This window comes from Rhinatrema bivittatum, chromosome 13 (genome assembly GCF_901001135.1).
Source record: "Rhinatrema bivittatum chromosome 13, aRhiBiv1.1, whole genome shotgun sequence".
NCBI lineage: Eukaryota > Metazoa > Chordata > Amphibia > Gymnophiona > Rhinatrematidae > Rhinatrema > Rhinatrema bivittatum.
The window spans coordinates 5,763,387-5,835,475 of NC_042627.1; the positions used below are offsets into that span (position 1 = coordinate 5,763,387).

General features: G+C 46.3%; 2 protein-coding genes and 1 pseudogene across 2 annotated transcripts in view; 1 reads left to right on the forward strand and 2 right to left on the reverse strand.

Annotated features, from left to right (window-relative positions):
* Positions 1-9,127: 9,127 nt before the first annotated feature.
* LOC115075323 (proto-oncogene Mas-like) lies at positions 9,128-10,147 on the reverse strand. Its single transcript, XM_029575617.1, has one exon. The coding sequence runs from the start codon at positions 10,145-10,147 to the stop codon at positions 9,128-9,130; it is 1,020 nt and encodes a 339-aa protein (XP_029431477.1).
* A 15,371-nt stretch (positions 10,148-25,518) lies between these two features.
* LOC115075479 lies at positions 25,519-33,961 on the reverse strand (annotated as a pseudogene).
* A 22,020-nt stretch (positions 33,962-55,981) lies between these two features.
* The window catches only part of RHOD (ras homolog family member D), a 22,536-nt gene continuing 6,428 nt past the window's right edge, over positions 55,982-72,089 (forward strand). Inside the window, exons 1-4 of the mRNA XM_029575116.1 lie at positions 55,982-56,455; positions 61,375-61,462; positions 71,084-71,193; positions 71,786-71,920. Coding sequence (XP_029430976.1) covers positions 56,315-56,455; positions 61,375-61,462; positions 71,084-71,193; positions 71,786-71,920 — 474 coding nt within the window. The 5' untranslated portion in view covers positions 55,982-56,314. The remainder of the gene's footprint in view (positions 56,456-61,374; positions 61,463-71,083; positions 71,194-71,785; positions 71,921-72,089) is intronic.

A 72,089-nucleotide genomic window follows, 5' to 3' on the forward strand; every position in this document is an offset into this window, starting at 1 on the left:
ACCTGCCCCTCCCTGGGGCACTTACCTTTGCCGGGTGGCAGTAACAGCAGCTGCTCTCTGCACTTTCCCCCATAGATGTCCAGCGGAGAGATAACCCTGCTCTGAAGCCTGTGTGCTCGGCTGGGGGCCCTGGGACCCTGCCATGATCCCGCAGCAGCAGCTGCGCTCACTGCCCCTGTCCTGCTCCCCTGCTCCGGCTTCACCTTACCCTGTGGGCTGCTCAGCAGCCTCGCTCTGTGCGGTGCTTGGCGACAGAATTAGATTTTGTTCTCTCCCGTCTCTTCTCCACCCTGATGCACAGCTGCAGGTTTCACAAGGCAAGTGCCTGTCACTGGGTGGCACCTGGCATTCAGGCTCATTGGGGATGGATATTACAGAAACCAGAACCTCACTGGTAGAGCAGGTTTCTATCTCCCTGCAAGAGTAACAAGGTCCTCCTGCATGGATTCAGGAGCCTGAGCAGCTGGGGGTGCAAACCACAAGCTCCTGTTTGTTTGTGTTACTGCTCCTCTCAGTGCATTCTGGGGCATGCAGTCCTGCCCCCCTCACTGGACAAGAGGACTGTAAGCCCCAAAATGTATTAAGGGAGCAGAACTGCATTGAGTGGAACAGGTAGAAAAGGGAGGATCTGGGAACTGAGGCAATTAAATCATTATAGTATGAGGACTGCTGGGATATGAGTTGCACTCTCACCTCTGACACTGGTACTCTAGGGAAGTCACTTTCTCCAGGCACTAAGGGCAATGTCCTTCCTGCTGCCTGGGTCCCGGAGGTGGCTGCGGCGAATCTCTTTCTGAAGTGCTAAGACAGCAGCGGGCCTCCGGATTCTGCTATAGAAATCCAGATTATTAGGATTGCTAATAACCGTCTTGAAGCCTAGCATTGTACCCCTAGGGACGGATATATCAAGGAAGGGTTTGTGGGAAGAAGGAACAGGACTCCTATCCCTTGCATTGCTAAATGTGTCTCAGTGCTCCATGGACCCATTGCCGCAGGCCTTATTTATTCATTTATTCAAATGTAGCTCGCGCCTGTTCATTGCTAACTCAAAGGAAGTAATATTAACGTGCAATAGGTAGGTCCCTGCCCCCCAGGGCTTACAATCCAAGGGGGAGATTTACTAAGCTGCGTAAATGCCTTAACAGAGAGAACATGTGGTATTTCAAATATTGCACATTGTCTCCCTCTCTAAAAATCTGGCACATCGCAGGTATTATAACGAGCTGATTTGTATGCAAATGCATGAAGACACGTGCAAATCAGCTCATTAAGAGTTGTTCTTATGCAAGTCAAATAACACGCCTGGCCTCACCAGGTGCAGCTGAGTTTCCCTGGGAGCATCAGGTCTTTAACATGGTGACACCGCACCCGGAGCTCTTGGGTTCTACGAGACCACTGGGGACTGGGGGGGAGGGGGTCTGATGGATCGGGGGATGGGGAAGCAGGTGGGATTTTGAAAAGGGGGCTGGGGCGGAGCCAAGGACTTTTAACTTTTCAGGGGGGGGGGGTGTATTTCTTTTCATTTTGGCCACCTTATGGAGCGGCGGGGGGATTGGGCCAGGGGTCTCAATAGCTCCTCAGTGAGGGGTGGGGGAGGGAGCCATATGCAGGCTGCTCAGGTTCTTTAAAAGCTGGTAGGGGGTGAGGCCACCATTGCACATCCTTTCAGGGGGTCCGCTAGAACCTGCCATGTTTCCTGGCAGCACTTTACCACCGGAGAAAATACAGGAATCACCAACTGGTGGTACTTGGTATCGCAGCTTAGTGAATCCTGCTGTACTTTCCATGGAGGAGAAAAATACTGTGGGCTTAGCTGACTCCTCAGAGGGGACAATATTGTGAAGTAAATAGCCCCTAAGTTTGTACTTGAGGCAGAAGGTCACGAGGAGCAGCAGTGGGATTTGAACGCGGGTTTCTCTGCCGCTGAGTCTTATCATTCAGAAACTCCAAGGCAAATTTAAAAAGCAGCACAACCAATTACAAAATACGAATCATGAACAATTCATACAGAGTCAATAACAACATAGTACACACTTCATAATTACTATACCAAGAATCATTTAGTACCCATCATAAGGTTACATTATAAGGATATTACGGAAGCTGCCAAGCAAAAAGAGATGGGGGAAATTCTCTTTATTTCCCGTGAGGAAAACTTTCTGTCAGTTAGCTAACAAGGAGTTATGACAATGGGCTGAATGGGATGCTTAGCCTAGCATTAGGCAGTCTTTCTTCACAGGTAAGTTGGTGAATGCAGAGGTCACTTTCCCAGGGCCACAACCCTAAAAGAATTGAAGAAAATCTGGGATGACCCTAGTGATGGGGAAGCTGGAGATCAAGTAGATCAGTAATTTTGCAAGAGGAAGGGCAAAAGGAGGGATGAGATTGGTCTTGAGTTCTTTTTTCTATCCTCATAGTCTTTGCTTCTGTGCTTCTGTGTCAGATGCATCCCTCCCCATGCCCACACATGCACGATCCTGCTACCTCCTCTGAGAAGGGAACGCACGGCTGTGCAATTAGGCAGGTCCTTTTGTCATGTGCATCCCCCTCCCCATGCCCACACATGCACGATCCTGCTACCTCCTCTGAGAAGGGGACGCACGGCTGTGCAATTAGGCAGGTCCTTTTGTCATGTGCATCCCCCTCCCCGTGCCCACACATGCACAATCCTGCTACCTCCTCTGAGAAGGGGACGCACGGCTGTGCAATTAGGCAGGTCCTTTTGTCATGTGCATCCCCCTCCCCGTGCCCACACATGCACAATCCTGCTACCTCCTCTGAGAAGGGGACGCACGGCTGTGCAATTAGGCAGGTCCTTTTGTCATGTGCATCCCCCTCCCCGTGCCCACACATGCACGATCCTGCTACCTCCTCTGAGAAGGGGACGCACGGCTGTGCAATTAGGCAGGTCCTTTTGTCATGTGCATCCCCCTCCCCGTGCCCACACATGCACGATCCTGCTACCTCCTCTGAGAAGGGGACGCACGGCTGTGCAATTAGGCAGGTCCTTTTGTAGGCCGCGTAGGGTCATCGACATAGGAATAAAAATAACATAACCGTACCGAAGGAAGACACTGAGAGGATGTCACTTCCGCGCCGTCCTCCAGCTGCATGGCACCATGTTTAAAGAATCGGGAACCAGGTAGGGGTGAGTGGGCATCGCTCCTGCCCCTTTTATCAAGAAAGATCCAGAATGGGAGCTGCCCGGCCCCAGCCCCAGCCAGGCTGGCTCCAGGAAGGCTCCCAACTGGGCTGGATTCGTTTTTTGGCCCAGGAGAGGAAGTCACGGAGGCCCAGCCTGGGCTGCCAGAAGCCTGGGGGGTTTTTTTTGGGGGGGGGGGGGTTTGCCCAAATGCCACAAACATGAAAACACCTGAAAATTTGGGGGTATTTCTCTGGGAGGCTGTTTTCAGTTTGCTCCCTTCAGAAGAAATGGAAAGTGGCCGCATTCGGTGCATTTTGGCCTTCCTTTGATACAAGTGCAGACCCCTAGTAAATGGTTTTATTTTCTGGAACGAGATTTGCCGGTGGGAGCAGCGATTTCCTCCTTTACAGAGAGGTGTATGTGGTATGTCCTAACCTCCTGGGCCCGCAAACCTTTGCTTCACCCCCCACTAAAGAACTCAGGTGCTGCAGCAAGCTTGGGCAGCGGGACCCTCAGATCGCCAAGGGGGCCACTCAGCTCTCAGGGCGGCCGTATTTATTAATTTATTTCAAACTGCTTACATACAATATACATTCATCAAAAAGGCTTACGTACAGGACATACATAACAGTCAAATAAATTCTGAAACAATATGGTGTAAAAAAAAACTAATTTAACAAGCAAAGCACTGCCTTTCCCAGACTCCTCTCTGAGCCCCTGGGGTGGGAAGTTTACACCTCCGGGGTCACTGGTGCAAGGGGTGGACAGCACAACTCAGTCCAGCTTCACACCCCCTTTGGGTCAGCGAGTCTTCACAGGGGCAGCGGGTAGCAGAGGTCAAAAGCCCCCTTAAATGGAGCACGGAGTCCAATGGTAGAGTTCAACTGAAGAAACGTTAGTGCAACTTAAAGAGGAGGAGGAGGATCCAAGAAAGAATAACAAGAACCATAACCAGCACTAGAAATCTAATAACCAGGAACGCAGCGGTTTCTTTGTCCATAGTGCGGCTATTGGTCACTCTTCTGCCTCTAACTCCGGAGTGGGCAAACGTTTTTTAAACAGGACCACGTTACTAGTGCTTATCGGAGCCGGGGGGGGGGGGGGCCATAGGTGGGGAGGGTCAGAACTCTGTGAGCATGGGGTTACAGGGGCAAGTATAGTGAGAGGACCACAGCAGCAACCATACCAGTAAAAAGAGTAACTCAACACAATTAACAGACAGAATAACATCAAATAGTTAAAAGCTCATATAAAAATGTTCCAAACACCCATAAAAAATTTCAAAACAGACACATCAAATAATACCCAATAATTAAAATTAGAAAGGATTTTTAAAAATTCCCTGCTTTCCATACCTGGGAACTTTTGATTTCTTGATGACCTGAGATTGTCAAGGATTAGCAGGCAGAGAGGAAGGGGGAAGAGTTGTTGCACATACATGTTCTCTCTTCCTCTCATCAACACACATACATACAATTGCTCTCTCATTCACAAAAACATGCTTTCTCTCATCCACCCATTTTCACATGCTCTCTCTCACCCATACACACACACATGTGCTCTCTCTCACCCATACACACACACATGTGCTCTCTCTCACCCATACACACATGTTCTCTCACCGACCCACATATACAGACACATGCACTCTCTCTCACTGGTTCTCTAACACACACACACACACTCACTCTCACTGGCTTCCTCACACTCACCCACCCCAGGCAGGCTCCCATTCATTCTCTCACACACACACACACAGACCCCCATTCTCTTTCTCTCACATACACACACATAGACCCCAGGCAGGCTCCCAATTCATTCTCTCTCTCACACACAGACCCCCAGGCAGGCACCCACACATTCTCACACACATATAGAAATTCTCTGGCAGGCTCCCATTCATTCACACACACACATACACACACACACACACACTCTCAAGGCAGGCTTCCCCCGCTTTCTTGTGCCAACCACCTCGGAGCCTCTCTTATTCCTCTGCTGCCACTGTCACCATCACCGCGTGCCTGTTGGGGAGGAGCTGATCCACCCTTACAGAAACCCGCTCTGCTGCTCCTCCTCCTCTGCTCCCTGCAGTATTAAAAATTAGCGGGTGTACCTCTTCCTCCATGCTGGTCTCGTGCATCATGAGATCAGCATAGAGAAAGCACTAGCCTCACAAGTTTTTAATTCTGCGATGCCTGCATAGACGATGAGACAGGCTGAATTCTCCCGGTGGTGCTGATGTGTGGTTTCATTGTTTCAGCCACCAGTGGGATGGGATCTACCAGCGGCCACACGGGCCTCTCTGTTTTTCGACCTCCAATGGAGTGGGATCCACTGGTGGCCACACAGGCCTCTCTGTTTTTTTTGGCTGCCGGTTTACCCTGACTTATTTATTTTAAATTCTTCTATACCGACATTCCTGTATGGCATACAGACCACACCGGTTTACAGTGCAACAGGACAGTCGCATGGGAGCGATACAAGGAACATTTGAACATTTGAGAACGTTAGCAACTTATTAAAACAAGTACAAGTAACATTCACTACTAAGATAATAAGTAACTTCGATACAGAGCAAATTAAAAAACGACAGAGTATAGGACCACAACAACATATGGAAGTATGTAAGGTAGGGATGAATTCAAGTACTGGGAACTGATCAGGGGCTGGGGCGTATTAGGGCAAAGGCCACGTGCCGGAGGGCGCTGGTAGGGAAAATGATGTCTCCTGTTCAGAAAGTAAAGAGAAATTACCGGTTGCAATATATGAGAAGATGGGGAGTAGCGAGTGCAATGGCGAGTGACTTGGTTCAGAAACTCTCAAAGAATGGTTTCAAAGTAGGAATCTCCTTTCTAGGGTCCCAACACAGAAACACAAAGGTTACAACAAGCCAGGGATCCAGTTTTCACATCAATTGGGCTCTGAGGCTTCGGCCTTATTGGCTGTTTTTTCTCTTTCCTTTATTTACTTTCCTAACAAAAAGGTAAATTCTCCTTATAATGTCTCTTTTTAGTTTTGCCCACTGTTCTTTTACTTCTCCTAGATTTTCCCATCCAGCTAATAACTCATTGAGATACTCATCCATTTTAACAAAGTTAATTGCCCCGATGTCTAGAATCCTCGCCTTTGAATGAACTTCACCTCTGGTGCCCTAATACTGATCCTCACCATCCGGTGATCAATGAATCCTGTTATGACCCCCGGCCGCGGACGCCCGCGGGCAGGCTGAACTCACCGCATGTCTTGCCTGGCCCTCCTCCTCCTCGGGTGCTCTCGCAGTGGTGCCAGTCACCTCCGCCGCGTTTCTCCCGACTCTCTGCACTCCACGTGGTGGCTGGGATGCCGCCAACCAGCGCTCCAATCCTGGGCCTCCCTAGGCAAGCGAGCGCGCACTACCTGCCCTGCTTCTAAAGGGCCCATGGCGGGATCTCCGGGTTCGTCCCCGCCTGATGATATCATTGACCCGGGATATTTAAGCACCACCTGTGGCCTTCACTAGCCGACTTGGCAACGAGTTCCATGCTTCCTTCTGGTGCCTTACTCTTTCCACAGACCGACTGCTCCTGTCATCGGACCTCTGCGCTTCTCCTTCCGGGTTACTCTCTCAGCTCTTCCAACTCCGCGGGCTCTGGCTCAGCGTAACTGGACTTTCTCTCGAGCGCTTCCCGCTCCTCTGGGCCAGGCTCAGCGCAACCTATTGGACCCTCTCACTGCGTCTCCAGCTCCATGGGCCCTGGCTCAGCGTTGTTACCCAGACTCTCTCTGCATCTTCCTCTTCGTGGGCCCTGGCTCAGCGCAACTGGACTCTCTCTCAGCGCTTCCCTGCTCCTCAGGGCAGCCCTCCGCACGACTACTACAGTTTGTGCCTCTGCACCTCCTCTCCGCGAGGCCACACTCATGTGTTCCTGCTCTCCTCTCCTCAGACCTGCAGTGGCCTTGCTCTCCCAGAGACTCTTTCTCCTCCTCCCTTGAGATTGCTTCTGCCTCGAACTGTGCCTAATCTCTCTGACGCTCTCTGCATGCCCTCGCCTGCCCTCTCCGGGACCAACCACACAGGGGCGCTCCTACGTCCTGCCAGCCCCGGCACCCAAGGGCTCAAACTGCAGGGAACGCGGGTCAGCTCAGGTGAAGTTCCTGGCCAGCCTCGCCTCCCGACGGTGGGGACCTGTGGGGCCCAACTCCTCAGGTAGCTACAAGCCCACCTCGGGCCAAGGGTCCACAATTCCTAACAAATCCCACATCAGAGATGCTGTCCCCATGGGTAAGCGCCAGGTCCAGTACTGCCCCTCCCATGTGCATTCCATTACCAGTTGACAGAACAATTCTCCTTGCAGAGAGTCCAGGATCTCTCTGCTTCTAGAAGACTCTGCAGCTGGGATGCCCCAATCAACATCTGGCAGATTGAAATCACCTAGCAATAGCACCTCCCCTTTCATAGCAATTTTGTGAATATCCTCCATTAAGTCTCTGTCCGTTTGTTCTGTCTGTACTAGAGGTCTCTATGTTACATCAACATAAATAGATATTCCCTTCCCTCATTCCAGATTAACCCACAGTGCCTCCCCCTTACCTCATAAGCCCAGTAATGCTGTTGCTTTAATTTTGGTTTTTTTATATATAATGCCACGCCCCCTCCTTTCCTTCCTACCCGGTCCTTCCTAAATAGATTGTAGCCCAGTATAACTGTATTCCAGCCATAGTTTTCCATGTACCAGGTCTCCATGACAGTCACTACATCTAAATCAGCTTCTTCCATGACTGCCTCAAGATCCAGGACCTTATCTCCCATACTATGAGCATTAATGTACCCAGCTTTCCAAATATTGCCCTTTTTTTACCATTTCTCCCATTTCTATACAAGTATTTCATGTTTTACTTACCTTACCTTAGGGTTTTGTTCACCCGTCCTCGCCAGTTCACGTTTAACGCCCTCAGTTGGTTTGCCATCGTGTGTTGAAAGACCCTGTGTTCCTTCGTTGACAAGTGAACCCCATCTCTGCTCAGCAATCCTTGAAACATCGTCCCATGAGCCAGGAAGCCATGGGGGTGAGTTTCTTACTGGTCGGACTGCACGGACGGCTGTGAGGGACAGCGGTCTTGGGGAGTCCTATCTCCCCAGGTTATAAAATTTGCAGCAGCTGGAGCCAGCAGGAAGAGGAAAGGAGTGGGAATCTAATAAAGAATTATGTAGCAAGAGAAGCCAGCAGCCTGCTAGCACGGGGAAAGGAAAGAAAGCAAGATTGGTGGCCTCAAGGCAGGTTGAATACATAATGGGACCAGCAGGAGCCTCACAGGGGAGAGCATGAGAGAAAACACATTGGTGCTGGGGCAGGATGCCACAAGGAGCAAAGGGGGTAAGAGCGTTGGGGATGGCAGGAGAGTATGAGAGAGAGGTGGGGATGGGTAATGGGTTAATACCCCCTCCCCCCAAAGTACCCACATTAAGTGTTTACATAGAAATCTAAAATGGCTAAAAATGAAAAACACCATAATTTAAAGTTTTTATAAACACTGAAAAATAGAAATCTCTCACATACAGAGCCCCAGCACAGAAAAAGTACAGAAAAAGCAAGCTTCCCTCACACACACTCACACAGCCCAGCATAATGCATATAGAAAACTATATATTATGTGAACATACGTGTTCACGTACAGCATGTGCACACAACTGATTTTCTGCATAAAAATGTATGAATGTAAAGTCAGAAAATGAAACAAAAATGCACAACCCTAGTCACTACCAGCCTGAAGCCAGATCTGAACCAGTAACCCAGGGATGACCATTTTCTTAGCCTTTTGCCAATTTCCTAAATCACGAGTCTCCCAAGATACTGAACCTGGCTCCAATGAGAGAAGTACTGTTCGCATAATTGTCCTCCTGAGCTTTCTCAGAACTCATTGGTATTCCTGACAATCAGGACGATTCAATTCACGGAGGCAGGATGAAGAACCACAGCCGAAGCCCCTTCCCTGGGTCTCTCATCTCAGGTACGTTTGATTCAAGGTGGTCTCCCGTTCTTGTCCTGATGTCCCTGATTCGTCCTTGAAGACCCTCTGAAGCACCGCAAGGAAAGATCCCCCGAACCTCCACTTCTTCAGGCTCCCCACCAAGAGATAGATGAAGGGATTGGCAGCACAGTTGACGGAAGAGCAGAAATTTATTACCAAAAAGAAATAGAACATGAGGAAGTACGACGACAGGACCTTAAAGTACAGCAGAAGACCCAGGAGCCGGGCGGGTACAACCGAAACCAGGAAGACCACGACTGAAGCCACGATGGCAATGTAGAGCTTTGACGAGTAATATTGCTCTGAGACCTGCTGGATTGTGATGATGAGGGTGAGGCTGGACAGGATCATGAGCACAATGACGGCCAGGAACAAGGTGGAGGTGAACAGGTAGACCGCCGTACACGGCTCAGACCCAGGCTCTTTATATTCCCCGCCATTACAGATGAATTGTTCCAATCCGGTCACCAGGCACGAGAGCGCCCACAGCAGGGCACACACCATGCCAGACTGGTGCGTCGGACGCCGGCATCGGTACCAGATTGGGTAAAGGGCACACAGGCATCTCTCGAAGCTGACGGCCATCAGGAGATAGATGCCCGCGTTGAATCCGAAATCACTTAGGAGACCCATGGCCGTGGTGATATTCCTTTTGTCTGCGGCCGAGATCGGGTGGCCAAAGTGCTTGAACAGAAGGTACACAAGCAAAACCCACACGCTGATGAGGAAGAGGAAGTCGGCCACGGCCAGATTCAGGATGTAGACGGTGAATTTGTTCTTTGGAATCCTGAAGCCAAGGAACCAAATGACGATGCCGTTTCCAAGGAGCCCGCAGAACACGATGAGCAAAGTAAGGAAGGACAGGCCGAAGATGATTTCCGTTCTGGGCACTGCAATGCTTCCTGCATCTGTCACGTTAAACCCATCTGCGTTTGTAACATTGGAGGGGGCAGTGCTCAAGCCTGCCAGGGCGGGAGTGACTCCAGGCATGCTGCTCTCTCCTCCTCAGTCTGTCCTGTCAAGAGTGGGAGTGGGGACACAATTAGTCTTATTTGAATGAGCTGTGCTCACACACAAGCCAACGTAATAAGGCACGTTGACCTTAGCGTGGGTTTTAAACTGTGCTTAGCATGGGTTTTTCAGCTCTAACTTAAACCTGGTATTTAATAGGATTTTTTGCATGGAGAGAATCCACTCCAAACTCGTGCTAGGATTAGCCTGGCTGCATGCAAATTGCATGTTAATCAATATATTAGCAATTACTCGGTGATGCAGGGTGCTAAGGTCAAACTGCGTAGCGCACCCTTTCTTAATTTAAAATGTAAAGCCTGGGTCTGAGATGGAGTGAAAGGTAACATATTTCTGGAGCCCACGTTATTCTTCGGTTTGCTCATTTGGATTCTGTTTGGAAGGAAGCTATAAATGCAAGTTATGTTATCAGAGTTTCCATACTGGGGTGCAGAGTTCTAAAATCCGCATTGATCCTGGAGAAATCTGTGTAGGTTGCATAACCTTTTATTGGCCAAAACAAAAATGAAGTTGGATATTAACTTTCTAGACTGCATAAGCTGTAAAGGTGCTGGAGGTCTGGAGAGGGAGGAGCGATTGCCATGCAGCCAGGGATTTCTCCTATGTATTGCTGTCTGTTCAGTGTCGGGGGGGGGGGGGGGGGGGAGCAGTCTGTACCTTGACTTCTGCACAGTCTTACATGCAAGGCCATTTTGGGAAGGCATGACAAATAAAAAAAAGGGTAAGCTCTTTGGGGAGGGCACGTATGAAGCCTTTGGTGCAGAGTAACACAGACAGACACAGAAAAAGACGGGAAAGAATAGCTGAAGCAGCTGATGAAGGAAGGAACCAAGGTGTCTTCAAAGCTGCCTCCCTCCCCCCCTCCACCTTTCAAGACACACAGGCGCACGTCGTACCCCCACACCTGCCCCCCACAGACACTCACCCCCCACTTATGCATACACCGCATACACACAAGCCCCTGTGTATAACCTTACACCAATACACCTTCAAACATCCCTACCACAGCCCCTCCCTGCATATCCTGCGCCTACCCACACCCCCATCCACCTGCCCTCAAAATATCCCCACCCTTCCACCTCCCTCACCCCACACCCACAGACCCCCTAAGAGAAGTCGTCGCTCCCTCTTACAGATCAATGCTCAAGACACCTAAATACGGAGATCAATAAAGTGATTTCTGAAACAGTCCCGTCTCCTCTTTTCCAGCAGGATTTTTCTTCTTTTTAATCAGAATACGGAGGATTAAACATGTTGTAACAGCATGAGGCTTGGCATGTATTTATTATTAGAGATGTGATTCGGCCGAACCTTTTGGTTCAGCCTTCGTTATCGACCCGCCGTGGGAAATTTCGTTTTCCTGTGGTTCAGGACAATTTTATTTCGTCTGCCCCCCAAAACAAAGCCTGAAACCCACTCCAACATAGACCCTTGACCAGATACAATCGGCCATAAGGGTGGATCAGACATAGATTTGTGGACCTTTGGTATATCTGGTTGAGGTTCTTTGTGGAGCCTTTGGCCAAATTTGTAGATCTATTTGTAATGGAAGAATCAAGATTGTTACCATCTTATATACAGGATACATCTGATTTTATGCGAAAAGTGAATGATCTACAATCAGGCTCAAAAAATAGTTGGTTAGTGACGCTGGATATTGTTTCTTTATATACCAAGGTGCCCCAACAAGCAGCATTGGACGTTTTATCAGAAGTGTTGGCATTGGTTTAACATTTCATGACTTGGCTTCAGTTCATTGGCTATCTATTGTTCTGATTGACATTTCAGCACAATTTTACAATGTGATTGGCTGTTTCATAGCTTAAATTCATTGACTGCATTTTTGACCTGCAGAAACAAGGATCTGGTTGGGTGAAATGGCGAGGTCCCCTGAAGCAGAGAGGAGCTGAGCACACTCTTGAAACGCTGCCAGCGTTGGGTTTTTGACTGCTGAGTCTTTGTTTGTAAATCTCGCCCAGATGACAAATAAGCTAAGTACTGTTGGATATATAAAGTTTGGATGTACAAAGTTTTGAAGAATTTGTTTATTTGCAACAAAAAATATATAAGATATCAATAACCTAAGTAACACCATTTCCATATCAATGAGCTAAGTAACACCATTTCCCTGCAGCGTGACCCGGCTGTTGGGGTGTAAGGTTTGAGGAGTTGTGTTTACAATCTTTATAGACAAGGCATGTGTGTGTGTTTTTTGAGTAGAACTGCCAGGGAAGTTGCATTTTTGTTTGGAGCTTTTGAGGTGTTGAGTTGAAGGAGAGTTCGGTGGCTGCTTCACAGCCTGATCCAAGGGAAGAGGCTCTGCCCTGACCCCACAGTCTGGAAGGGATTGCCGGGGAGGAGTGGAAGAAGAGCTGGAAAGAGATGGCAGAGCTGCTGTTTTCAGAGATTTTTGCTTTTGGTGGTCTGTGCCTGACCAAGGAGGATTTTTCCCCTAACCTTGGGAGCTCAGGAAGCTGCTGTGACTCCCTCTGGATACTGCCAGAGAAAAAGAAAGCAGGACTTTTTTCAGAGTTTGTTTTGGGATAAATTTTTGCCGCCAGTTCTTAACTACAGAAAGGGAGGACAGAGTTTGGGATTTTGAATATTTTCGGGGAGATTCTACCACCGGAAATGCAAGCTTTCTCCATCAGAGAAAGAGCCAGGAGATCCAGCCCCACTAGCAGCCCACTCACTATCACTCAAATGTTGAGGCTTTTCCTAGTCTTGCCATCCAAAGGGACACTGTCTCAGCTATTGAAACGGGAAAAGAGGCACTTTTGGGCTGTTTATTTTTGTGCAAAGATTGTCTAGTTGTGAAGTGGACTTTAATATTTTTGGTTGCAGGAAATCTTTGTTTAACACCTCACCAGAGTGTCCAGCGTCTTTCATTCAAAGGGGACCTTCAAGCAAGGACTTCTCAAGGGCGAGTGGACCTAGAGAGTAAAATAAATAAAAGTGCGGGGCTGCGTGCTGTTGCCACCCCCACGAGCCTCCGGCCCCTGGGGGGTTTATCCTCCTCGCCGCCGAAACAAACCCAGCACTCCGTGGCGAATGGACCGTGATGGTGGTGAGGAAGGTGGGCTCGAGGGACGACTGTGTGCCTCTGCATCCTGGGAGGGTCCCCACAGAGGAGGGGGTTACAGGTATCTGACAGACAAGCAGGGCAATGACTGTAGGGTGAGGCTGAGCCTTTCTTGCAAGCTCCAGTCCCAGATAACTCTGCATTAGTGTGGCACGCACTATGTAAATACTTTTCAGCAAGGCCCATGAGGAGAACATTACAGTAATCTACTCTCGTCAAAACTAAAGCACGTTGGTCCCTCTTCTGATAGGGCCTGGGGGGGGGGGGGGGGCGAAGAAAGATTGCTATCAATTCTGCCTCTTGTTGTGCCCACTACAAAAAAATATATATATATAGCGCAGTGCTGGCGGCCCAGTGTTTTCTAAATGCTGCTTCCTGCTACGGGGGCCTCTCGTTCCTGTGCGTTACACTGTTTGAACCATGTGGGAGATACAGGTAGGAAGCAGCGTTTTGAAGTGCTCGGCCCCCAGGGCTGCTCCCCTGTCAGTGGGGTCAGGCTGGGGAAGGAATGGAAGGTAAGAGAGGAGGAGAGGATGTGGAGGGGCAGGGATGGAAATTAAGAGTTAGAAAAGGAGGAGAGAAGAAAAGAGTGAAGCTACAGGCAGTGGTGGCGTGAGTGAAGCTGGTAGTTTTTCCTGGCTGGGGGTGCCAGTTTCAGGAAGCTGATGAATGTACCCCTTCCTCCAATCCACACCAAATTTCAGAGAGACTACAACTCAAAGGTTCTCAGATGTGGCATTTGCAGAGAGGTGACCAGGCTGGGAATGGGGATGGAGGGAAGGGTTTGCCGTTTCAGATCACACAAACGCCATGCACTAGAAATGAAACCAGGCCTGGCGGTGTCCATGGATGTGGGGTAAGTGCTGAATCTGTTCATAAAAAGAAAAAAAAACAAACCAAAGAGAGCATCTGGTAAGACAAGTTGGACTTGTGGCAAACGGAGAAATCTAGTGAGAGACTAAGCAGTAAAAGTGGTTAGAAAGTGAATGAGTTGTTTGTGCAAAGGCCTTTAGCTGACAGAAGCCACAGGCCTTGAACTAAGGTTCTTACTGTGTGAGTCCTGGGCATTTGTGCTGTTATGATTATAGCAAGTTTATGTGACAGGGACCTGGGTGAACCTGAGGGAATAGGTTAGAGGGAGGTCCCATGCAAAGGCAGCTCCTCCCTTCGAGGGCTCTGGCATGGCCGTCCCCCTGAGTGTTGCATGCTGGAACTACAATGGGGGATATCCTACTCTCCAAGAGGAAGGATTGTTGGACATGGATCCTGATGCAGGAGAGAGAAGATCTCCAAGTAAAGTAGGATGGTTTGCTAACACTGAGTTTTCATTTGCTGTTTTAGATTTTCTCATTTACTGCCCGGAGTTGGATTTTTAAGCTAAATGTTTTGTTGAACTCAGAGACTCTTCAGTTTGATCATAGGACAGTGAATGGAGAGTGTGGTGCAACCCCTTATGTTATCTTTCTTTTCCCATGGTGCACTGCCAAGACCCCCAGTATTTGGTGACGGATGGAAGGCTGCTCTGACACGTCCATGTTAAGGGCCTGGGAAGCCCAGCTTCCCCCCCCCCCCCCCAGGGTTTCTGGCAACGTAGCACCCCAAGTGCAGCCAACAAGCTAGCTGGAGTATCAATACACACTTTCTCTCTAAGACACTCACTCAGATGTACACTCATTCATGTACACTCACTCTTACTAACACATTCACTCATACACTCTCTCTAAGACAAGGATCCTACTGTCTTCCCCAGCCAGTTGGGTTTTCAGGATATCCCTAATGAATATGCATGAGAAATATTTTCAAATACATCTCATGAATATTCCATAAGGGGTATCCTGAAAACCAGGCTGACTGGGGGGAGGGGGGTCCTGTAGGACCAGTTTGAGCACCCCTACTCTAAGACCCTGACTCTTATCTAACTTACTATCACACACACTCACTCATTAACACACTCATACACTCTCTCTCTCTCTCTCTAAGACACAGGGACTTAGAGCCTTGCTTTTCTTAGGGAATGCAATAAGGAAATCAAATGAAGTCCCAGCATGCAATGGGGTAAAACCAGGACTGGATCAACCTGGCCTGAAAATCTGGAGCCTGTTGGCAACCTTAGAGGGGATGCCTGTTGCTAGGTGGGGAGAGGAGACTCCTGCTTCTGGGCAGGGGTGGGTGAGGGTGAACGGGGGATGCAAAATAAGAAGTGGGGGGGGGGGGGGAGAAAGGGGAAGACCTAGGGCAAGAGGTAAGAGGTCTGCAGCGCAAGAAGTAGGGGGAGAAAGAGGGGGACAGAGCACAGAGTGGAGAGGGGAATACAGGAGAAGGGGGGAGGAGAAGAGAGAGGGATTGCTGGGCATGGGGTAGGGGAAGAGAAAGAGGGGGATGCTGGATAGGAGGGGTGGGAGGGGAGAGAAAGAGAGGGCTTGGATGAAGCTGCCACCTTTATAAGGACAGCTGTGCCTTTACAGCTAAAGGAGAAGGTGCAGAGTCAGAGCAGACACTGGTAAGGGGGAGGGGGGGTGTCAGAGCAGACACTGGTAAGGGGGAGGGGGGGTGTCAGAGCAGACAGTGGTAAGGGGGAGGGGGGAGGGGGGGTGTCAGAGCAGACACTGGTAAGGGGGAGGGGGGGTGTCAGAGCAGACAGTGGTAAGGGGGAGGGGGGGGGGGGGGGTGTCAGAGCAGACACTGGTAAGGGGGAGGGGGGGGTGTCAGAGCAGACAGTGGTAAGTGGGAGGGGGGAGGGGGGGGTGTCAGAGCAGACACTGGTAAGGGGGAGGGGGGAGGGGGGGTGTCAGAGCAGACAGTGGGGAGGGGGAGGGGGAGGGGGGTGTCAGAGCAGACAGTGGTAAGTGGGAGGGGGGAGGGGGGGTGTCAGAGCAGACACTGGTAGGGGGGAGGGGGGGTGTCAGAGCAGACACTGGTAAGTGGGAGGGGGAGGGGGGTGTCAGAGCAGACACTGGTAAGGGGGAGGGGGGGTGTCAGAGCAGACACTGGTAAGTGGGAGGGGGAGGGGGAGGGGGGCGTAGTCCTGTCTGTCTGCTGCTCCCGGTTCTGGCCCAGGGTACGTACTCTCTGGATTTGAATGGATGAGGGTAAATGCACACATAGACCTGCTGCCAGGCAGTCGTACATCCATGCGTACACCCACTCATTTTTAAAGCAGGACTTGCACACATAAGTCCACCTTGAAAATTTGGGCAGACGTCTGCGTTTACACTCTTCAGGCTGTTATAGTAAGACCTCCCCAGTGGGATAAGTCCTATAGGAACACAAGATGTGCCAGGCCGGGTCATCCAGCAGCCTCGGTCTCCTCTCTCTCTGACAGTGGCCAGTCTGGGTCTTTAGGAAATATCCCACAGCTCCCAAAGAGTCCACCCAACGTCTTGCTGCTCGTTCCAAGGATAAGCAGTGGCTTTCCCCGAGTAATTGTTTATAGACTTTTCCTCCAGAAACTTAAAAACCCAGCTCTGCCAGCTGCCTTCACCGCATCCTACAGCTACAAGTCTCACAGCTTAATTGTGCGTCGAGTTCAAAAATACTTTCTGCGATCTGTTTTCAATGGAGCGACCCCTGGCTTTATTACTATTTCAGAGGGCAGATAAGTGATCCCCATGTCCGTGTTTCACCCCACTCCTGAGGTTATAAACCTGTAGTACATCCTCGCTCAGCTGAAGGCCCCACACCCTGGGAGCGCACCCGTCCCCCTCTACCGTTTTAGTCGCCTTTCTCTGCTCCTGTTCTAGTTCCTCTAGATCTTTCTCGGGATGCGGGGACCAGAACTGCGCGCGGTGCTCAAGGTGCGCTCTCACCATGCAACGGCGCAGAGGCATTTTCATGATCCCTTCTATTTTCCGTTGCTTTCCGAATGATCCCCAACGCCTCGCACACCCGCATTCCCAACAAGGAGGAAGCTCTATTACTTTAACTTACACCACTATGGCTTCTCCCGTCTCCTGGAGCTCCTACTTTTCCCGGTCCCTTTAGTTTTCCATGAATTGATGCTTCCCTGGAAAGCTGCACCATAGGAGCACTCAGCTCTGCCCTCCCCTCTCTCCCCCTACAGCTCCCGCTCCCTACCTCTCCCCTCCCCCTATCAGTCATTTGGCAACATTTTCCTGACCATCAAAGGTCACATTACCTGCCCTCCACCAACAAGGTGGCGTCCAAAACAACTGCCTCTAGGGGCTTCTCAGCGACCTGCCCCTCCCTGGGGCACTTACCTGTGCCGGGTGGCAGTAACAGCAGCTGCTCTCTGCACTTTCCCCCATAGATGTCCAGCGGAGAGATAACTCTGCTCTGAAGCCTGTGTGCTCGGCTGGGGGCCCTGGGACCCTGCCATGATCCCGCAGCAGCAGCTGCGCTCACTGCCCCTGTCCTGCTCCCCTGCTCCGGCTTCACCTGACCCTGCTGCTTATCATCTCTTGCACTGGGCTGCTCAGCAGCCTCGCTCTCTGGCTCTGTGCGGTGCTCGGCCACATTCAGTGATGGGTGGCTCCCCTCGCTCAATCTGCCCTCATTCTCATTTCATAGAAACCAGAAGATCGGAGGTGGAGCTGCTTTGAGTCACAGTACCTTACTAACAAGGTGTCCTTGCATGGATTCAGGAGCCTGAGTAGCTGGGGGTGTAAATGAAAACCTCCTGTTTGTATTACCGCTCCTCTCGGTGCATTCTGGGATATGCAGTCCTGCCTCCCTCACTGGAGAAGCAGGATTGTCAACCCCAAAATCCATTAAGAGCACAGATGCACCGTGCAGAAATGAAGTGAGCGCAGCGGGTAGAAAAGGGAGGCTCCAGGAACTTATGCAACTAAAACATGAGGCAGATTCCTGGCGTATGAGTTGCAATCCCACCCCTGGCGCTGATACTCTGAGCATGTCACTTTTATTTGCCTGTGCCTCAGTTTATCCCGGAGGTGGCTGAGGCTGAGGCGAATCTCTTTCTGAAGTGCTAAGACCGCGGCGTGTCTCCAGACCCTTTTCTGAGAACAGGTGCTATAGAAATCCAAATTATTTTTATGCTGTAACCCTCTCCCCAGTGAAGGGTCCCTGATGCAGGGGCTACAGCAAAGTCCCAGAGCCGTCTTACTCTCCCGGACCTCTCTCACATGCCGACCCCAAACGTCAGCCCTGGGGCTGGGGTCCTCCAGCAGGGAGGAGGTCTGAGCCTCCGGGGCCGTAGGCGCTGTGCTGGGGTGACCAGGCCGCACCGTCACTCTCACTCTTTGCTCACCATTCACGGCACAGGGATTAGGTTGATCCAAAAGAGCCCACTTGAGTGAGGACTCAGAGTCCAAGAGTGGTGTTCAAATCATAAAAAGGTTTACGTTCACTTAAAATGTAATATCCAGGCTAGGATGCCAAAAACCATAAATAAGGTGAGAAAAATGCAAATCAAAAATTCACGTTGCTTTGTCCGTGGTGCCTCTTCTGGTGATCCTCCTTCTCTCAGCTGTGTCCCAGTCCAATATACCCTCCCCAATAAGGTAGGAAAGTTCTCCTCCACTGACAGCATAATCCCTAGCTCAGAAAACCAGATGAAATCTCTAAAACCATTCTCAACAGTCCAAGGCAGGGATCCAGCCCTTCCTTCTAGGGGAGCCTTCCCTACCAGCCAGGAACTGCTCCAGAACATCAAATGTCACTCTCCAAACGGATCAGATCTTCTCAGAACCTTTGATCCTAAAATCCACCTCAAATGGCAAGGCCTTGAGAACTCTCCTCACTCCTCTCTGCACTGCGACATCCCAGACTGCTCGGCCCTGCAGTATTTGTAGGGCCAAAAACCCATCCAAAAAAGGAGGATGACCCAAAAACTGGGGGAGGACTCAGAATGTGCTAAAAGCCCACCTTGACCCCTGTGAAAACTACTTGTGTGGGTTCTAATCCCTGCTACAATTACTATTTACTGTGATTAGGATTTGTTATTACTCCATCCCTAGAGCTTGGAGCAATGCACAATATGATTAGGCAGAGGCAATGCTTCAAGTACCTTCAATGGCGCCAACCTCAGGGGCGTCCCCCTGTGATGACGTCATGCATCATCACAGGGGCGTCCCCCTGTGATGACGTCATGCATCATCACAGGGGCGTCCCCCTGTGATGACGTCATGCATCATTGCTAGCTAATCGGGTTAGCAAGGTTTCCTAACGGATGGGATTCGCTCTCCGTACCTTGCAGTTAGTGAGTTACAGTATAGCAGGTTTGCTCTGCCTGTTTTGCAGGGTTTTGTATTACTTCACAATGTTACTGGTAACAGAGGGAATTTGTGTTGCAATTAATGAGAAGACATCAGAATTTGAATATTATTTTTGTTTGGAGAGTAGTAAGAGGACCACGGTCACAGGTGTGCGGCAATAAAATATATACAGATGGTCCAAAAGCCACAGAGTGAATATTTATAATAAGGAATAAATGTCCTCAGAATGTGTACATAGCAAATTTTATTGGAATATTGGTCCCCAACACATGGGCTGCATCGGGAGGGACAGCTTACATGTGATGTAGGCCCATGGGTAATTTAGCTGAACAAAAATTACCCTCTTCCAGAAATACCAAAGCTTGTGCATTATGTATGAGAGTCATACAACAGAATCTCAAACTCAGACACCAGGCTGCGATCCCATCCTATCACACATTAAAAAAAACCTCCCTCAGAGTCAGGTAATGAAAGGCTCTGCGAGCGCCTATTTTAAAACAGAGGCAGCCACACGTGCAGCTCACCTGTGCCAGCCATGCCAGAGCAGCGCATCCTGTGTCCAGCTGCCTCAGAGCCTCAGCTGATGGTGCACAGGTTGCTATAAGTAGGAGCCCAGGGGGAGCTCCTGAGCTGACTCTCGGTCTCTGACACACACCTGTAATACCAACTGTACTAGTGAAGCAAGATGGGCTGGCCTGGTGCTTGTAGCCTGGGACAGCCATGCCATGGCACTTCCTGAAGTTCATGCCTTGTGGTAGCTGTGTCCATGCTGGAAGGAATTTCATTCAATCGTTCCTTGAATAGCACGGGGCGTGGGAGGAAGTGCTGCTGGCTGCAGTGTAAGAGGAGGCTCGATATCGCTGCCAGCTCTAATGTGGCAGGCTGTGAGGAAATCTTGCGAGCTGGCAGCTGTGCGTGTGTGTGTGTAATACCTCCTTCCTTAAGTATTGCTTTATAAATAGCACAGGCATAGCCCACGCGTACCCTGTGGACTAATTCTGTATGACTTTAGATTCAAAATTACATAACATCTAGATAAAGCCAAAAAGACTCCAGCAAATAACAAACTTTATCTCACAGAATGGTGGATCACTGTTTGAGCAGAGACCCTACTGCTCTTATTGGCTTCCAGGGGATTTTCTACACCAACATCCCCTTTTTTCCTCTGGATCTAAATGATAAGCAGCTCCAAACCCTTTTACCACAAACTGTTTCATAAGTAGAAATAAAGGCAGCTGAAAGCTGCTAGTGAATGGGTGCCATGTTATATTGTACTACCCAGCAAGCAACACCGAGCCTCACAGAACCCCCCTGCCATCGGCCCAATACAAAAACAAAAAGTGGCTGGCAGACTACAATAGCCCATATTTCTCTCTCAGCTGCCCAGTTCCAAGCTGAGCATATTCTGAATGGAGATTGGTTCCTTAGTTCTGAAGGGGGACTGGTCCCTTCTTCACAGTTCAATGAATAACGAGTGCCAGTAGGCTTTGCATCTACCCACAGGGAACAGCCACATGTGTTGCACAGCCTTTTATATTTTTTTAGGCAATAGTGCTCCTTTGAGAATGCTTTCCAGCCTTCACGAACCATTTTTATCCTTCTTTAAAAACATGGCGCAAAACCGGATCTATTTATATTCGTTAGAGGAAATGACGTCTACTTTTTATGTCAGAGTACCAATTAATCACCTCATTAAGACCCTTAGGTTTAACTGATCGTAGCTCAAAAATCCAGAATTGTTCCCATCTAATTAAGAGTAATTGAATGTCTCCCCCCTCACCAGGTAGTGAAGAATCTCGGCAGACCGGATGGACCATTCGTTCTTTTCCTGCCGGCAATACTATGTTACTAAGATGTAAGATAGCTAATTAACATGCTATATTATCATATTGGTCTTAAGGATCTGATGAGTCCATGGTTCATAAATTGTATATGGGGAGGGGCCCATCCTAGTGAGCTTTGGCCAGGGCCTCATAGAGGTTCAAAATGGCCCAACTTACAGACTCAATGGGTACCCAAAGTGGTTCTCGAGAGCACGTTATCCTCTTTGGAAGAGTTGTCTAATCAGATAGGCTCCCGTTCACTGTTCATTTAAAATCAAGAGGAAAGAATTGTTAATTTAGAAAAATAATATAAAGGGTTGAAAACTGTGATGTAGCTTTAAGGACAAAGAAGCCCTGCATTGTAAGCTGGAAAATTTTGAGAATCACTCTAGAATTCATTTCTGTTTAATTTTCTAGAGTCCTTGCTGAAAACACCATTAGAGTTGTTTAAAAACTGTTCCCTTGATGTACTGATGCATTGAAAGTTCCTATTGAGTCTATTCTCCCTATATCTAAAGTCTTCTATCTCCCCTCATGGGGGAATGCAGAGCCTAAAATAAATACATCTGGGAATTCTATTTTAGCAGATAATTTAGTTTTTGCTTTAGAGCCAGACAAGGACTGGACTATGAAATCTTTTTCCGCAGTAAGAATAATACTTTTAGGGGACATAGGGCTGCTCTATTTCCCAACGGAGCTAGAGTTGCTCAATCAAGGAAGATTTGCCTCTTTATAATGAAACAAAAGACAAATGTTTTGGGTGTTACCTTTATGTTGAAATTTTCTTTTACACGCTTAGTGAAGTATGACCTAGTTCAATTGGCAAAATAGGGTTTCTCCCATTGGTTATCTACTAGTACTGCCAATATGTGATTCTCATCTTAGGAATTGTTTTTCCTGTCTAGCAACTTTTCACTTGTCCTCTCCCAATTGTGGTCGAAGTAATTTGTTCTTTTTTCCCCCTTGTAACTAACTTTCTTTTCTTCTGTAACTGTATGTTTCTATTATCAAGAATTCTCGATTGTATTTTTCTGAAAAATTCATAAAGACATTTAAATAAAGTTAGGATTGTTTTTCCCTATGTGCATTCTTTTGCACTTGTCCACATTAAATTTAATCTGCTATTTAGATTTCCAGTTTCCCAGTCTTGGAAGGTCCTTCTGAAATTCCTCATAGTCTCTTTTAACTAGTTTGCATATTTTTTGCCATCTGTAATTTTTATCACCTCACTCATTGCTCCCTTTTCCAGATCATTAATGAATTTGTTAAACACCGGTCCTAATACAGATCCTTAAAGCATTCTGTTTTCTACCTCTGTCCCTTGGGAAAACTGATAATGTAATCCTACTCTGTTTCATGTCCTTAGTTACAATAGGACATTGCCTGCTATTTCATAACTTTTTTAATTTACTATCTTTTCAAGAGGGACTTTGTCAAATGTCTGCTGAAAATCCAAATACATCAAATCAACTGATTCACTCTTATGCACCGGTGTATTTATACCATCAAAGAAATCTAATAGATTGGTAATGAAAACTTGCCTTTGTTCAATTCATACTGGCTCTTCCTCATTATGCCATGTCTATCCATATGAGGAGGAAGCAGAAAGGCAGATGCTGGGAATGAGGAAGAAGGAAGCAGAATAATGACCTAGACCCCACTGGACTTTTGTGAATAGGAACCGCATCCACCCTTCTCCAGTCCGTCGGAACTACTCCTGACTCTAAAGAAGCATTGAAAAGGTCAGTCAACAGAGCTGCCAGTTCTTTATTTCCTTAATATCCTTGGATGTATCCTGGAGGGGTGCTTTGAAAAGGTTTTCCTATGAAGCTATTATTACTACACTGGGAAATTGCACTGATCAGACTTGGAAAAACTATTCAAGGCTGCTGAAATGCCAGAATATGCTGAAATGCTAGAATGTATGCCAAAAGTCAAAAAGTATGTCAAGGATAGCCTTAAGTTTTGTTTGTTCCTTCTGAGCTTAATTTACAAGAAATCATATGACTTATAAACATTCACTCTCATTAGCATATATGATATAAAATAATGCCAACCAATTAGGAAAATGCTATGCAAACAAACTAGCTCATTGATGTATAAATTAGCTATGGTGAGCCTTTTAATCTATTGTATGTTCTCAGAGTCTGCTTCTGAATTGCCTTGCTGATAATGGTACTCTCCTGGGATTTTCCAGACTTTATTTAAATAAAAGTTTTTCTTTAACCTGCCAGTATGTACACGTGACTTTTCAAGAGGAGTTACACGTATAAATGTAACTACATTATAGCAATTTTCAAAAGACATTTACTCATGTAAGTGCACTTACACGGGTAAGTCCTATGGTCAATTCAATAGCATTATTGTAGCAATTTTCAAAAGCTCACTTACATGGGTAAAGTGTATTTACACGTGTAAAACCCAATTTTAAGTACATAAATGCTATTGAAAATCAGGCCCTAATGCTATTTTACAGCCCACAACAGTTTTTGGCACCCCAGATGGAATGTGGAGTGAGAAGGGGGCAGTATGGTGTTCCTGGTTATTGAGTAAAGGTGTGTCCATTGCCTTGCTTCCTTGGATGGGGAGCCTTCCCCCCCCCCCCCCCCCCCCATGTGCAGGACCCAATTTGAGCTGGGTATTTTCACAGCATACAGGCAGGTGAGAGAAATTTCTGTTTTACTTGGGTTTTGTTTAAGTTGTTTATGTGGAACCGTATCAAAAGCTTTGCTGACATCCAAGTAGATGACATTGAGCGCTCTTCCTCGATCCAATTCCTTAGTCACCCAATCAAAAAAGTCAATCAGATTTGTCTGACAGGACCTTCCCTTGGTGAATCCCTGCTGCCTCTGGTCCAGCAATTCTTCTGACTGTAGATAATTCACTCTCCTTTCCTTCAGCAGCGTCTCCATTGCCTTCATCATTTTTATGTTTTTATTTTTTAAATTGTGGCTTGGATCATCCTTTTTGATTTACTGTAAAGATTCATATTTGACCATCGTCACCAGACCAAGTGAATTATTCTCTATTGATTATTTCCCCAGTGAGTGAACTGTATGGCTGGACACTGGTGTGAGTCAATCTTTCTACCTTTACTGTTAGGGGCTTCTTTGCTCCTTTTCTGGACAGTTTGGCAACTCTTGGAGGTCCTCTACCTACTACTACTGCTACTTAACATTTCTTTAGCGCTAAACGACATACACGGCGCCGTACAAACACACAAAAAAGACAGTCCCTGCTCAGAAGAGCTTACAATCTAATAAGACAAACATACAGGACAAGAGACTTGGGATACATCAGCTGTAAATTTGGAGAGTGAAGAGTGGCTTGAAATGCCAGAGGCCCCGGAAGATAACTCTTCCTCCCCACCCGGACCTGTAGCAACCCTAATCTAGGATAAAGCACCAGAACGGGGGAACGGCTATATATAGGAAAAATCTGTTACAACAAAATGACTTGTGATGGGAAATACTGAAATACTACTAAAGACAGCAGTTTAGGATCATGAAGTTATCATTATTTTGTACTTAATCTTTATTAGCATGTACATCAAAATACATGAATTAAAGCCAGGAAAAAATGAATTATAAACCAACATTATAAAACATCTCAAGTCTCCATAAAAAGGGGGGAGAAGGAAAATAAATGTAAGAAAACACAACTGTTTGGGACACCAACCTAATAATAAAACTGAAATGCCAATTACCAACATGGGATTAATAGGAAAAAAGAAATCTGATTAAGATGCAGATGGACTTATCCAAAAGAAATGTTGCCAAATGAGAAGGCTCAGAAAAAGTTAACTTATTTCCCTGAAAAACAATTATACATTTACATGGGAACTTCAAAAAGAAGGAAACTCCCAATGCAAGGGCACTGTTAAAGCTACAAGAATAATCTCCTCCTCATTTGGGTCTCCTCAGCTACATCAGGAAAAATCAGGATCTTTTGCCCACAAAGAAATCGATCCTTATACTTAAAGTATTGTCTAGGGACCAAATCCGTATCTGAATCCAGGGTGAAAGGTCCAGCAAGGGCTGCTCCTGATCTGACAATATCCTGAGAGTTCCTTAAAGATGCTGACAAATCAGCACATCCGGGGTAGCTGCCTCCTCACTAATACTCTTCTTCATTTCTGGGATCTAGTAACGTTTGGAAAGATTAAATTCCTTTATCTTGAGAGACCTGCATAACTTCAGCCGAATATTTTTTAAACTCATAGGGTGAAAGCAATCACAGGTTATTTGATCTCATCATCTTTTCCAAAGATGACCGCCGAGGAAATAGATGCCCCGTGAGTTTCAATTGACCCCATTCTATGCTCAAGATCAGCTAACTTGGCCAAGGATACTAAGATGAGGCAAATGGCTTCTGCTAGGGAGGCTTCAGTGCTTGTCACCGCTCTCCAAATGTCCCTTAAGATGCCATTAGCAGGTTCTTACATGGACTCTGAAGCACCCCACCCTCCTGAGGAAGGGACACAGCTTCTGAAACAAGGATCCTGGTACCAACAGGAACTCTTCCACTAGCTACTGGCGACGGATTAAAAACACCATGTTCCACAGTCACTTTATTTGGAGAGAGGGAAACCACTTGCTGCAAAGTTTCGTTGATACTACAGGAAAGAGAATCATGATCACCCACAGAATCCGGTAGAGGAACCACATGGAGCCCTGAATCCTTCCTCTGCTGTAGAAGTAGATACTGCCTCTCTAGAGGATCCCCTCAGGACCATCTCATTTTCTCCCACTTCGGCCTGGGGGGACCAACTGCTGACGTAAAATCCCTCTTACCACTCATAAAGGACTGGGAGGGAAGTGGAGAAGGGTGCATAGCTGGACTAAGAGACTCTTCAGTAACGTCCCCACTAGGATCACTCACAGCAGAAATATCTGAATGCTACAGGAGAACATCTAAAGGTCCTCTACCAGCGTCATTGCGCTGGGTGAAACAGGAGCCCTCCTCTTCACAAACAGGGGCACGCTCCTTTGGCCCGTGGCTCTGGTAACAAGCCGGTAGCTGTATCCCACAGCACGCTGAATTTAAAGGCCTCAGAGCTCCTCAATGATGTCAATGGCTTCCCTTTTCCACCCTTCGCCAGCAGCAGCCACAATCCGAGAAGCAGGAGAGCATCAGGGAAGAAGGCGGAGATGGCATCCTGCTGAAAGGCAGCCCCACATGAAGTTTGTTGTTTAAATGAACCAGAAAATCCTTTAAACTACATTCCTCAAAGTCTTTGTCCACTTGCTCAAAAGCTGTCCACAGAGGTAGAAAAAGGATGCCTGCCCCGCTATCACATTTCCGCTCAGCTAGTGGTTGTTGAAATAGTCTTCTCCTCAAGCTCTGGTGTTTCTCCGTTCTCATTGAAGACCCTATCCAGGGCTGCATGGACAGATGCCTGGAGTCCAGGCTCTCTTCGTCGCCCACAAAGAAGTAGATGAAGGGGTTCAGGGTGCTGTTAACAGAGTTGCAAAGGCAATGGCAAAAAAGAATACGAGAGTTTGGAAATTGAACGAGAGAACCTTGAAGTACAACAAAATCCATAACAGGTGAACAGGCACCACAGCAATGAGGAAGACGAGGACTATGACCACAATGACAATGTAAAGCTTTGGCAAGGGACATTGATTTGTGGCTCTTTGGACCTTGATGACAAGAATCAGACTGGACACAATCATGAGTGGGATGAAGACTAGAAACATTAATACCCCTATGAATATCCTCACTGATGTACATTGTGTGTCTGGTGCTGCATACACTTCCTTATTGCAAATTAAGCGTCAACAGTGTCACTAGGCAGGACAGTGTGAAGAGGAGGCACACACGATGGCCGATTGGCATTTTAGTCGATGGCAGCGGTACCAGATGGGGTAAAGGGCAATCAGGCAGCGCTCCACACTGATGGCTGTCAGAAGAAACATGCTAGCGTTGAACCCCAAATCACGGAAGACTTGCAGGCCTAACAGAAATTGATCCTGGTTTGGAAATGTTGAGCTTGGATGAAGCATTCTGTAAATGGTGCACAGCAGGAAGATTATGTTGCAGAGCAGGAAGAGGAAGTCGGCCACTGCCAGGTTCATGACATAAACGGTGTATCTGTTCCTTCGGATCCGGAAGCAGAGAATCCAGAAGACGAGTCCATTCCCCAATATTCCAAAGAAGGAGATCAGAACGGAAAAACAGGCAACAACGGTCAGGTTTTTAAACATAACATCCACTGAATCTTCCACTCCTGTCTGGTTAGACGTCCCGGTCTCTGTAAGGTTGGGGTACACAGTGCTTGGCGTGATCATGGTGAGACGTTCAGGATTTGTCCTGTTAATAAGAACGAAAGGAGACACAATTAGTTTTTTGTTTTACTAAACTGTACATACTGTCCAAGGAATTGAATTATAACTGATTAGAGGTACACTGCTGACCTGGGGAAAGTTCCTCGTATTAAGATCCTGCGAAAACGTGGGCTAGACTTACCTAACTATTTCATTATCCAACCACCTCGGGACCTGGGTGGGTCAGATATCTTTGAAACTTTATTATATGTAGGCTTCTGATTTTAGGTTTTAACCAATGAACGGCGATTAAAACTCCTCCCATGCAAAAAAAATAAAATACGGTAGGTGTTTATTGGATAAACAGAAAAACACTACTTCCCCTAGTACTCTCTCACCCCTTCCCTGGACCCTCCACTCTGTTTTAGTGCCTCTTCCATGCTGATGACATCTCAGCTGCACAAATATAAGTGTAGGATTCAGTCGAAAAAGATATCCAACAAAAGCACCTGTGTCACCAAAACACCGATTTGTTATACCCTAAAAAAAACCCTAATTAGCTGGAAAAGAAACACCTAAATTTACAACTTATAATCATCTAAAATCAAAAGCCCTAATTATATGTATGTGAAGCAACTTTCAAAGCCATTTCCCTGAGTAACTACCAAGTCACCCGTGTAAAAGGGGCCTGTCTGAAATCTGTATTCTCCTGCCCTGCTAAAGGTACACGAGGGCAGGATCGTAACCAGGGAACACAGCATGCTGAGGACCGCTACAGTCGCGGCACTTCCTCAACCCGCCTTGATTGGCTATGCAGCTCCCATGGTGGGAGATAGGCTGGGCCACTGTCGGCCAGCTTGGGGTGCTCACCAGCAGGTCCTAAGATGGACAGGAGGATACGGAGGGGGACCAGGCCTTGCTCTTCTCGTCTCCAGCCTCCAGTGTCCCTCCTCCCTCCTCCCTCCACCCGTGCCTGTGACAGGATCCTAACCTGCCCACTCCTATCCACAGCCTTGCCTGTGGGCTTCCACAGTGTGCATACTTTTAGCTGAGCTAAAAAGAGGCTTTTTTGATATTCAAAAGTGTGTGCACTGTTTTGCCTCCCCCCTCCCCTGCCCCGGCTTCACCACTCACGCAAATACCAGATGCAAAATACACGGATGCTCTTAGCACACGTTCTCAGCAGCTGCGAAGTTTCAAAGAGAAACAACATGGGCAACTGAAGTGGTTAGCTGGACCGATCAGAGCTGTCGGATAATAGGTGAAATTGGATCAGCAATTGCAGTGACAGCGTCATCAAAATTATGGTCAACCATTCAAAACCATGGTCTGTGACCACAGGCACAATATTAACCTTGGTCAGTCACTCCCAATGACTGCTGAATCCGATGGTCTACAGCAGTGGCTCCCAACCTGGGGTCCCTCACACCATCACAGGGGGTCCACTGGAAGGCACACAAGCAAGTTTAACTGGGGAGGAAAAGAGCGAGTGGTTGGGCTACTGCCACAAGCCCGGAAAATGAGAGCATTGCTGCCTCAGAAACTTCAATCTGTATTGCTGCAGGCCAGGAGGAGGCAGCGCAAAAGAGAGAGAGGCTGGTCCCAGCCATTAGGAACCACAAACTTCACTGCCACACATCTGCTGGAGAGGGGAAAGAGAAGGGGTTATCACAGTCCTCAGGAGCCATACATTTCACTGCTACGCATGGGGAGCACAGTAGGGAAGAGGGGCATCAACGGCAGACGTCAGCCACCGCTGCAAACCGAGGAAAGCAAGAGAATGCTGGGAGGCAACGGCGGTGAAGAGCATCTCCTGCCACTGCTGCAAGCTCTGCTATTGCCTGATAGAGGGGAAATGAGAGCTGCACCACAAAGGGAATGGAGAGGCCGACAGGAAGAAAGAAGGAAAGATGACTGGGGCTGCTAGTGTAAGGGGAACGATACGGGAGAGGAGGAAGAAAAGGAGGATATGGAGCGAGAGAGAGGAATCCATGATTGATTTGGTTAAGGGGAGTGAGAGTGGATGGCAGCCTATAAGAGGAAAAAGGACTACCGGGGGGGGAAGGAGAGGACCCCCAGGAATCATGCTGGACAAGAGAGAGGAAATGACAATTCCCAGGCTGAAGAGGGAGGAAGGGATGACTGTCACGTCTAGGTGTGATGCTAAGCACAAAAGATATTTAGAGGGACACACACAGACTTTCTTCCCTTTGAAAAGCAAGTTAAAACTGGGTCAGTTTTCAGGAAGAGTAGTTTTCAAAATGTACCCACATAAAAAGCCCTTTGAAAATGACCTTTTCTTCCCACCACTAAGGGTAAGAGCACTTGTGCTGGGAATAGCACGCACACGGATACCTGCAGAGAAAGAGGAGCCGGGGGAGGCTGGGGGAGGGAGAGTGTGTACCGAGATTTAACTTTGCACATGTACCCGCTCTCTCTCTCTCACTGGCTCAGGTTTCTAAAGGCAGCCAGAATGGTGTGGGGTCTGCACCAAAAGAGCTCTGAGAGGAGACTGAAGACCCTAAATCTGTAAACCTTGGAGGGGAGCAGAGACAGGGGCCATACGATAACGATACAGACCTTCAGATACCTGAGTAAAGCACGGGAATTAAACCTTTTTCAATGGGAAAAACAAACTGTAGAACGAGGGTTCATAATGTGCAATTCCAGGAGGGCAGAATCGGGACCAAGGGCAGGAAGTATTTTTCCACAGAAAGGGGGGGGTGGGAATGCATGGAAAGCCCTCCCAGAGGAGACGGTGAGGGAATTCACAAAGTGCAAGAGAGAAACACGAGGATCCCTCCTCCCTAGTGGTAAAGAGTGGGGATGAAGAAAAGCATAACCTGAGCGACTGGGGTGACCTGCACAGAGCCACAATTACCCTGACGATAAAATAAACCTAAAATAAAGGGGCTGATGGGCAGACTGCATGGACCACTTGGGGTTTTTGTTTTCTGCCGACATTTACTCTGTTACCATGAAACTCCACGGGGAGTTTCCTTGTGAAAATCTGCTGGCAGGCCCTGTGGCTTATGTGCCAAATCACAGCAGCTTGCCAAAGTGACCCCTGAAATACAAAGACTAGCAGTCATAACCAGAGAGAGAGGGAAAGATCTTACCCTCACACCACAGGTCCCTTGGACTTCCCTCAGGAGATGCCTCAGTCCCCACACTGACGTCTTCTGCGTCCTGCTACTGCCAGTGGCTCCAGTCAAGCAGACCTGCAGGAGGCCGTCCGGCACAGCTCTGACCTGAGAAATGAGTCCTGGGGAAGATGTAGACGGCGTCTTATCCCTGGTAGTTTTTCCAGAGTGCACCCGGTTATTATACAAACCAATGCTTTTAGATTTGGCGATTGCCAGCATGAGTGGCTCCCGGATGTAATTTGTGATCGGGCAGTCCCAGATTGCACAAGGCCTGTCTGACGCTCAGGGCATACAACAGTGTCTGTGCCTGGGTGGGGCTCCATTATTCGCTGTCTTCCACCTTTTTCCTTATCTTAAGCATGAACCACTCACCAGATTTTCTGCTTCTAATTAAGGCAACATTTTACCAGCAGTAATTAACTGCAGGAAAGTTATAGATCTACTATTAGGTATCTTTGTGTGGGTGTTGCAGGCAGTCTTATGTGTTATACGTTCTGTTATATAATGTTTGACCCAAAGTGGTTCACAACAAAATAATACAATAATAAAAAAATACTATATCAAACTAATGATACAAGAATAAATCAAGTTCAATAAGGTACTTGCCTGCCTGGGACCAGGTGCGTCTTCTCCAGGCTCAGCAAGGCGCCGAAACAAACTGTGTGCTTCTGAGTGACAGAGACAGCCTTCATAACCTCAGGCTTCTCTTGCAGACCGAGGCAAAGAGAATCTGCAGCAGTGGTGAGACTGGGGTTCTCCGCCTGGGTCTGGGCCAGGAGGGTTAGTTAGGCTTTTTAGCAATCCTAAACGCAAGTCTAGGCTAATGTGATGTGTTATAATCTTGCTAATTTTCTAATATATATTATATATATATATATAATTATCTGATCTTCATTTTCCTTCTTACTCCTAGTTATTGATTCCCTGTTACATGTAACTGCTTTTCTGCACCATTGTTCAAATTGTAAAGTTTATTGCACCCCTGTTTCTTGTGAACCAGCATGATGGGACTACCGTCTTGAATGTTGGTATATAAAAAAACTTAAATAAATAAAATAAATAAATAAATAAAATCTGCAAAGTTCTAATTACCAAATTTATATTTCGGAGCGGCCTTGGAGGGAACAGGGAAAGCCATCGGGGCTCCCCTTGGGCTCGGCGTGCGCAAGGTACACCCCCTTGCGTGTGCTGACCCTGGATTTTATAATATGCGCGCGGTATTGTGTGCTGTCCTGGTTACCCCATCTCAGTAAAGACGCCGTATGGCAGAACTAGAAAAGGTGCAACTGGTGAAGGGGATGGATCCGCTCCCTTCTGAAGAAAGGCCGAACCGGCTACGGCTCTTCAGCTTGGAGAAGAGACAACTGAGTGGGGACCACAATAGAGCTAAACAGTCCTGTGTGTTAATCTTGATTGCATCAAATCCAAAAAATCTATCTCATAACAATTATATCCCAAAATAGCAGGTACGCAAAAGTTCCACTACATTTTCATATGAATGAGTTGGTGCTTAGGAGATGCATTTCAAAGACATTTATAGCACGTGGCACCGAAGAGGAATCAGTAATCTGCCGAACCACCACCAGTGTCTGGTCAGCATGTTATTCATTTCTGGGATATTTTTACCTATTGATAGCTCAAGTTTGGGACTTTTTCCAAGAATAAAAGAGTCTTAAGTTTGAATGAAAGACTGTTTTTAACGGCGGTTGATTACAAGCCGTGACATTTTTATGATACTTCAATGCAAGGATTGTTGCGTGAGCTTTTGCAACATTCACCTACCTCAAGGTTTGGAAGCACACCTAGTAACCAGTGTGGTTTTCAGGAGATCTGTAATAACTATGCATTGAATAGATTTGTATACACTGGGTCTCCAATGTATGCAAATCTCCCTCATGCATATTCATTGGGGCAATCCTGAAGACTTGACTAGCTAGGTGTGCCTCCAGGAGAGGGTTGGGAAACGCTGACATACTTACTATTTTTGGATGTAATCTTGGTAGCATGACGCATGGTTTGAACACTCCACACCGACATCAGTGATAGGAGTGTTACAAGTGCATTTACATAAGCGTAAGGTTAGAGGGGCCATGCATTATCTATATATGCTGATGTTAGTTATTTGTGGATTTGTCAATGTGCCCTATATTATTATTATTATTTATTTTATTTTTTTTTTTTAACAGTTTTATATACCGACCTTCATAGTAAATAACCATATCGGATCGGTTTACATTTAACAAGGGGTATAACTGGAATAACAATTCAAGTGAACGAAGATAACAATAGGTAGGAATAAGACCAAGTTACAATCAACAGGGGAAGAGAACTTGGAATCTTGCAACAAGCTGGAAGGAAGATAAGGCAGGAAATAAATATAACGTATTACAACGTATTATTGGCTATTGTGCTCGAATTCACATCTAATAGTCTGCCATAAACGCGCAAAACCAGAGGTAAAAATCCAGGGCACGACAAGAATCAGGGACGGTAACTTTAAAATGAGTGTGCAAGCTCACATACGCTGGAACTTTAAATCATCTTCACAAGTGCAGGCGTATAATTTAAAATACGCCTAAAACGCATTTGTGTGCACCTTATTTTATGCAATTATGCAAGGCAACGTTGTTCATGTGTCGTTCCTTAGGACTTCAGGACTTTTACATGCGCACGTGAAGGAAATAACCAGTTTGACCACTTAGTCCACCAGTTTGCCCAGTCTCTCTCCAGTTCATCCAGACCCCTCTCATTCTTCAACCTGCACTCCCCCCTGTTTACCCAGACCCCTCACCCAATCAGTTTTTGGCTATAATGGGTTTTATTCTGACTTACACCTGAAAAAGAGCAGAAGGAAATATGCGCGGGTAACGGAACGCCGCGCTCGCCGGTTTGGAAATCAGGATTTACATGCGGAACTGTTGGCTCTGCCCCACAGCCCCCAGGCTCTGCCCCAAATCTGCCCCTTTTTTCGCATCTAGGCGCGTAATTTTCCAGTTTTAAAATAAGAGTTGCTCGCACTCGGCCCACACACTTTTTAGCGTAAGCAGCTCTTTTAAAATTCACCCCTACGATTTTACTCGCTTTGCAAACAGCAGTGTCGTGTGTTACACACAAGCCTGACGTTCAAGCAGCTCAGGCTCTTCTCAGGTGTCGCTTACCTTCGGAGCCCGCCTGCCCTTCGTCTTGGGCTCTTGAATGAAGGCAGCTGTATGTGTCAGGGGAGCTGTACCCTGCGCTGAGAGCGCTAGGCAGAAGAATACACAAGGGCTTAGGATGCCTCAGACGCAGTGGTACAGCAGCCTGCGTGGCAGACGTGGGAGAAGCTCGGAAGCCAGGAGCTTCGGCGCAGTTCCTACAGCTGGGCGTCTCGCAAGGGCCAGGAACTGCCGTCTAAGAGTTGGCACGCCCGGGGGTGGTGGGAGGAAAAGAACTGGAACGTCAAGTTCGGTTTCCACCAGGATTACAAGGGAGCAGCTTCCAGTAAGGATTAGGAAACAGAAACCAGAGGCTGCGTAGCTCCCTCTATTTCCTCGCATGGTAACTTTTAAACAGCCGCACCGGCGTATATGCTATGTCCATGCGTATGCCGGCTCGCGCGAATGGCCACAGCCATTTTATAACGTAGGCCCATATGCGCACATGTGATATGAGAGAGGCTGTGCGCACGTCCATGCGCACGCAATTTTATATAGATGCGCGCGTGTGCGTGCAAATACCGCCTCCACCACACAAGTGGGGGTGGGAGTTTGAGGAGCACATGCGCCGTTTCCCCCGTTCATTCCCAGTTTCCCCTGGTAAAGGATCGGACTTCCTAACCCCCCCCCCCCCCCTAGATAAGCAGCCTCCTTTTTACCCTATTAGCCCCGACCCTGCAAACCCCACTGACTCGCCCAGATTTTTTTTATTTTAGCAGAAGTAAAGTTACGCGGCCGGGGACCCCGGCGCGAGCCTGTGCGTGTAAATACTTAACGCGCACATTTCACGTTTAAAGTCCCAGAATGCCACGCCCCGCTCAGACCACACCCATGCCCCACTCTTTTTTTTTTTTTTTTACTTCCCGTTTTGTGCGCAAACCGGGAGATCTGCGCGTACTCGGGCGCCTCTTAAAATCCACGCAGCGCGCTGGCTTTGGCAAGCACAGGGGCTTTTAAAATCTGCCTTTTAAGGGAGGGAAAATGTAACTCTCTTACTTTCTTTGCTTCCCATGGAAAATCGTGGGAGGTGGGAAAAGATGAGAAATCGTTTAATCTTTCCGCGATGGCCTTGTCTTCTCTAAGTGCCCCTTTAACCCCTCGATCATCTAACGGTCCAACTGACTCCCTCACAGGCTTTCTGCTTCGGATTTATTTTTAAAAGTTTTTATTGTGATTTTTTGCCTCTGTGGCCAACTTCTTTTCAAATTCTCTCTTAGCCTGTCTTATCAATGACTTACATTTAACTTGCCAATGTTTATGCTTTATCCTAATTTCTTCTGGTGGATCCTTTTTCCAATTTTTGAATGAAGATCTTTTGGCTAAAATAGCCTTTCTCCTCTCTTTTATCCATGCCAGTAATCGTTTCACCTTCCTTCCACCTTTCTTAATGTGTGGAATACATCTGGACTGTGCTTCTAGAATGGTATTTTTAACAATGTCCATGCCTGTTGCACACTCTTAACCTTTGTAGCTGCACCTTTCATTTTTTTTATAACTATTTTTCTCATTTTATCAAAGTTTCACTTTTGAAAGTTTAGCACTAGAGCTGTGGATTTGTTTACTGTCCCCCCTTCTAGTTATTAATTTATATTTGATCATATTATCATCACTATTGCCAAGCGGCCCCACCACCGTTACCTCTCTCACCAAATCCTGTGCTCCATTGAGAATTAGATCTAAAATTGCTCCCTCTCTTGTTGGTTCCTGAACCAATTGCTCCATAAAATTGTAATTTATTCCATCCAGGAACATTATCTTTCTAGCATGCCCTGATGTTTCACTTACCCAATCAATACTGGGGTAATTGAAATCTCCCATTATTAATGCACTACCAGTTTGATTAGCTTCCCTAATTTCTCTTAGCATTTCACTGTTCGTAGCTGGATAAGTGGCTAAATATGTCACATTTGCTATTTAGACAGATAAGTTCTGAGTTATCTGTCTAAATGGCTTTTGAATATGTTCACTACTTTTGGATTACCAGGAAAAAAAGAAAGGTGATATGGTCTGCCGTTTACTGCTTGCATCATTGTTTTTCTGGGAACCCAGGGTTTAAACCCAGAAGGCTTGCCCATACTGGCTACAAGGTAAATGGACTATTAAAAGGTTAGTTCGTGTGAACACTGGGTAAACACCTCAGGACAGTTCATGTGGAACAGAAAACCTTTTAAGCAGTCATTTGCAGAATGCTCACCACACTACAGCAAACATAAACAGAGCCGGGCGACAGCAGGTTCAATCCATCTGCACAATCACCACTCAAAGAAATTCTTGGGGTACTGGAGGAAGACCTGAATCTCCCCTTTCCAGACCGCCCAGCAGAGACTCCATCAGATCCACGCCCACCAGGACCTGCTACCCAGTCCCTGTTGGTCGCTCCTTCCTTTAAGTCTGTACAACTCCCACATAGATGGACCTACTCTCTGGCATCATCACCATCATCAGTGAAATCTCTTGATTTTAAAGACTTTCTCAAACAGATCAAAGCTTTCTACTTCGTCCAAGCATTCACTTGATTCACCGCACCCAGTGCTTACTGCTTAACCTCTGATTAGCTGCCGTTTTTATTTGTTTTTATGTGTTTGGTTGTGATTGTGTTATGTCTACTCTGTGATGTGCCTTGAATTTATATTTTATTGATCGTGGCGGAATATCAGATTTTAAAATGAAATAGACCCATACAGACAGGATATATTTTATTTACTTATTACTTGGCTATGCAATGCCTTGTTACTTTATGAAGTCCACATTAGGACTATCATTAGCAAAAGATGGAATATCAAATATTTATAAACAAAAGGAATAAAATCTTTATTCTCCTAGGAAAATATTATCTACACTGGGTATCAATAAATGAAAACAAGAAGAGCCATATTAATCTGATGTTTACATGTAGGGAAAAATAGGAAGTTCTTTAGCAGGACTAATTGTTTTTTAGCAAGATAAGTACTTTGTTTTATAAAGTAATTTTGAAAAGGATTTACACCCGTCTGGATATTAGGATTTGGCAGCTCTAAACTGACTTTACATAGCTCCTGCTTAATATTAAATATGGAAAAACTATTAAAAACAAACAAAACTCACCTTTATTCTCTTTGTTGCCTTACTACCATTGAAAATGGGAACTTGATGCTATGATCTGGGGGAAAGATATTGCATGCAATTGATATCCTGGGCTTCAGTAAAGCTAAACGGCCCACTGAACCCAGCATCCTGTCTCTGACAGTGGCCAGTCCAGATCTATTTCTTGTTGCAATGCTCACTCCCTGGGCTAGCAATGGATTCCTCTAGTCCTCACAGCTAAATAATATCGTATGGACTTTTCCTTCAGGAATTAGTTCAAACCACTTTTAAACCCTGCTATGCTTGCTGCATTGACCACCTCCTCTGCCAAAAGACTCCACAGCCTGATTGCGTATTAAGGGGAAAAGTACTTTCTATGATTTGTTTTAAATCTGCTGGTTGCAATTTCATGGTGTGTCCCCTTGTTTTAGTAGAATTTGAAAGAGTAAATAGGCCTCTTTTATTTATCTGTTCTATCTATGACTTTATAAACTTCTACCATGCTCCCCCCTCAGCCGTCTGTTTTCTAAGCTGAGGAGACCTAACCTGTGCAGACTCTCATTATAGAGAAGCCATTCCATCCCCTTTATTATTTTTGTTGTCTTCCTCTGCATCTTTTCTAATTCCACTATGTTGAAGGAATAGGGAAGATGTAGCTGTGATGTCCGTGCCTGAAGAGGTAGATGCTTGCCTACACAGTAGAGCATAATCAGTAGGAGAAATATCAGTGAAAAAGTCACTTTTCCACTGATCTTTTTTGTTATAACATTGAAATTCCCAGGGAAAATAAAATAAAACTGAAAACGAAGGTCCCTTCGTTTATAATGCAGCCGCCATAAATCCGTGCGGTTATAAAAAGTTACTTGGCTACCATCTAGTGGACTGACTTAAGAGTGCGAGCTAAGGCTAAAGATCTAACATTAGGTTTGCAGTTAGAAATAGGAGGGTGGGGATGTGATGTGATTGATCCAGCACAGCTGCTTAGACCTGGCGCTTCAGACTCCTTGGGACTTACAAAGCATTTTACCCTAAGCGTGTCAATAGGGAGAAACCTTATGTGCTTCACAAAGCGTAGAACGACAACACATCTGCAGTCCTGGAAGGAGCAGAGTGATTTAAAGAACTTTTTATTTAATTTTATTTTTATTACATTTTAACAAAACTACAAAGCATAACATCTTTGTACAGAAAATAGAAACATCATGTAAAGTAATAGGCATATTAGAAACAGGGCCGGCGCATCCATTAGGCGAACTTCAGCGGTCGCCTAGGGCGCCGAGCCGTAGGGGGGGCACGGAAGAGCAGCCATGTGGTGCCGCAAGCGGGGCCTATCCCGCTCGCGGCAAAGAGAAATAGAGACTGTGTGCTTCTCAGGGCCGCGAGCAGCCACAAGCAGCCCTGAGAAGCACACAGTCTCTATTTCTCTTTGCCGCGAGCGGGATAGGCCCCGCTTGCGGCACCACTTGGCTGCTCTTCGGCGCCCCCTATGGCTCAGCACCCTGAGAAGCACACAGTCTCTATTTCTCTTTGCCGCGAGCGGGATAGGCCCCGCTTGCGGCACCACTTGGCTGCTCTTCGGCGCCCCCTATGGCTCAGCGCCCTGAGAAGCACACAGTCTCTATTTCTCTTTGCCGCGAGCGGGATAGGCCCCGCTTGCGGCACCACTTGGCTGCTCTTCGGCGCCCCCTATGGCTCAGCGCCCTGAGAAGCACACAGTCTCTATTTCTCTTTGCCGCGAGCGGGATAGGCCCCGCCTGCGGCACCACTTGGCTGCTCTTCGGCGCCCCCTATGGCTCAGCGCCCTGAGAAGCACACAGTCTCTATTTCTCTTTGCCGCGAGCGGGATAGGCCCCGCTTGCGGCACCACGTGGCTGCTCTTCGGCGCCCCCTATGGCTCAGCGCCCTGAGAAGCACACAGTCTCTATTTCTCTTTGCCGCGAGCGGGATAGGCCCCGCTTGCGGCACCACTTGGCTGCTCTTCGGCGCCCCCTATGGCTCAGCGCCCTGAGAAGCACACAGTCTCTATTTCTCTTTGCCGCGAGCGGGATAGGCCCCGCTTGCGGCACCACTTGGCTGCTCTTCGGCGCCCCCTATGGCTCAGCGCCCTGAGAAGCACACAGTCGGCGCCGAAACAGGTAGGGGGGGGGGGGGCACGACCGGGAAGGGGGCGGCAGCCTAGGGCACCCAATAGCCTTGCACCGGCCCTGATTAGAAACAAATATTAATATTCAGACCACAAATCTGTCTATTGGGGGGGGGGGGGGGTGGCAAAAAAGGAGCCAACAGAAGAAAAGTTAAATTAGGAAATGCCTTAACTTGTGCATTTTACCCTTCCTCTAGTCTAAGTAATAGACCTCTCAATGGGTGAAGAGGTGGGCAACAACCTTCTACGGGAGTCCGAGAACAATTTCAGTTGTTCAGGGACAAAGAAGATATAAATGTCATTATTAAACTTAATAATGCATTTGCACGGATATCTTAACTGGAAGGAGGTGCCTAAAGATTGGGACGCCTGGTGTCCCTATCTTTAGGCTCTCTTGAGTGGCTTTAGCCAGGTCTGGGAAAATCTGGACGAACTGGCCCATGAAATTAGCTCCCATAGGCTGGAAATAGCTTTGCATAACCAAACCTAGATCTTGTTCATAAATAAATGAGACCAACAGAGCTGCTCTTTCAAAAATCTCTGAGGTAGAAGACTCCAGGAATTCCGTTAAGTTCCCCAAGTCCAGTTGGTGATATGCCACGTTCTCTCTTGTGCGTGAAAATGGAAGGAAATACACCTTGTTAAAAGAAGGGATATTATCCAGGGGAATATGTAATATTTCAATCATATATCTCCGAAGGGTAACATGTGGCTGTTCACCAACTAGCCTAGGAAAATTCAAAAATCTTAGATTAAGACGTCTTAAGCGATTTTCAACTAATTCTACTTTGCTGTTTAAAGCAATACGCTCCTGGACTATAGACGAAAGTACATTCTGCACATCTCTCACTTGATTTTCTCGTTTCTGGATCCTGTTTGAATGGTCCATAAATTGGCAGTTGCTAGAAATGGCAGGATGGATATAGGATGATAGTTGTCCCAGTCATCAGTTCTACCAGTCTTGTTTTTTAGTATCGGTTTTATTACCACTTCTTTTAATCCATGTGATATTATTCCTTCTGAGAGTGAATGATTAATTAAGGTTGTGATTGTCGGAGTGATAACTTGCTGTACTTGTTTCAAGGCACTGGCTGGTATTGGTTCACGTGGGTAAGGAGCAGGTTTAATTTTAGCAATGATTTGACTAATTTCCAGCTTTGATACTCTGTCAAATGTGGACCACATAACCATGTCATTTGAGACTTCAGGTGCTTTTATGAAGAACAGATAGTGAACTGTTTTTTCAACTTATTGAATTTATCTGAGTGCAGTGGCATATTCATTGCAACAGGCCTATGTGAAGTTGTAGTTTCACAAGATGGAAGATGGGTCTTTAAATTTTTAAGTCTCGAAGAGCAGTTTTGAATTAAATATTACCCCATATATCTGTTTAGCATAGTAATCTTTTTTTGCTTTATTTTGCAAGGAAAGATGTATATTTTTCTAGGAATTCAGCAGATTGGCATTTCCGACATTGTTTCTCTAATTTTCTTAGGTTCTGTTTAGTGCTTCTCAAGTCATCATTTTACCATGGCTTCTTATTTTTGGAGTTATTCCTTTCTTTGTTAATAGTTTTCATCAGAACAGGACTCAGGTTTTCAGCTATGTCATTGACACTCTTATCCCAGGAATCAAATGCCAATGTGGCATTGGTTTGAGTTTGTGAAGCTTATTTTCTAAGGCTTCAGCAAGCACTTTCATCTCTATCTTTTTCCTGAAGGTAAAAGTAAGCTTATTATTTATACTATTATGGATTTGGTTGGTGAAGGCTATATCTGCTTTTATTAATTGGTAGTCAGGCCAGGGCAATACTATGTGCGAGGTATTGATTAGGCACTTACTTGTAGTAGCAAATACTAAGTCTAGAGAGTGACCCGCTTTAGGAGTAGCTTTCAAGACAAATTGTGACCATCCCAGGGCTTCCATTGCTTCTAGAAACATTTGACAGTCTAAGGTTCTCAGTGTTTTGTCTACCTGGAAGTTAAAGTCTCCTACAATTAATGTAGGTTCTGGTGAATAGTTCAATCAGTGGGGAGCAATCTGTGCCCTATATTATTGGCTATTGTGCTTGAATTCACATCTAATAGTAAGAACATAAGAAAATGCCATACTGGGTCAGACCAAGGGTCCATCAAGCTCAGCATCCTGCTTCCAACAGTGGCCAATCCAGGCCACAAGAACCTGGCAAGTACCCAAAATCTAAGTGTATTCCATGTAACCATTGCTAATGGCAGTGGCTATTCTCTAGGTGAACTTAATAGCAGGAGACATAAGAACGTAAGAAACCCATGCTGGCTCCGGCTGGCTCTGGCCAAGCTCCACTGAGCTTAGCATCCTGCCTCTGACAGGGGCCAGTCCAGGTCACAAATACCCAGCACATCCCAGAAAGTAAATACAGTTTTTTATTGCTCACGCCCTAGGGATAGTAAAGGCTTTCCAAAGTCTACCTGCCTTAAAATGGTTTAAGGACTTTGCCTCCAGGAGCTTGGCCAAACCTCTTTTACACTCAGCCATCTTGCAAGTTTCGTAACTCTATTTCTATTTCCGCTTCTACTTCTGGGTCCCCTCCGGAAGTTTTTGACTTTCTGTTTTCTTCTTGTTGCGTTTCTTTTGGAATAAGACCTACACCTTCTGTTACAACTGCGGCACAACGTATTAATCTCCTTCCCTGAGTGCGGTCAGCAGCTGACCAGGCCACTTCACCTGCAGCAGCTGGGGGATGGCAGCAGATTTCTGAAAGGGCCAGCAAAGTTGCGCCCAACAGTCTGACATGGATAATGGTGAAAAGCACTAAGTGGAGGGGGGCTGCAGCCATGGACACCGAAACATTATCTACTGCTATCATGGCACCAGGTGGAGGGAGGCTGGCCCTCCACAGCACAGTCCAACACATTCAATCCAGGGGGCTGTCACCTCCTGACTAGTCACTTGGACACACCAAACCTGGTGCTGGGCATGGTTGCTCGAGGCTTCTCCGAGGAAGGAGGTACCGAGGAGGAAATTCACTGGGGAATGACTTAGAAACAGAGGGGGAGTAGGAGGGCAGACAGAGCGGGGAGATGGACTCTGAAGTGGGCAGGAGATGGCGAGGCTCATGAACAAAGTGAAAAGCCTGGGAATAGGTCCCATGGTGGTGGGATGGATCAGAAATTTGTCGACTGACAGATGACCGCGAGTAGTCATAAATGGAACCAACTCTGGAGAGGGAAGAGAGGTATCTCAGGCATCGGCTCTGGGGCCACTTCTGTTCAATATCTTTGTGAGCGATTGTGGTATTGTGAGCTGTTTATGGCTGGCCAGATCCAGGATACACTCTGGCTTGTCTTTCATCAACTTTTATTAATAAACAGAAAAAAGGCTCTGCATATCAATAGCATTTCTATAAACAAGAAAACATCCCTGGGGCCTCCTCTCCTCTCCCGGGCCTGGCTAGTTATTCCCTCTCCCTAGGGAGCCACCCTTGGACCAGGATTCCCTGCTACTATAGGGCTTAAGGTGGTCTAGACCAGATCTCTAGAGCTGGTCCTTTAGGGCTTTCTCCTGTATGCTCCTTCACATATTCTCCCCCTCAGGTCAAACTTCTCAGGTTGGGTACTTGCTCTTACTAGGGGTATACTCTTGAGGAAACCGATGCTCCCTTTAAAATTAACAACTGCCACAAAAGAAAGGTCCTTCTGCTGGGAGGAGGAACTAATCTGGGACCTCATTTTGAGGGAGACACAATAATTAAATGCCTTCCAGGATCCTCAGCTAAGTAGAAATACAGAGCAGGTAGTCAATACAGTTACAGATGTGACCCAGCTTTGCCTGTCACTAAAGAGTTTCCCCATATTTTTCCATCTTAAGATAGTTTGAGGGTGTTTTTTTGCATGTTTTAATCTTCCCCTTGAGTTGTCCCCACCTTTTTATTGGAGGCTACTGTGGACTATAAATATCCAAGGAGCCTGCTCAGAAAGTAGAGGGAAGGCAATAAGTGAAGCTGGAAGGAGTATAGAGTTCTGTGGTTTGGCCTTTGCCATCTCCCAGGTGGATTGACCAAGAGAGCAGTTGGAGTTTAAGATGTTTTGCTATTTTTGGATTTTGAGTGGAACCTGTTCCCAACAGAAGGAAGGGCATCGGAAGGGCTGGCTTTGATTCTTTTTGCCTTTGCAAAGGAGTTTGTCTTTGAGTAAAAGTGCAAGGGAGGAGTCATCATGGGCCGAACCCGAGGAAGAGATAGAGCAATTAACCAGAGCGGTGGAGGCATTGCATCCCAAGTGAGGCCATCCTGCATGGCGTAGGCCAATGATTATGAGTCACTGATCGTCCACCACTGGTGTTGCATGGTCTTTCGTTGCCGAGAGCTGGGTAGTCAGATGAATGTTCCCTTGATTCCCACAGCATACGGGGATAGGAATCAGCAGGAGCTATGATTCCTGGGAATAGAATGTTGCAGTCATTGCCTTCAATGCCTGGAGGAGATTTGTGATCATTACATCTCAAAGCAACATGGTGGTGCAAGGTCCTTGCACTATGTTAGAGCTCTATCACAACTCCCGAAAAAGTAATTCATCACTCCTAGTAGTGACCCCACAGCAGTTACCCTCCTCGAGCAGCTATTCTGAGGGATTTTCTCTTTCTCAGAAAGTGCATCTCCTGGCAGTGGACCTGAGGATTTGGTAAACGCTGATGTTAGACCATGCTATCCTAACTGAAGAACGAGACCAAATATGGGTTGTACCCAGTACAATAGAGCATGGGCAGATGCTGAAACAGGCATTTCAAGCTGAGAGACTGGTTTGGAGATAAGTTCGTGCTCTATTTGGCCTTTATTACCCTTACATTGAGGGCCATCATGAAAAATGGGTGTAGGAACAAGCCGATAAGATGATCATCAAAAAAAAAATGTATATAGCCACCCTCACTATGCTAACATTATTGCCAGAAAGATCGGAGAAATGAAGGTGGGGAGGAATGTTCATAAATATGTTGTCAGAAATTACCATTGGGATAGGTGGTTGGACACAGCCCAAATTGAATGTCTGTTGCCTAATGGGGCATTGGTCAAAAAGCCCCATCCTGTCCATTATGACCCTCTTCTGCCAACTGGTGATTATGACGAGGGGTATGATTAAGTCTGTTTCACTGAGTGCTCCTGACTATATTTATACTGTACTGGAAGAGTTCTGCTGCTATTTAATGTGAGCTTTAGAAATTGTTTGACTTATTGTTGATGCTATCATGCTACAGCAGTGACAGAATTAACGGTTCCCAGAAATGTTTTTGGGTTTGCCTTTTGTTGTGGGAGGGCATGTTTGTTCTCTTTTCCAGGTTCAGCTAAACCTCATAAATCATATATAAAAAGTTCAAAGAATCCTGTTAAACATACCCCTAAAGCCAATAAAAAGCAAGTAGAAAACAGTGTACTCATATATAGGCCAACTCCTAAAGATAATTAAAGGTGTTGGGCTATATTATTTATTCATGGTGCATCAAAAGAGCCTAAAATAGTCCTAAAGAAATGATTCTGAATACAATACCCTACAGCACATAGAGAGAAATATAAGAGAGAATATAAATATTTAAAATTCCATTATTCAACCAGTCTTTCAAACTGGTATACCATAGATCTATGTGTTGTATCAACCAATATTATTAAATGTTTTTAACTTAGCTTTTAAAGGCAGACAATGTATTTGTCTCTTCTTTCAAAGTAACGTAAGACACCTGTAATATTTATTATTCTGACCGATGTTAAACATTCATAGTGGCCCCTCAAACGAGCAGCGATGTATTATAGCTTTTTCATAATAGTCCCCTTTCACACGGCCATGTTTTTCCTAAACAGCTTCCTCAGGGAGGTCCAAAGCAACTACTGAAAATTGCTTCCCCAACAGTGTCTCTGCTTCTCGAAAGAGGACACGAGTACAGAGCCTGTATCCTAAAGCAGAGTGCGATGGGCCCCTCTGTTTCATTTACTAAGAGTGCCCTTTGAGGGGCCACTATGAGTGTTTAACATCGGTCAGAATAATAAATATTACAGGTGTCTTATGTTACTTTGAAAGAAGAGACAAATACATTGTCTGCCTTTAAAAAGAGAAGAGGGACTTCTTCATTTTCTTGATTGGTTTTTGTTTTCCACACGATTCTGTGTTTGGGACAGGGTGCGCCCTTTACAAACTGGCGACATTCAGGTGAATCTGTTCCCCCCTCCCTTTTGAGTACTAAGGGTTAAAGAATTTTTGAAAACTGTGTACTTTCACTGCTTTTCCCCCATTCTTTCTCTATTAAGTGCTCCTTATATTTTTTTTTTTTTTACTATCCACATGGGTATGTTGGTTGCCCCGGCTAACAGGCCATACCCAGTCTTATTTTTGCATTGCTTGATTTAAAATAAAAAAAGATGCAAGTTTATATTATACTTCACTGCTGTACTTTTCCCATTTAATGTTCCGGTTGGATTTACTGTCTATCTGCACAATACTAGTAAAAGGGTTATTTACTGTATTATTCTGGACCGATGATTCTATCTGGTCTGTGGTGCCATAAGTGAGAGGTTGTTGGAAAAAAGGCACAAAATTGTAACATCAGGGTGACTGGTACCTTATCTCATCCCCAACTCAGGCTACGAACCCGAAGATAAATCATATTGGTAAATACAGGGAGATTCACTCGAAAGAGACCCCAAATATTCTGTTGTAACTTCCGTTAGGATAAAGCAATCTGAACCAAAAACATATGCTACATACCTTGGCGTATGTGTAATCGATGCTGGAAGTGATCGCTGTTTTCCGCCAGACACATTTTGACGCGGCGCTCCATGTTCCTGAACATCTCTGCGAGATATCGGGGAGTGGGGAAATAGCAATTTCACGTTGGATGTTTTCCTTCAAATCTTCCACAGTGCGAGGCTTGTTCAGATAGACTTTTCCTTTGAGCATAACCCAAAGGAACATAAGAACATAAGAAAATGCCATACTGGGTCAGACCAAGGGTCCATCAAGCCCAGCATCCTGTTTCCAACAGTGGCCAATCCAGGCCATAAGAACCTGGCAAGTACCCAAAAACTAAGTCTATTCCATGTAACCATTGCTAATGGCAGTGGCTATTCTCTAAGTGAACTTAATAGCAGGTAATGGACTTCTCCTCCAAGAACTTATCCAATCCTTTTTTAAACACAGCTATACTAACTACACTAACCACATCCTCTGGCAACAAATTCCAGAGTTTAATTGTGCATTGAGTAAAAAAGAACTTTCTCCGATTAGTTTTAAATGTGCCCCATGCTAACTTCATGGAGTGCCCCCTAGTCTTTCTACTATCCGAAAGAGTAAATAACCGATTCACATTTACCCGTTCTAGACCTCTCATGATTTTAAACACCTCTATCATATCCCCCCTCAGTCGTCTCTTTTCCAAGCTGAAAAGTCCTAACCTCTTTAATCTTTCCTCATAGGGGAGTTGTTCCATTCCCCTTATCATTTTGGTAACCCTTCTCTGTACCTTCTCCATCGCAATTATATCTTTTTTGAGATGCGGCGACCAGAATTGTACACAATATTCAAGGTGCGGTCTCACCATGGAGCGATACAGAGGCATTATGACATTTTCTGTTTTATTCACCATTCCCTTCCTAATAATTCCCAACATTTTGTTTGCTTTTTTGACTGCCGCAGCACACTGTACCGACGATTTCAATGTGTTATCCACTATGACACCTAGATCTCTTTCTTGGGTTGTAGCACCTAATATGGAACCTAACATTGTATAACTATAGCATGGGTTATTTTTCCGCAATATGCATCACCTTGCACTTATCCACATTAAATTTCATCTGCCATTTTGATGCCCAATTTTCCAACCTCACAAGGTCATCCTGCAATTGGTCACAATCTGCTCTTGATTTAACTACTCTGAACAGTTTTGTATCATCCGCAAATTTGATTCTCACTTGTCATATTTCTTTCCAGATCATTTATAAATATATTGAAAAGTAAGGGTCCCAATACAGATCCCTGAGGCACTCCACTGTCCACTCCCTTCCACTGAGAAAATTGGCCATTTAATCCTACTCTCTGTTTCCTGTCTTTTAGCCAGTTTGTAATCCACGAAAGGACATCGCCACCTATCCCATGACTTTTTATTTTCCTAGAAGCCTCTCATGAGGAACTTTGTCAAACGCCTTCTGAAAATCCAAGTATACTATATCTACCGGTTCACCTTTCTCCACATGTTTATTAACTCCTTCAAAAAAGTGAAGCAGATTTGTGAGGCAAGACTTGCCTTGGGTAAAGCCATGCTGATTTTGTTCCATTAAATGTCTTTCTATATGTTCTGTGGTTTTGATGTTTAGAACACTTTCCACTATTTTTCCTGGCACTGAAGTCAGGCTAACCGGTCTGTAGTTTCCCGGATCACCCCTGGAGCCCTTTTTAAATATTGGGGTTACATTTGCTATCCTCCAGTCTTCAGGTACAATGGATGATTTTAATGATAGGTTACAAATTTTTACTAATAGGTCTGAAATTTCATTTTTTAGTTCCTTCAGAACTCTGGGGTGTATACCATCCGGTCCAGGCGATTTACTACTCTTCAGTTTGTCAATCAGGCCTACCACATCTTCTAGATTCACCGTGATTTGATTCAGTCCATCTGAATCATTACCCATGAAAACCTTCTCCATTACGGGTACCTCCCCAACATCCTCTTCAGTAAACACCGAAGCAAAGAAATCATTTAATCTTTCCGCGATGGCCTTATCTTCTCTAAGTGCCCCTTTAACCCCTCGATCATCTAAGGGTCCAACTGACCGGCGGAGTCAGATCCGGCGACTGTGGTGGCCAAAGCCCCTTTGAAATTACCCTGGTGCCGAAAAAGGACTCAATTTCTGCTCCGCTCTTTGCTGATGTGTGACGCATTGCTCCATCTCACAAACGGAGGTTAAACATAGCGACGGCTGCCAGCGCCTATCTCATCGCTCCGACGAGGGGGCATCCTGGCTTGTTCGAAGCTCCATATACTGAGGAGCACGGTGCACGTTGTTTCGTTCACTTATTACAGAATATTCGGGGCCTCTTTCGAGTGAATCTCCCTGTCTAATTTCTCATGTGATACTCCCCACCCCAAGCATAGGGGTAATTCATCGTCCAGACCAAGGGGGGCGCACACAATTATACCCTCCCAGTCCAGTTAACACCCCTCCACTCGTCACTCCAGACAATCGCCAAGTCCCTGCTCTCTCCCCAATCCCAAAGTCCTTACTCCCCCCACCTACTCTCCCCCTCAATCCTCATCAAATCTGAGAACTTTGGAATTTAGAAGACGTTTGTTTATTTATTTTTATTTAAAAACTTTTCTATACCGGTTTACAACTAGGCACGTATATCAGTTTGGTTTGTACATTTATCTAGGAGGGGTGTCTTCAAATCATGACTTTCCTGACCCCAAATCTACACAAGCGCTCCCAGACAGCTCTCTGCCTCTTGCCGCTCAGGGATATTACCTGATTCCAGGTCACTCGGCATGAGGTGGGGCTTCATTTACACTTCTGACCCTTGGCACCCTTGAACTTGCTTTCTTGTGTCATTCAGGGGCACCAGAAGTCCCAAGTTCATACATGCAGTGAGGAAAACCAGGACCGGGTTGGCTTGTCTCAGCTGTAATTCAGTGATCTGGGAGCCCAAACCCAGTCATCTTCCTTCTCCTCACCCCTGCTGACCCTTCTGTCTGTCTCTGTGAATTTCATTCGGACGTTTTTCCTCACTTTCCATCTCTTTATCTTCTTCTGTTTCTGTTTGGCAATCTTCCTGTTAAGTTTCTCTCCTTCTCCTTCTCTTTTGTATGTCTCTTATCATTTTCAAACACATCATGAACCCCCACCTCAGGACCTTCACCCCTTGTCCAGGAGGCTAGGAGCACAATTTCCGCCTTATTTGCCACCTCAGTAACCCACCACCTGCATTGTCCCTGACTGTTTCATACTTTATTCTCTGCTGTGGATCATGAGCTATAAGGTAGGGGGTGGCGGGATAAGGAGGGCCAAGCAGCGATCATTCCAGAAAGACACCAAGCAAGAGAGGAGAGGCCTGGAGAGAGCCCCAAATGCATCATATTCAGGGAGCGTCGACAGCACTGCATGGGAATTAAAGATCCTACAGACTCATGCTGTGCATGTAATCAGAGGTTTGTCCCTTTATGCCCTCTGTTACTGCTGACCTGCTGCGGGGGTAGGGTGGGAAAAGAGGAGGAGAGAGATCTGAAGAGAAGAGGCAGGGAAAGAGACCTGTGTCCCAACCTGCACAGCCAGTTTCCAAAGTCCAGAGCTAGCGGTAGGGGTGTTCCCAGCACAGCGTGGTGTATCTGTGCCAGTGACTCACGCTGCTCCCGGTCACCCGCACCTCATTCCTGGGATTCCGATCCAGGACAGTCACCTGTTCCACCTCCCTCAGCTCCTGCGCTCCGGCCATCCACCTCTACCCTGCCCTTGAAACACGCATACACGAGCTCTCATTTATATCATAGAAACACGTGCACACACACACATACACGGAGCCTCTCATTCACACACAACACTATACGCACTACCTCTCACTCATATATTCAGAAACACCCACTGCACAGACATACAGGGGTAGATATTAAAATGCCATTTAGACGGATAACAAGAAAGGCAGGTCTAAAGTTAGCCAGATACCACATATCCGGCTAACTCTAACTTATCCAGGTATATTCAGCGGCTGAATATTTACCCCACAGTATCCATCATTCATACATGCACACACCCATCCACTTGTGTATAAACCAAGGTATGCTGGATACAATCTCAGTCTCAGATTTACTACTAGTACTTGCATTGTACCCTCTGGAGTATATAGGGTGCTATATGTACTGGCAGCATATCAAGGTGCACCTGGAAATTCCTTTAAATCAGGCCAATGGTGTCCAATACAATTGGGACCACGTCTGTATCTTTCTATAACATTTTCTTGGTCTCTGATTACATTTTGTTTTGATACTTAAGGAGCTTCTCTTTCCATATGTTGTATGGAATAGTTGCTTGGTACTGACTCTTCTATCAGCATTGCTGTTCCTATGTTTCCTTCCTTACCACAATATCCAGTTTTCTGCATCAAGCCTTTCCTCAGTTGGAATTGGAATGTCCCAGGGGATTGCAACTTCTTCATGTAAGACAGTGACCGGTCAGAGAAGGGCACTGTGGCTTTGCAGGATAAATCTATTTTTACTCACCTGGATCATTCTGTCCCAGTCCTTCCTGCCTTCCTCCCCTTAAAAATTGTGCAGCTTCATACAGCTGCTAAACTGCTGCCAGAGTTAAGACGGAGCAATAATAAAAATGCACCTGTCAGCCAATCAGCATCTGAAAAACTACCCACTGAAAATGGCTGCCACCATGATCTCCTTGCCCCATCAGATTCTGCTCTATGAAACTCATAAAAGACTGGCATTGTATATTATGGAATATAGTGGTATCCGCAATCTTTCTGTTGCTGGAATCTGTGAGAATGAAAATGCAGGATTACTATTCCCAGCATGCCTTGGGGCTTTAAAGCGGTACTGCCATGTGATTGACATTATCCCTTGTGATCTAATTGGCAATTTCATGGAAGCAGGCTAGACCTGTAACTTTGTTACCACACCCTGCGGTGTCTGACCGCATTCCAGTTATCCTCCCTCCCTCACTATTCCACATCACCAGTCATTCTCCCCTACTCACTATTCAATGTCTCCAGTTATCCTCCCTTCCTCATTATTCCACATCACCAGTCATTCTCCCCTACTCACTATTCAATGTCTCCAGTTATCCTCCCTCCCTCACTATTCCACATCATTCTCCCCTACTCACTATTCAATGTCTCCAGTTATCCTCCCTTCCTCATTATTCCACATCACCAGTCATTCTCCCCTACTCACTATTCAATATCTCCAGTTATCCTCCCTCCCTCACTATTCCACATCACCAGTCATTTTCCCCTACTCACTATTCAATGTCTCCAGTTATCCTCCCTCCCTCACTATTCCACATCACCAGTCATTCTCCCCTACTCACTATTCAATGTCTCCAGTTATCCTCCCTCCCTCCCTATTTCACTTCACCAGTCATTCTCCCCTACTCACTATTCAATGTCTCCAGTTATCCTCCCTCCCTCACTATTCCACATCACCAGTCATTCTCCCCTACTAACTATTCAATGTCTCCAGTTATCCTCCCTCCCTCCCTATTTCACTTCACCAGTCATTCTCCCCTACTCACTATTCAATGTCTCCAGTTATCCTCCCTCCCTCCCTATTTCACTTCACCAGTCATTCTCCCCTACTCACTATTCAATGTCTCCAGTTATCCTCCCTCCCTCACTATTCCACATCACCAGTCATTCTCCCCTACTAACTATTCAATGTCTCCAGTTATCCTCCCTCCCTCCCTATTTCACTTGTCAATGTCTAGTCAATGTCTAGTCAATCATTCTCCCCTACTCACTAGTCAATGTCTCCAGTTATCCTCCCTCCCTCCCTATTTCACTTCACCAATCATTCTCCCCTACTCACTAGTCAATGTCTCCAGTTATCCTCCATTCCTCACTATTCCACATCTCAAATGATGCTCTTTCTCTTTTTTCACTAGTCCCAGAGTCAGAATATACATTATCACCTGTAGTGAACAATCATCTGGGATTCCGAGATCACTGGATGGTGGGCCTCAGTATTAAGAGTACAGGTGGTGATGGTTCATTCAAAGGTGAGGATCCTAGACTTCAGGAAAACTAAAGGAATCATTCGATGGATGGGAAATTCTAGGGGAAATAGAAGAGCAGTGGCCAAAAATAAAAGCAAATATTGTAAAGACAACAAACCTTCTTGTTAGGAATGTAAATAAAGATAAGAGGAAAAAGAGGCCACTATGGCTTTCTCTCATAAACTACCAGAGACAAAAGAAAGACCAGAAACGATTTCTGGAAAAGGTAAGAGAAGCTGGGGAATTAGTAAGAAGAGCAAAGATAAAAACAGAAGAAAAAATAGGGAATATGGTAAAATGGGGGCGGAGGGGAAGACATTTTTTAGATCTGTTAGTGATAGGAGGAATACAGAAGTGGTGGAGAGGAATATGTTGAAAAACCAAAATTGCTTAACAAATATTTTTGCTCAGTGTTCACTGTGGAAGGGCCAAGAGTAGGACCATAGAAAATGAACACAAATAAAACTGAAAGTGAGTTAGATCTCAAACAACTTTCAAAAAAGTGTATTCATGAGTAACTAACTAAACTTAAAGCAGATAAGGTGATGGGACAGATGGGATACATAGAAGGATATCAAGGGAACTTAGAGATGTCCTGGCAGCTCTGCTGTCTGACACTTTCAATCCTCCTTCAGAGTTGGGAGTAGTTCCGGAGGACTGGAGACGGGCGGATGTGGTTCCTCTTCACAAAAGTGGAAGTAAGGAGGAGGCTGGGAACTACAGGCTGGTTAGTCTGACATCTGTGGTAAGTAAATTAATGGAATCGCAGGTAAAACAGAGGATAGTGCAATTTCTGGGATCCAATGGATTATAAGATCCACGGCAGAATGGTTTTACCAGAGGCAGATCTTGTCAAACATCTGATCAAGTTCTTTGGTTGGGTGATCAGATTGTTGGATCGGGGAGAGTTTTAAATGTAGTGTACTTGGATATCAATAAGGCCTTTGACATGTTTCTACACAGATGACTTATAAATAAATGGAGAGCCCTGGATGTGGGCCCTAAGGTGACTGGGTTAGAAAGTGGTTCAGTAGAAAGTGCCAAAGGGTAGTGATGGATAGAACTCACTCCAAGGAAAAGGGCGTTACCAGTGGTGTGCTACAGGCCAGGGATCAGTCCTTGGACTGGTTTTCAAGGTTTTTATAAGTGTTATTGTGGAAGGTGTCTTTTTGTGGATGATACCAAAATCTGCCACAGGGTAGAACAGCTAGGAATGTGTAGAAAACATGAGAATGGACCTAATAAAGCTTGAGGAATGGTCTAGAGTCTGGCAGCTAAGATTTAATGCTAACAAACACAGTCATGCATTTGGGCTGCAAAAACCCAAGAGAGTGGTACAATCTAGAGGGTAAATTCTTCTATGCACAAAACAAGAGCGGGATCTGGAGGTGATCATATCTGATGATCTCAAGGTGGCCAAACAGGTAGATAAGGTGATTACAAAAGCCAGAAACAGGCTTGGGTGCATAGGGAGAAAAATGGTCTGCAGAAGGGAGGTGATATCACTCCTGTAGAGGTTCCAGGTGGGACCTTATTTGGAATATTGTGTACAGTTCTGGAGACTGTCCAGAGGGTGGCTACTAAAATGGACAGTGATCTTCACTGTAACATATATAGAGACAGACTTAAAGATCTGTACCCTAGAGGAAAGGCAAGATAGAGGAGGTATGATAGAGAAATGTACATACCTCAGAAGTATGGATCACTTTTAACAGGAAGGAGACTCTGGAACAAGGGTTCACGGGGTGAGGATGAAAAGGTGTAGACTGGATGCATGGAACAGCCTCCCGGGAGGCTGTTCCATGCATCCAGTCTACACCTTTTAATATGCAGGCTAAAATGCCACTCATCAGGTGATGTACTAAATTTTAGCTTGCAGGTATTAAACATTTTCCACAATAATTTGTGAGCATTAGTAGAGAGCACATTAATCTGAAGATGCACAGTGATGACCTGGAAATAAAAGATTATACCCACCAGCAGGATTTGGAGAGAAACAATCAGTAGAAAGAGGTGGGGAAAAGCTATCAGAAGCAAGGCTGGACCTACTCTCATTGTCTCTAGGTAGTTGCCAGTACAGCAGTCACTGTTGTTTTACATAATTTTGATACCCGTTTCATTTTTCTCTATGCTCAGATATTGAGGACCACATGCACCAAGGCGAACTGGCAAGAAGCCAGCCTTCCCAGCTGGACGTAAGCCTGTAAACCTTTTTATGGCCTGGTTTTGCTCTTTAGGTAAAGCCATACTATGCCTGGAGAAGGACCTGGAGTCTTCTCGGTGGGGGGAATCTAATAGAATCTGGAAATTGGTTTGGATTCTGGTTTCAGAGATTGACCGGTCCTGGACACTCCCCCTTGCAGGTCCAGTCCTGCTTGCTAACCTGCAGGAAGAATTTACCAGTTCATTTCTTCCGTGTTGGAAGATAACATGTTAGAACTAGACTGTTCTGGGTTTTTTTTTTTTAATTTTTGTTCAATATAAAATTGCAAAAGAAGTCTATGACTGCTTGTTTTCTTTATGTTCCATTATAGGTAATTAAACTTATGTGTCCTCCAAAGCTCATGGAAGGACATTAATTTCTCTGTGCTATTGCGACTCAGGGATAAAACGAAATGCATGGTAAATTGTCTCATTTGCTGTCTTCGCTCCCCTCATTCAGGTGCAGTTAGAATGCTCTCGGCAGAGGCCTTTATATCTTGTTGTTCTCTTGTGTAACTACTACCACAATCCCTGCCCCGGTCCCAAGGTGTTTTTAGCTGCTAAGTGATAGAGGGATTCCCATAAAAATTAGAGATGTGCATTTGTTTTTGCCGAATTGGACAATTTCAACGAAATTGTCCAATTCAGCATGTTTCAGGGAGCCCGAAAAAGATCGGGATTTTCCCATTTTTTTGCAAAAATGCGTTTTTCTGATTAGTGCGCACTAACGAGAGTCAGTGCGTGCTAACTCCCCGTTAGTGCACGCTAACTCCTGTTAGCGCGCACTAACAAAAACTAACAAAATCTAACGGTTTTTGTTAGCGCGCACTAACGGGAGTTAGCGTGCACTAACGGGAGTTAGCGTGCACTAACGGGGAGTTAGTGCGCACTAACTAAAAATTGATTTTTCGGGAAAAAAAAGACCCGAACCGAAAAAAAACAACATTTTCCATGGCGGCCGAAAAATGAAGAACACCACAAACTCAAAAAACAATGCACATCTCTAATAAAAAATAGTAATAGTAATATTGAATATGGAACTTCGCCCCGCCAATATTCACCTCATTTACTAGTTTGGACATATCACAATGTACTTAATTTAATACCTTCTTAAGGCTTCTCTTTTTCCAGCTGAACCAGCTTCCAAGTTCAAGGTCCTTGTTATTATGTAACTTTTTGCTTCTCTGCTCTTGTCTCTTACCACAAAATTTGCTCCTTATGTTATGTTACGTTATACTGATCTACCCATGTTCGATGTAAACCGACCTGATATGGTATTCAACCTTGAAGGTCGGTATAGAAAAATGTTAAATAAATAAATAAATAATATGTGATACTTCTCTTTACATATATGTAATACCACCGGTGCTTTACTAAACGGGAAAAAGAGAAAATAATTTCTGGGAGGAGCCCCCAGTCACAGGCACAATGGTCACTGCACAGCCCCCAAGCAGTGCCTCCAGCTCACAGCTTCCCAGAGCCGGGCACAATAAGGCAGCCGTCTCTGAGGCAGCAGCAAAGGAAAACACTCAGTACTGAAGGCGGAGAGTAACCAGCGCTAGCAGCTGGAGTTGTGGAGCCGAAAAGAGAAAACTAAACTTGCACTGCTCTGTGTGGCTTCTCCTGCCCTTGTGTTCGGTCGCTCTCCTTCAGTCCCCTCTCCACCCATGTGACTCTTGTCCTTGAACTGCTCCCTCCTTCTCTCTCTCACATCTGCTTTCCCTTGCCAGTGGTTCTCCCCTCCCCTTCCAGCGGGGGAGGGCCCGGGATGACAGCTGGCTGCGCTCCCTCCTTCCCTCTCTCTGCTTTCCCTTGGCCAGTGGTTCTCCCCTCCCCTTCCAGCGGGGGAGGGCCCGGGATGACAGCTGGCTGCGCTCCCTCCTTCCCTCTCTCTGCTTTCCCTTGGCCAGTGGTTCTCCCCTCCCCTTCCAGCGGGGGAGGGCCCGGGATGACAGCTGGCTGCGCTCCCTCCTTCCCTCTCTCTGCTTTCCCTTGGCCAGTGGTTCTCCCCTCCCCTTCCAGCGGGGGAGGGCCCGGGATGACAGCTGGCTGCGCTCCCTCCTTCTCTCTCTCTCTCTTCCTGTAACTGGGGTGAAGAGTCCCGAGCGCGGTAACCCTGAGCCGGATCGCGCGGTAACCCTGAGCCGGATCGCGGAGGGGGGAGCCTGGGAAGGTCGGGAGAGGGCTCCCTGGAAGCCCCCCATGCCTGGGCTGAGCTCCGGCAGGACAGAGCAGCGCTGGGCAGCCGCCGGGGCACTCGGCCGGGGCTCGTAACCCCAGGCATGCAGGTGGGAGCCGAGAGCCTCAGCGCCGGGCAGCCGGGGGAGCGAGGAGTCGCCAGCATCAAAGCCGTCATCGTCGGGGACGGGGGCTGCGGCAAAACCTCGCTCCTGATGGTCTTCGCCGGGGGGGATTTCCCCGAGGTAAGGGCAGATTCAAAGGCCTGCGGTGTCCCCCCCCCCCCCCCCCCCAGTGCCGGAGAGAGAGAGGAACCCACAGGCAGTGAGAGTTTCAGAGGGAAAGAGACTGAGAAATAAGAGACAGTAAGAGAGGGAAAGAGACAAAGAGACAAAGTGAGAAACAGGCAGTGAGTGACAGTAAGAGAGGGAAAAGAGACAAAGTGAGAAACAGGCAGTGAGTGACAGTAAGACAGGGAAAGAGACAGTAAGAAGCAGGCAGTAAGTGACAGTATGGTGGGGAAAGAGACAACAAAGTAAGAAACAGGTAGTGAGTGTCAGTAGAAAAGGGTAAGAGACAGACCAGCTTTTCAAGGTTATACAGGATTGGACTGGCTATATTGTTAGTAATGGACTGAGAAATGTGTAACTTCCTTTTGTTATTGGTTTTATATGTTTGTTTTTATATAATATTTAATCTGTATTTTGTATGCATGTATTATACATTTTATTATGTATGTATATATAATCCGCATTGAACAATTTGGAAATAGCGGAATATAAATTGAAATAAATAAATAACAATGTAAGAGACAACAAAGAGCGAGAAACAGGCAAAGTACTTGAGAGAGGGACAGAAAGATACAGGAACTGCATGGGGTAGGAAAAGCCAGGAATAGGGAAACAGGCACAGCTGTCTGTCTGTCTGTCTTTAACAATCGGTGAGGCCAATAACTTCTCCCTCTCACAGGGAATGCCTGTCTATGAGAAGGTTTATTGTAGGGCAGGGCAGGATCATGATGCAGTGACTTTGTACTTATTATGTATAAATTATAGCACAAGAGTTCAAATGCAAGGTTTCGTTTCACCGTAGCCACCTAGAAAATTCTGGTTAAGAATAGCAGCCTGGGTGCACTGGGAAAAGGCTGGGGGAGATGAAGTAAAGGCCCTGTGCCAGCACTGAAACTGGGCCAGTCCAGGGTCACTAATTATCTGTGACATCATGGCCACTACTTATCTGTATACACAATCCACAAGGAGTGCAAGAAGACTATAGGTCCAATAATTTCATCTTCAAAAATATTTGTTTTAAACGTTCAAAGGAGCCACTCCTATTTTTAATTCATGCACAAGTGAATGACTGCTTCAGGGTCCCCCGACACGGACCCCGTGTTTCGCCCGAAGGCTGCGTCGGGAGGGACAGTCTGTAATTTTAACAAAAGCTTAAAGTCAGCTGAGGAGCTCACACAGGTGAACTCCTCAGCTGACTTTAAGCTTTTGTTTCGCCCGACGCAGCCTTCGGGCGAAACACGGGGTCCGTGTCGGGGGACCCTGAAGCAGTCATTCACTTGTGCATGAATTAAAAATAGGAGTGGCTCCTTTGAACGTTTAAAACAAATATTTTTGAAGATGAAATTATTGGACCTATAGTCTTCTTGCACTCCTTGTGAATTGTGTATATGAATTGTGGAGTGCAGCATTGCTCCTGCTCTATATTTGGATATCTCCGGCACTACTTATCTGTGACATCATGGCCAAGAGAGGTCCTGTTGGACACTGGGGCTGCTTGCATGAGTTCAGAGGAGCAGTGCTGAGGGAGGGCCTTTGGAAATACAGTGTGCAAATGATGCAGGGCTCTTTCGGATTATGACACCAGCCAGATTTCTTTTCAGATCACATCAAATGAGTGAGCCACAAGTGTTGTTTCCCCTAGCGCCTGGGCGGCTCACTGACCCTCCAGCAGGTGATGTCCCTCAGGAGGCTCCCCTCATCGGGGAGTCCTGGGCAGCACTTCTAGGGCTGCGTAGTCTCTAGGGCTGGGTAGATCTCCTGGGCCCTGCAGGTTGTGACGGACACGGTGCCAGCATGCGGGGTCTCTGGGGGTCGCAGAGGCCTCTTTACGTTTGACAGGAGGCTGCCCCTTATCTTCCCATTGGGTTATGTAACCCTCTGCTGCACCACGCTGCCCTGGCACAGGATTCATCCTGTCCCGGCGCTTCAGGGCAGCTCATGGCCGGCTTCTCGGTCTAAACTGGCTGACAAGGTTACGAGGGCAGAGGTGATGACAGAGGAAGAGGCAGCAAGAATGAGACAGAAAGAGCCAGGGAGACAGACAGAAGCACAGCAAATGTCAAGGAGCAGGTCAGAGAGGAAGAGAAAAGAAAGCTGTGCTGCTTTACCTAGAGACTTACCTGATGGTGTCGAGAGATAGGGAACAGAAAACAGCAACAAAACTATTATTATTAGCTGAGATGAGAGAATTATATAAGTAGGAAGTGGAACAAGAGGGATCCTAGGGATACAGTTTGGCCAGGAGTGTAGAGGCAGCTGGAGATCTTCCCAAAGTCATGGAGGCAGGGCTGAGAGAAGAGGCACCGAACTGGAGCGGAGCTAGGGACAGCTGCCCCGTGAAAGGGCTTTTGCCCCCTTTGCTGCTGCTGTAATCCAAGTATTTGCCCTGCCTCCTTCTCCAGGAAAGCTCTTCCCCATTCATGGTGCCCCTCTTTTCCCAGGAATAATCCTCCCCACCCCAAGTGCCTCTCCTCCCTGCCTCTGAAAAAAAACCACAAACGCGGAAAGCGAAACCAACAGTAGTCAGGCCAGGAATAAGGAAGGTCAGGAATGTTTGCCCGGGAAGGAGGGTGCTGAGTGGATCAGGATAAACCAGCTCAGTTCTCCTGAAAGTATCTCAGAGTCCTGAAAGAACTGAAACGTGAAATTCCTAGCCTCTTACCGGTAACCTAACATTTAAAACAGCCTCGATTCCTGAATCCTGGAAGGTGGCCAGTGCGACACCGATTTTTATCAAGGGCTCCAGGGGTGATCCGGGAAACTATAGACCGGTGAGCTTGATGGCAGTGCTAGGCAAAATGGTAGAAACCGTTCTTAAAAACAAAATTATTGACCGTATAGACAGATGTAGTTTAATGGGGAAAAGTCAATGTGTTTTGGCAGAAGTAAGCCTCACCTTACCAAGCTTTTAGATTTTTTGCAAGGTGTAAAACATGTAGACAAAGGTGAGCCAGGTGGTATCGCGTATCTGGATTTTCAGAAGGCATATGACAAGGTCTCCCATGAGAGAGCAGATTAAAAAGTCATGGGACAGGAGGCAGTGTCCTATTGTGGATCTGTACCTGCTTAAAAGACAGGAAACGGAGGTCCCACCCAGCATGGCCATTAGTGGACTCCCACCATGTAGTCCTGTTTCCAGATGTTAGTGGAGTGCCACAGGGATAGCATTAGGTCCTATGCTGTTTAACATTTTCATAAATAATCTGGAGAAGGAAATGATCAAATTTGCAGAAGACACAAAATAAGTCAAAGTTTTTATGGGACCTGCTGGGTACTTGTGACCTCGACCTGGTACTGCTGGTGGCAGGATACTGGGCGTGATGGACCTTGGTCTGACCCGGCATGGTATTTCTTGTGTTCTTAGGCCTGATCCATTGCACCCAGCGTCCTGTCTCTGACGGAGAACAGTCCAGTTCACAAGTACCCGGCGGATCCCTATTTCCTGTTATTCCCAGTGATAGTAATGGCTTTCTCTTGGCTACCAGGCCAATAATGTTTTATGGACTTTTCTTCCAGGACCTTTTCCAAACCTCTTTAAACCCCGCTATGTTGGTTGCCTTGGCCACGTCCTCTGGCCACAGATTCCACAGCTTGATACTGCACTAAGTGAAAAAGTTCTTTCTATGATTTGTTTTGAATCCACAGCTTGTCAGTTTCATGGAGCGTCCCCTTGTTTTAGAATTATTTGAAAGGATAAATAACTGCTCTCTATTTACCCATTCCACCCCTCTCAGCCATGTGAGGGGAGGGAGGGGAGGGAGGGGAGACAGAGAGGACCAGGGGAGTGCTGTATGACAGTGAACCCACTAATCACAGACCTTCCCTCTCCATCCCTCCAGTCCACCTCCCTCCCGCGCTCTCTCTCTCTCTCTCCCCTCCTGCAGTCCCAGATGCCTCTTCCTCCCCCATCCTAGATGCCCCCCCCCCATCTCCTTCTCCTTCCTTTTCTTTCTCATCCCCTTTCCCCAATCCTCTCTCCTCCTCTCTTCATGCCTGAGGTTCCCTCTGCCCTCTGCCCTCCTCCCTCCCCTGATCCCTCACATCCCCTTTCCTCCACCCAATAAAGCCAAGAAGACACAGAAGAAAGGTTGGAAAATGTTCTTTTTACGAATTTTAAATTGAAATCATTGAATGTGCAAAGCTAGGCAATTTATGTAAATGTGGTGGAGCTGGCCAGCAGTTTTGGAAAGAGTCTGCTGCAGAATTTTCTAACTGTCGCTGCAGACTCTGCCCGGGCGCTGGGCTTATGACCTCCTGCTGCCTCCATGCAGATCCCCCTCACTGGATCCCTGACCGAGTCACTAGAGGGCATAACACTAGTGTAAGGATTTAGTTAATGAGCCCCAATCCCAGGCTGATTATTGAGTTTTCGAACCCGCTGACAGCCACAGGTTCAGAAAACATACGCCGGCAATTTTTTCTGCTTTTCTGTACACGTTTCCTGGTGCTTTCGCCTGCCCTTGGGCAGGCGTTAATTTCTGAGAGTAAAATGTGTGGCTTGGTCATTCATCAAAATGCTTGGCCACACATTTTACTTTCATAATTCGGGCGAATAACTAATAGGCTCAGCAACATGGCATTTGCATGTGATGAGCGCTATTAGCTTTGGGGGGAGGGGTTGGCTGCGCGTTTTCCCCGCACTATTACCCCTTACAGTATGAGGGGTAATAATAGCGCGTCTAAAACGCACGGCCAAACGGGAGCTAAACGGTGCGCTGGGCCTGTATGTATTTGTATATTAGACTGTCATTATGGGCTGTTCTGTGAGTGGAAGGAGTAGCCGTTTATCTCTTTAATCTTCTCTCCGTTTTTTCTTGTCTCCATGCCTTCATCTTTACCACCCTTCCCTCCCCTCCCCCCTCTGTGGTTCTTAGGCTTATGTGCCAACCGTTTTTGAGAAATACACCACCACCTTTCACCTGGGCAACAAGCCAGTGGAGATTAACCTGTGGGACACAGCAGGTAGGAACCAAATCCAAGAGCCAATGGGGCAAGGGAAGGACTAAAGGTGTTGCTCATGTTGAGCAGGGAAATAATGACGATAATGGCACAGCAAATTATACAAGATTATTCCATGACTGAGGTAACCCGCACATTGTGGTTGTGTCAGGCAGCATCACATGATCACCCATCGAAACCCTCTAATGCCCAGTCAGAAGCACTGACCAATGGCAGGGCAGCTTTAATAATGTATGATGATGTCCCAGTGTACTTGGTCGTCAATGGGAGTTAAAAAGGCTCTAAAAGTGCAAGCGTGGACGCTTTTTTTGTGACAGTCTGGCATTTACCCCTCTATGGCATCTATAAACCTATGCTTCTACTTTTCCTTGGTAAATAAGTGGAACTACAAATCCCTAAATGCAATGGGGCAAAACCAGAAGCGACTGAGCTTCTTCCCGATGGCCTGAAACATAAGAACATATGCAGTATATAACGTAAGATGGGGACACAAGTGAAGCTTGGAGCCCACCGTCTCCTTGCTGAGGAGGCTGAGGGTCCCAGGTTGGGTTGCAGGAAGCACTCCATCATTCTAGGATCCCTTTCATCTCAGCACTACTTACGTTCTGCCTTAGATAGGAATTGACTTGCTCACCTTTCCAAACCCAAGCTCAAGGCAAGCTACATTTTTTGGTGCAGTAATTAGAATCTAATCAGGTCATTCATCAAAATGCATTAGGGCCTGAACATGCGTTAAATGGATCTAACGCACGCAATAAATATCGCAACGCAAGCTATCATGCAAAGTTTAAATTTGTTATGCAAGTGGGAGGAGTTAATGCAAATTGGGGTCTTCTACCACGGAATGCTAGAGACTGCATTGTACAAATCAACTCCTCTTGTTGTACCTTTCATGGATTCAAATGATAGAAATTCTTCAGTGATTTCAAATTTGCAGTTGATTCCTCTCACTGTGTATGTAACATTACCCTGAGTTTTTAATGCCCATCTACAGTGAGTCCTATTCTCTCTCTCTCTGTCCCCCCCCCCCCCCCCCCCCCCCCCCCCCCCAAGGACAAGTGGTACATACATAAACCAGATAGCACACCACGCATAAATCAACATGTGCTGCATAAAATGACATGCACTGTGATACCGTATCGCTGGCCCTATTTCTACTATATTTATAGTATTTTAATGAATCTAGTTTGTACCTGAGGCAGTGGAGATTGAAGTGACTTGTGCAAGGTCACAAAAAGCGTCAGCAGGATTTGAACCCTAGCTCTCAGGCTGTTGCTCTGATCAATCACGTTGGCACCATCTGTGATATTATTTATTATTTATTTATTTGTTTGTTTTTTCTATACCGACATTCGATTTGGTATATCACATTGGTTTACATAAACCAAGATGTCTAAGGCTAGCCTTGGTGACATGATACAATGTAACAGCTTAATTGAGTAACTAGCTAAATACAATAACAGTCTTAACAGATGGTGTTACAATATAACATGCTTTTGTTTGTCTGCATGGCTTTTCATGAGGTGCAGTGATCACAGTTGTGTTTGGTGGGGGGTTTGAGAGGAGGGGACTAGCCAAGCTGCCTTTAACCTTTAGTCTACTAGACCAGTCAGGAATGCTGCTGGTCTTTTCATGTGATGATAGATTGATTGATGTAGCCTAGTGGTTAGAGCAGCAGGCTAAAAACCAGGATAAACCAGTTTTCAAATCCCACTGCTGCTCCTTAAAAACTTAAGTAAGCCATTTCACTCTCCATTGCCTCAGCTACATACTTACAGGCTGATGCAAGAAGGTGCATTCAGCAGAATACAGTTTTACCTGCAGAATGTGTGTTTAAAACCGTGCGTTCAGCTTAGCGCCCTCACTTAGAAATCCCCTGCAAATGAGAGCATTAAGCAATTCTCCCCGAGGGTGAGAGGTGCATTTGGCCTAACCCAGGTTTTCGTAGAGCCGGAAACTTTAATCCTGGGCAGAGATGGAGTAACGTTTCCAGCACTGCTGTCACCTCACAGAAGGTCAGTCCATGGCTGGAGGCAGCAGAATATTGCAAAATGATCATAAAACAATGTAATAGCAGCAGCAGCAGCTGAGAGGACGGGGCATCTAGTTTGTTCATGGCAAGTTTAGGCTCCCAGGTAGCAGGAGGTTTCTAATGGTACCTAAAGACTGCACATTCATATATTAGGCCACCTTACTGGTTTCTTCTCCTTGTTATGATGTTTTTTTTCCAAAGAAAATGCCTGAACTAGATAAAACAATGCAGTGAGGAAACTTAGGGAGATGGTTTAGGGGCGTTTTTTAAATAAATATACAAGAGCCAAGAAAAAAAAATTGTGAATTTTCCAGGGTTGTTATAAATTTTGTCCCTTTTAAAGCATAAAGAGAAAGTGAGGAGGCAAAATTATTATTTTTTTAATTTTTTATTTATTGAATTTTCATTGTACATCAAGAATCCACTTGACTCAGTAAACACAGAGACATTTAGGCAAAAAAGAAATATACATATACAAAGTCTAAAGAAATTTAAAAAAAAAGACTCAATCTTAGTCCTCAATACAGGAGATCCTAAACTCGACCTTAGGAAAAAGAAAATAGATTCTAATAGGCAAATGCTAGCATTAAAAGGGGCCTTTTATACATAATGAACGGTGCATATCTGAAAGTACAAACTCAACTAATAGACAATGCAGAAGGTACCGGCAGCATGGAAGCTCTGTCGCCGAGAAAAGCAGAAAGTTGGAAGAAAACGTTAGAGACATGCTGATATTTTATGATAAATTTGCATGGAAATTTAAGAATGAAGAAAGCCCCTAAAGCTAACAAACTAGGCCTCGATATCAGAAACTGCTGCCTCTTCTTTTGGGTCTGCCTAGCGAGATCCGGATAATATACCCGAACGTGTCAATTTAGGGGGAAAAAAGCCTCAACACCCAGCCTCAGCCTGACTCCAAAAGGAATGGGGCAATAAGGATTGCCGGAGAAACCAACTCAGTCTCTGAGCTCTCAGGAACTGCCGTTAAGATTCAAACTGGGACCTTGAATTGGTGTCAAAGCCTGCACATCCCCTCCTTCCCATGGGGATTTCTCATAAAGTGCAAGGTAGCGCAACCTTGAAACCAAGGGCAGCGTTTGTTCCGAAAATGTTTAAAATTCCCAGCAAATATTTCTTCCACAACTCTATAGGGGACGTAAGAGGATCTTTAGGAAAGTTAATAGAACGTAACATTTACCCCCTGATTTGATTCTCCAAAAATTCCAAACGATTCGAAAGCTTTTGATTTTCTTTAAGTGATGCTTGCTGAAGAGCCGAGGAACTTTCTGCCTCCACCTTCAAATCCTCCCAAATGTTTTTTTCCAGTGCTTTCACCCGACATCCATGACATAAGCTGTTCACCCAAGGATTGATTCGTGAAGAAAATGTTATTATTGAGGGATTTAATAGCTTCCCACATCGCTTCCAGCGTGAAAGCCTCGGGTCTTACCTGTATCGGCGGTGGAGCCCTCTAGATGTGCCGGATCGCCTCCACGCTTTCGGTGAGCCGCTCTCTCGCAACTTCTCCCCCCGTCGCTGGGAGTTATGAAACAGCTCTAGGGCGATTTCAGCTTGATCCGCCGCCTCAGCAATAGAGAGAGAGAGAGAGCGCCATTAGCGTCCACCGCCGTCATCCCGCCCCGATACGGGTCCGGTACCGTCGCTTCAGCAAGGGGACAGAGATATCAACGAATCAGCGAAGGGTTTGAGTCCTCCCGAAAGCCCCCCAGCTGCTGGGGTGCTGAGCCCTCATGGGACATGCGAGTCCATAGGTCCAATGACAGGGCTTAGAAGAGAAGGAACTACCTACAGTACCTGAATGTAATCCACTTTGAAGTACCGAAAAAGGTGCGAAAAGTGGAACAGAGATAAATAAACTGAGGCACCCCAACCTCTGGCTCTTCGTTTGTCCTGAATGAGACATAATTCAACAACAGGAAAAAAGGGTAACCAGGAAAATAGGACAGGCTTAAGCATTCAGTGCTAATGCGGCCATCTTGGATCCCCTCAAAATGACCAGGGGCGCGCAATTCAGAAAAACAAAAAATGCAAATGAGGGCCCGCGGTAAAAGGAGGCGCTAGGGACACTGGCGCGTCCCTAGCGCCTCCTTTTTGACAGAAGCGGCAGCTGTCAGCGAGTTTGACAGCCGACGCTCAATTTTACCGGCGTCTGTTCTCGAAGCCACGGGTTCGGAAAATGGACACCAGCATAACTGAGCATCTGGCTTCCAACCCGCAGGCTGCGGGCAGATTTTACTTTTTTTTTTTTTATTATTAAATTTTTTTTTTCATTTTTGGGGCCTCTGACTTAATATCGCTATGATATTAAGTTGCAGGGTGAACAGAAAAGCAGTTTTTTCTGCTTTTCTGTACACTTTCCCAATGCCGGACGAAATTAACGCTGACCTTTGGCAGGAGTTAATTTCTGAGAGTAAAATGTGCGGCTTGCCTGCACATTTTACTTTCTGAATCACATGAAATAACTTAGAGGGCCATCAACATGCATTTGCATGTTGCGGACACTATTAGGTTCGGGGGGGTTGGCCACGCATTTTCGACGCGCTAGCTTTACCCCTTACTGTATAAGGGGTAAAGCTAGCGTGTCAAACGCACGGCCAATCGGGGGCTAACAGTGCGCTCCGCCGGACCGCACTTTACTGTATCGGCCCAAAACCAAATAAAAAACTTAAACCCGTATGTTGCCTCCTCCACCCGCCAAAAAGTGCAGTTGCCAAAGTTATTGTCTCCGATGCAATAAAGAAACAGAACTTTTTCGGCCCTCTGGTCCTCTCTCTCCCTCTTGCACACTTGGGTGGCAAGGGGCAGCGACAGACGAGCTCTACACGCCCCTCCCCTCTGAGTTACAATGTGAGTTCAGCCTGGGCTGAACGCACATTGTAACTCGCTGGGCGCACTTTTTAACTCCCGATGCCTTCGTTACTGCATTGGGAATTGAAGAAGTAAAGTAGCTTCAGCGCAGTTTTCTAACGCTCAGCTTTCTGCATTGGCCTCTTAGAGTGTAAGGGAAATACCTACAGGACCTGAATTTGTAACGCACCTTGAGCTACCAATGAGAGGCGTGAGTTAAATATAAATAAATAAACCTTCAGTGCGGTCCCATTGTTTGCACTCTCATGCACTGTGAAGGGGCACACATCAAAGGGCCCTCAGAACTCTATAAGGACCGGTCCCGGTCCACTTTAAGACAGAGCATTATGGGTACTGAGTATCTTCCAGAGCAGGATGTAATGCAGGCTCAGAGGGGAGCGAGAGAGAGGCCAAGGAACCCCAGAAGGCAGTAACTGTGAGTAGAGATGGGAGGCAGCCCTTGGAAAATAAGATTGTTAAATGTTTTGTGCTATATGAAACACTAAAGATTTGAAACACTGTAAATAAAATGCACTGAGAAAAGCCTTGACTGCTCATGTGTTGTGCCACATATGGTGGCAGTAATGGGACTTTTCTGCGCTGAACAAGGTACAGCTGGAGATATAAGTCTCAAGAGGGAAAAAAGAAAAGGAAAAGAAGCTGCTTTTGGAAACCTGTTTGCTCTAAAAGTTGTACAGAACAGAGACTGGGGTTACAGAAGAGTCTGAGCTATAGAAGTCGCTGAGCAGTGCTGAAGCCTCCAGGGGAAGAAAAGAGAGGGAAAAAATCCTTTTCTCACTGATTCAGAACTTGCTTTACTAAGGGGACACAGATCCTGACTTGTGCAAGTGACACACACAGAGAGAGAAGACAGGAAGTGAGTTTTTCCCGGGCCTGGCGTGCACAGTAAAGGTGGCACCCAGACGTGCAGGAACAGGCCCAGCAGAGAGCAGGTAAAGACTATGAGAATCCGGTTACTGTACCTACAGTAACTGTGGCTTACGGGCTAAGAAGATCACGATGGGGCCTCCTTGAAAAGAAAAGAAAAGTCTTTAAAAGCGAGGAAATACAAGGGACCAGAGCCGAGTTTGGCCTGAAGAGCAGGGCAGGTTAAAAGCAAGGCCCTGCAAAAGGCGGAACAGCCATGGAGTTCCTCCGACCCAGCCAGCCCAGAAGAACCCAGAGAGTCAAGAAAAGAAGCCGCGTCAAGGTGAAGGCAACCCAAAAGCAGAAGCACTGGATCAGCCCGACAGGGCTGTGAGAAGAACTAAGGGAAGGATCTGAGGCAGCCAGGAGAGCCAGCTAAGAGCTGGAGAGCCTACTCAGAGAGACGAACGACTACAGCTGGTGGCAGAGATAAAAAGAGATGGTACAAGCGAAGAGTGAGGGGATGCAACTCACTCACCAGAGAGGTCACATGCACGAGGAATGTACTGAGGCTGATGTAGCCTCCTAATACCAATGTACCCAGCGGGCGAAGAAGAAGCCTGAGCCAGGGGAAGAGATGGTGGAAATCCAGGAGGAAAAAGCATCACTGCGAGCTGGAGAGCAGCAGCAGTACTTTGGTAAACTTAAATAAATAAATAATGGCAAACAACATAACATATCCAAGGTACAGCTGCTACAAAACAATGATATATTCCAAAAAATTGCAAAACACCTTTTATTTTTCTACCAAGTCTCATTTACATTGAAATATACAATATAAAACAACATTATATTACACTCCCATCCCTCAGATACAAATATTACACTGACAAATAAAAACAAAAAGACAAAACAAAAAACAACCAACACAATAATCTACAAATATAAAAACTCTGCCATTATCATCCTTCCCAACATGTTTTGCTAGAAATCACCTCTTCAAGGGAAAAATTAAATCGCAGAATAATCTAACAACTCATATACATATAATCACTAGAGACATTCAATGCGAGTGACATCTGCTGAGATGGAATACGAGTGCAATCCAACCGTAGAAATTACTTGAATAGGAAGTTCCCGATCATAGATACATAGAAATGACGGCAGAAAAAGACCAAACGGCCCATCTACTCTGCCCAGCAAGCTCCCACACTTATTTTCCCATACTTTTCTGCCGCCCCCTGCCGTTGATGCAGAGAGTAATGTTGGAGTTGCATCAAAGGTGAATTGTAAGGCTTAATGGTAAAGGGTGGTAACCGCTGAATCAAGCAAGTTACTCCGATGCTTGTTTACCCAGACTGCATAAATCAATGCCTTGTTGGATGTTGTCTGAATGTAAATCCTCTTTTCCACATTTCCCCCACCATTGAAGCAGAGAGCAACTCTGTGTATGCATTAAAAATGAAGTATCAGGCTTAATTGGTTTAGGGTAGTAACCGCCGCAATAAGCAAGCTACTCCCACGCTTATTTGTTTACTCAGACTGTGTAGTTCAGTTCTTGTTGGTTGTTGTCTGAATGCAAATCCTCTTTTCCACATTTCCCATTGCCGTTGGAGCAGAGAGCAATGTTGGAGTTGCATTAACCATGTGAAGGCTTACTGAGTAAGGGTAGTAATCACCAGATAGTAGACATCATTCCAGCAAGCCACCTCCATGGCTCTTCTCTTCATTCCCATCCTCTAGCCTTTATGGATCCACAGTGTTTATCCCATGCCCCTTTGAAATCCTTCACAATTTTAGTCTTCACCACTTCCTCCGGAAGGGCATTCCAGGCATTCACCACCCGCTCCGTGAAGAAATGCTTCCTGACATTGGTTCTGAGTCTTCCTCCCTGGAGTTTCAAATCGTGACCCTTAGTTCTACTGATTTTTTTCCCAACGGAAAAGGTTTGTTGTTGACCATGGATCATTAAAACCTTTCAAGTATCTGAAAGTCTGTATCATATCACCCCTGCTCCTCCTTTCTCCAGGGTGTACATATTTAGGTTCTTCAATCTCTCCTCATAAGTCTTTTTATGAAAACCATCCACCTTTTTGATTGCTCTTCTCTGGACCGCCTCCATCCTGTCTCTGTCTCTTTGGAGATACGGTCTCCAGAACTGAGCACAGTAGCCCTGTACAAGGGGATTATCACTTCCTTTCTCTTACTAGATATTCTTCTCTCTATGCAGCCCATCATTCTTCTGGCTTTAGCTATCGCCTTGTCACAATGTTTTCGCCAACTTCAGATCTTTAGACACTACCACCCTAAGGTCTCTCTCCTGCTCCATGCACATTGGCCGTTCACCCCCCATCAAATACAGTTCTTTCAGATTACCGCACCCCAGATGCATGACTCTGCACTTCTTGGCATTGAATCTCAGCTGCCATATCTTCGACTATTCTTCCAGCTTCCTTAAATCCCATTTCATTCTCTCTACTCCTTCTGGCATGTCTACTCTGTTGCAGATCTTAGTATCATCCGCAAAAAGACAAACCTTACCTTCTATCCCATCCACAATGTCGCTCACGAAAATATTGAACAGGACTGGCCCCAACACTGATCCTTGCGACACTCCGCTTAACACCGCTCTCTCTTCAGAGTAAGTTCCATTTATCATCAACCAGTTTGCAATCCAGGCCACCACCTTGGCACTCACTCCTAAGCCTCTCATTTTATTCACAAGCCTCCTGTGCGGGACCGTATCAAAAGCTTTGCTGAAATCCAAGTAGATGACTTTGAGTGCTCTTCCTCAATCCAATTCCCTAGTCACCCAGTCAAAAAAAGTCAATCAGATTTGTCTGACAGGACCTTCCCTTGGTGAATCCCTGCTGCCTCTGGTCCAGCAATTCTTCTGACTGTGGATAGTTCACTATTCTTTCTTAAAGCAGTGATTCCATTACTTTTCCCACCAATGAGGTGAGGCTAACCGGTCTGTAGTTTCCAGCCTCCTCTCTGCTCCCACTCTTGTGAAGCGGGACCACCGCTGCTCTTCTCCAGTCACTCGGCACGACTCCCGTTTCTAGGGATCTATTGAACAGGTCACGCAGCGGAGCCGCCAGCACATCTCTGAGCTCCCTCAGTATCCTGGGATGAATCTCATCGGGTACATTACTTGTATCCGCAGAGTTTGCATCAAGAATCAAGGCACAGCTACGCCGGTAGTTTTGCTTTTGATTATTTTCTACTTGCCGAGATTTATGCCTGCTTTCTCCATGGGTAACGTCTTGGGACAAACAAACACACTCAGTTTTGTATAATCAAACCCATTCCACCTCCCTCCCCCCTGCCCCTGGGAGCTCACCTCCGCAGTGTGCAGATAAAAGCGTACGGGATGTTGAAAAATGCGTAGACCCTTACTCACAAGCAGGGTGGGCAATAATCAAAGAGCCCATATCTGCGGGCAAAGAGCAGTGTTTTAACAGCAGGAATGCTTTTCATTATTGCCCTTGCCCACATAGCAGTTGCAGCTCTGCAATATATTATCACATAATGAATGCAACACAGTATGTGCAATGCAAGCAGCATCTATCCTTTGGAATCTGAGGGGAAACAGCCAGCGTCTCATTTATAAGAGAAGCTGCCATGACATGCCGCTGGTTTTGTGTTTATACCTGTCCACCAGTGCCGTGAGTCTGTGGTCTTCGTAAGCCTGGGGCCAGGGAGAGCTCTGAGAAACTCTTTCACCATCTTAACTGCCAGACACGGGAGCAGCAGAAAGGCATAACCAACAAAAGAGAGGCTGTGTTGCTACAATAAATACTGCACTACAGTCCATCCAACAGCAGAGAAATAACCAGATTCTTTCCTTCTCACAGGACAGGAAGACTATGACAGACTCCGCCCACTCTCATACACCGGAGCCCATGTGGTATTAATCTGCTATGATGTCACCAACCCCGGCAGCTTTGACAATGTTCTCACAAAGGTGCAAATTCTTGTCTTTTTCATTAATATAAACATATAATTCTCACAGCCAGAGCTCCTGCATCATTCCTGCTGGGAGAGGCTGGGACTGCAAAAGCCGTCAGCTCCCCCACAGCCAGCACTCCTGCACCATTCCCTACAGCACCCCCTGTTGGGAGAGGCTGGAACTGCAGAAGTTGTGAGCTTCCCTACAGCCAGTGATTCTGCACCATTCCCTACAGCGCCTCCTGTTGGGAGAGGCTGGAACTGCAGGAGCTGTGAGCTTCCCTACAGCCAGTGATTCTGCACCATTCCCTACAGCGCCTCCTGTTGGGTGAGATGGCAGAAGCAGTGAGCTCTCTTACAGTCAGTGCTTCTGCTCCATTCTCTACAGAACCTTGTGATGGGAGAGGCTTGGATTGCAGGAGCTATGCCTTCCCCCTACATTCAGTGCTCCTGCAGGATTCTCTATAGCTCCTCCTGCTGGAAGAGCCTGGGACTGCAAAGGGTTGTGAGCTTCCTCACTGTTTTGTATTATATCTCAAGCTAGGAGAATTCTAAACTCCCAGGATTGTTTTAACGAAATTTTATTTGACATTTTCTGCACTGTACAGTGGTATCCAGAGGTTAATCACTTTTGTAAGGGTGTTCCGATTCTCCTAGTCGGCTGTAAGACAGACCTGAGAAAAGATAAGGTCAAGCTGAGGAGGCTCCGAGAGGACAAACTGGAACCCATAACCTATCATAAGGTAAGAGCTGCTACGCTATAGAAATCCCCAGTACTACCTCCCCCTCTGACCTCCCAGATCAGAACGTCCCAAACTTTTAGCCAATGTGACCCCATTTTAGAGGTACTTGAAAATTCACATGACCCCAGAGAACGACCAAAACAGATTAGCAGGGATGAAGTCTCCTTCC

Excerpts from the sequence above, each read along its gene's own strand:
- LOC115075323 (XM_029575617.1), bottom strand. The coding sequence starts at position 10,147 with ATGCCTGGAGTCACTCCCGCCCTGGCAGGCTTGAGCACTGCCCCCTCC.